The sequence below is a fragment of the Vicia villosa genome, linkage group LG5 (genome assembly GCF_029867415.1).
Source record: "Vicia villosa cultivar HV-30 ecotype Madison, WI linkage group LG5, Vvil1.0, whole genome shotgun sequence".
In the NCBI taxonomy this organism is placed as follows: domain Eukaryota; kingdom Viridiplantae; phylum Streptophyta; class Magnoliopsida; order Fabales; family Fabaceae; genus Vicia; species Vicia villosa.
Window position 1 is genome coordinate 138,597,709 of NC_081184.1, and position 72,089 is coordinate 138,669,797.

The window sequence follows — 72,089 nt, forward strand, 5'->3', positions numbered from 1 at the left end:
CTTCTAAGAGAAGAGAAAGTCTATAGAATTAAAGAATCAATAATGAGCAAACTATGCGTGCATCTTTTGGTTTTTAAACTTCCAAGAGAAAATGATGAAGAATTAGATGGAACAATTTAAAAAGCAAAATAACCATAACACAAAAAAACTTCATCCAAAGGAATCAAAATGAGTTATCCTGCTCAAGCTACCAACAATGTTGAGAATGAGGATGTTGTTGTGGTAGAGGGTGTTGTGATGCAAAACCATCCTCAGAATTAAGATATTGTTCTTGTAGAGGTTGTTGTGCTGCAAAACCATCCTCTGAATCAAGATGAGGAAAGAATCCGTAGAACTCTCAGGGTGAGGAGAAGAAGAAGAAGAAGAAAAAGAAGAAGAAGAAGAAGAATGTTGAGAAGGGGCAAATGATTTTTTTCGACTCTGATGATGAGGATGAGGCAGCCTATGAATGGTCAAACTTCCTCTCAGCCAGAGGATTTAGATTTGATTATTAAGGCCTTGACTTTCTTCTTAGATTTAGATTTGATTGGTCAAATTTTCTTCTTTACTTTAGGGCTTTATCACTCTCTTAAGCTATCAACTTAAACTAACAACTTAAACTATCAGCTTAAACTATAAACTAATATACCATCAAATAGCTGGAAACATAATTGTAATTGAAATTCAACAGTTTGCAATGAACTTACTCGCAAGAAACCATATGTTAGTTGCATTCCTATCATGTCCACTACATATGCAGTTTTAACATCAACAATACAATTTAAACCCTAAACCCTAAACATAACATCTTCAACTATTACATTTCAAAACAAAATAAATATTAAACATAAAGGACATAACAAAACATAACATCTTCAAATTTCTAGAAAATCTCTCTGATTTTAGTTTGTTCATCAAATTCTTGTTCTTCTTTTTTGAATCTTCATACACAACCTTCAAATAGTCCAAAGCTTCAAACTCTAACTTCATAATGCTCTCATCTTCATTTCCCCATTTTCTACCATATCGTCATCCCATATGAACAAATGACATGTTTCATCACTCCTCCAAAATGGACATCTCCAAAATAGCCTTCCTTTATTATGTCCCTTCTTGCATTGATACGAAACTATAAAACTTTCACAACCACAAATATTTTTAGATCGAGATTTTACAACAGAAGAAGACATAGAAACCTTTGGATGAGTTTGTCTTCAAATGCGACATTAAAACAAAACTGAACAACAACAATGTCGAAAATATTTGACATACCTTAAAGTAGAACATTATGTAGATGTTGTTGTCTTCTTCCCGACAATGACTACGGCGTTGGTGTTAGGGTTGTTTCTTTTATCCGTGGAAAAGTGAAAACTTAGTATTTAATATATATATTATATATATATATATATATATATATATATATAAAGAAACGCCAGTGTGTAACAACAATTTTACAAAATAACCGTAGAGATATCCTTATTATTTTTTATTGAAATATAAATAAAAATGAAAAAACACGCATTAACGTAAAAGAAATAAACTATTTGAGGGAGCTGAGGTTGGAACCCAGAAAAGTTTGATTGTATCACCATGGTTATGGATGTAACCGTAATTATACCCTTAAAAATTGTAATTAAAAAAAAATTAGCGCATAAGTTTAGAAGTGTCATCACGGTTTTGGAAAGAACCGTAGTGACTTTGGCGTTGTTATATGCGCGTTTTGTAGTTGTGTCTCCGCTACCACTTAAAATACCGTTAAGTTAGGGGTGTTCGCGGTGCGGTTTGGTTCGGTTTTGAGCATAAAAGTCATCCTAACCGCGAGATAAAAATACATGCGGTTCGGTTTGGTTCGGTTGATTTTTAAAAAGTCATCCAAACCAAACCAAACCAAACTAATGCGGTTAGATCGGTTCGGTGGACCGCGGTTTACACTATAAAATAAAAATGTACTAAAATAAAAGGAAAAAAGAAAGTAATTCAATGTCAATATAATATATGATATTATACCATACAAAAGAAATTATATTACAAGAACAATTATATTACAAGAACAGTAGAGAACTAAAAATACATTATAAATGAAATATATATATTAGATAGTAGAGAATTACATAAATATGTAGCTCAATAAAATACAAAAACTAAGTGGATTATGCCAAAACTTAAGTTAATAAATTAATTATTAAAATTCAAAACGTGAGGTGTGGTTGTGTGCAATTGGATTTGGAAAGATAATAAATTAATTATTAAAATTCAAAACTTAAGTTAAATATGCGGTTCAGTTCGGTTTGGTTCGGTTTTGTGAAATAAAAACCGCAAACCAAACCGAACCGCGCGGTTTAGTCCAAAAATCATCCAAACCAAATGCGGTTTTTTGCGGTTTCGGTTTGGATTGGTTCGATTTGCGGTTTTGCTTTTGGATTGGTTCGGATACGATCACCCCTACGTTAAGTTATGTTACGTGTTATGTCATGTCAATTAAAATAAAATTGATTTTAAGTATTGAATTGATTTTAAAAAGTTGGTATTAATTCAAAATGAATAAAATAATTTATGTAAGAAACCGGTTTAAAAAGTTGTTATTAATTCTAAATGAATAAAATTGATTTTAAGTATTGAATTGGTTTGGAGAGAAACCGATTTAAAACTAGTTTTTTAAAAAATTAGTTTTTTTGTGAAAAACCGATATAAAATCTAACCGATCCATATGTAAATTGATTTTTAAAAAATAAATCAATTTTATAAACATGGTTTTAAACTTCAAACCAAACTATATATACAGTTCAATTTGATTTGGTTTTTAATCCATATACAGCCCTAACCAAGAAACATAAATCCAGTCCAATAAAATCACGTGTGAGCTCTTTACGGAAAAGCCTGAAAATTTCTGATATTGAGGCACTAGCTCCATCCAAAGCCATTCCAATTTCCAATCCACACATAGACCTTCTTCCATTACTGAATTGCAAAGGAGCAATTCAAGAACATATGCAATGCTGATTCATCATTTTCAAAACAATGAGGGTAAACTAGATTATAACTGCCATTAATTACACTTCCTCTTCCTGATTACACTTTAGTTGATAACTTATTAAACAATAATCTCCAGTCAAACAATAAAATCTTTGGAGTACTTGACACTTTCAATTTCCAAAACTTATCCAACTCTTGTTGCACTTTTAATATTTGTGATAGAATAATATTAAGTTTTGTGTGATCTAAATCTGACCTAAATAATCCCATAAAGTCATAGGTCTAAAACTCAAATTTTATTGGCCTTATAGGACTGACCCTGATTAAATCAAATTTAAATATCTGACTTAATCAACCCACATACATATCAAATAAATAATACTAGATTTAAATTTCTGGAAAATAAAATAAAAATAAAGAAGATATTTTCGTTCTTGAAAGTTGAATAAGCTATCCTTGCCAATCTATTTCACATGAACATGAAGTGAAACTACACATTTTCTATCATTGACATTTCAACCATTGAATATAGTATATACCATTACACAAATAGAAAACAAATTCACAACCTTTCAAATTGAAACAAGGCAAAGAAAAATAGTTTCGTGAGATAACCGTCAACCTTTAATTAATGAAATATTTATACCATCACACATATAAAAAAATCAAACTTATTATATTACAAATTTCAACTTTGAAATCAAATAGGATACATATCATGAAAAACCATTCCAAAACGTAATTGTTAAAAGTCAAGAGTCGCAATTTTTATGGTTGCATTTTAATTTATACAAAAAAAATTGTATATGGTTAAAATTAGAGAAATTCTTTGGCCACCTCCCTATCTTCTAGTCCACCTCTGGTGAAAACCCCATTATACCCCTGACTTCGGAAATGAACTTCCGAAATGCATGAAAAAGGTGTTTTCGGAAGTTCATCTCCGAAAGCGCCTTTTTTTTTTGAAAAAAATGTCTTATTTCGGAAGTTCATTTCCGAAACTACAATTTCGGAAATGAACTTCCGAAATAAAACGCGTTCTGCAGATTAAGCAGAACTCTCCCCCTCCCCCAAATCATTTACCCTAATCATCATCAAACACTTCCATAGGCGAAATTTCTGCAGAAGCAAGTGTGAAGTAGCCAAACTCTTCTTCCAAACTCAACCAAACTCATCATTAAACACTAATTGGTAAGTTTATCATTGTTTTTTCAAGTTTTAGATCTATCTGATTAAACTATATTAGGGTGTTTAGAATCTGAAAAAATGACATTAAGATAGCTTAGTACTGATATTAGGATGTTTAGTAGGCAAAAAAATGGATTTGGTTTAGGTTTTTGGGTCTGCCATTGGAGGTTGCAGAGAAGCTCTACGTGGGGGTGTTTCGGAAGTTCATTTCCGAAAACACCTCCATCCCAGTTTTCGGAAATGAACTTCCGAACTGTACCAGAAGTTCATTTTTTTTTGTTTTTTCATTTGTCTCGCATATTAATCGATTTCGATTGTTTACAGGATCATGTCAGACCAGCCAGCACGCATCAGACAGGGGAGAGAGTCCCAGATGCGTCGGCTAGACGCGAGCGGGCGGCGGCGCATCTGGCGTCGACCCAGGGACGGGGGCAGGGACGGGGACGCCGTGTCCGCGTTCCACAGGACTTGGTGGAGAGTTCATCTGCTTCAGGCTCTAGGAGTAGGCTGGCTCGGGTATCTTCTTCCCGCCAGCGAGAGGAGGAGGATGAGGATGAGGAGGAGGAGGAGGTCATACCGGATGTTGACCCTCCAGTCGGGGAGGAGGAGGAGCAGGAGGAGCAGGAGGTGGATAGCTTTCCGGGAGGGCCTTTTGACACTTCCCTGCTGATTCACTACCAGGATCACGTCGCTCGGCGGATCTGGGAGGGAGAGGTATTTTTTTTAACTTAGCCGTTTATTTGTCACCATTTTTTATAATTTTACCGTTTATTTCTCGCTTATTTGTTTTTTTTAACAGGAGAGAGAGCCATTGAAAATGGTGAACCACTCCAGGAAGATTTTCGGTCTGTTTAAACCAGCAGCTCAGTGGTTTAACGACCACGTGCGAGGTTCAGGGCTTAGCGGGCTCTGCATGACCGGGTACACCACCATCAGCACCGGCATGCAGGGGGCATTTGTGGAGCGCTGGCACAAGGAGACATCATCTTTCCACCTGCCGGTTGGGGAGATGACGATCACCTTGCACGACGTGCAGTGTCTTCTCCACCTGCCGATTAGGGGGCCGCTGTTGGACCACTCCCGGATCCAGAGGGTCGAGACCATCGAGTGGATGACGCTCTATCTGGGCATGGAGGAGGAGGTTGCTCACTTTGAGTGCGCCACGACATCTGGGCCTCATATCCGGTTCACCACACTGAAGACTTATTTTGAGCACCATCTGGACGCGGCTGCCGAGGCCGAGGCTGCGGGTGACGAGCTGTTCACACAGTATCACCGCGGCTGCGCTCTTCGGTGCTGGTACATGCATGTGGTAGGCGCTGCATGCTTTGTGGACAAGAGCGCCAGGTACGTCGACGTGACCTACCTCCGCTATTTCATGGACCTGGATACCGTTCACCAGTGGAACTGGGGGGCAGCTACTCTGGCATATCTCTACCAGAAGCTGAATGAGGCCTCCAACTGGAGGACGAGGCAGCTGGTCGGATCCTGCACTCTGCTTACGGTACGTTTGATTTTAACACATTCTCGTATTTATTTATTTATTTATGTTTCGTATTTATTTTTAATACATTATCGTATTTGTGTTTCAGAGCTGGATCATCTCCTACTTCTCCCGCATCCACGGCTTCCACATCGATCCTGCGTACGTTGACGCCATGCCCAGGGCCGCCAGATACGCCCTCCAGAGGGGGAACGATGCGGTGGGACCATACCGCCTGTACCTGGACCGCACGATGCACGACGATGTCACCTGGAGGCCGTTCGCCGACTATGCTCAGGTTGTCCCCTTCGACGGGGTTGCTCTATATTCAGGCTGGTTGGCATGCGGGACCGACATCATGGTCCGGTATCTCCCGGAGCGGTGCATGCGGCAGTTTGGGTTCGTGCAGATCATACCCAGGTCACCCTTCGAGGCTGCTCCTGACATAGTGACCAGAGTGCAGTTCACTGCCATATGGGAGGAGTGGCAGCATCATGTGGTACCGGAGAAGTACCGTCGCATGCGGGTCACCCAGGACTGGCACAGTGTGGAGGGGTACGTCACATGGTTCTACCGGGTGTCCCATCCTCTCTTGAGACCCGACGTTCCCGGCGCTCCTAGGCCAGCACACGAGGAGATCCTGGAGAACCGGCAGGCGGAGGATGACCACGCCATTGATCTCCTTCCGATCTGCCAGCGGATAGAGATGCTTGGGCGGGACGCGTTGCATCGAGGTGTCATTAATCAGGGCGGACCAGAGGCAGTCGCCGTGATGGAGATCATCGTCACTGATGCGGGCCGTGCGGCGGGGTACAGGCGGCAGAGGAGGGCCCAGGGTGAGCGGGTTAGGCACACCCAGTAGTGGTGGGGTTTATTCATTTTTTGATTTTGGATTGTATATTTAGCACACTATTTTTATTTATTTCGGTTTGTATATAATATTTTCATATTAGTATTTTTTTTTGTTTATTTATCATATTAGTGTTTTCAGTCTATCTATTGTTTATTTTATTTGCCGGTAACATTTAATTAAAATGCGGTTGCGTTTTAGAAAAACCATAAAAAAAAAACACAGTTTCTGCATAATTCGGAAATGAACTTCCGAATTCACCCCCCATGAGGTGTTTTCGGATGTTCATCTCCGAACGCACCCCCCATGAGGTGTTTTCGGAGATGAACTTCCGAATCAAGGAAATTTTTTTAAAAAAAAAGCGCTTCGGAAGTTCATTTCCGAAGCAGGGGTAGTTTGGGAATTTCGCTGGGGGTGACCCCCCATAGGAGGTGGAAAAAGAAATTTTCTAAAATTAATATGCATATTCATGTGAAAGTTACATCATCTCATAAAGATAGAGAGTACTAAAAGACCAAACAATCATAATTCTCAAACATAAATTATAATGTAATATATATATATATATATATATATAAGATTTAAATTTCTAAGATACATTATAATTTATACTTGAGAATTATCTTTGTTTAAGTCTTCTATTGCTAGCCATCTTTTATGACAGGAGGTAGTTTTCCCACAAATGAATACATCACACAAAAACTAATAGTAAGTTTGAAAATGTGGTTAAATTCATTGGTATATTTTCCACAAAAGTTTAGGATAAGATGGCTTTTAAAATAAAGCCGTCACTCAATTTCATACTAATATCATGATGACCCGTCAACAACAACCTCTAATCTAGTTTAACAAATGTAGCCTTTTAAACTGATGCTAAATTTAATATTATTGTTTTTTAATTTTTTTTAGAATATTTCTTAAAGTAATCACAACATTCAAATAAATAAATATTAAATAAAACTATTATCATTCAAAATATTATTTTAAAGGATAAATACTCATACATCAAACTTAAATACAATTGTTTTAACATTCAAAACCTAAAACATTAGTTTGTACAGTTAAACATATAAAACAAATACACGAAACTTCATAAAATTATATTTTTTAGTGATATTATTTCTTTATCTTCAAGCCGATAGCTATAAACTGAGAAGAACGTCTATCTTCTCTTAGTGACAATACTATGAATAAATGATTTACCCTTTGTTAAAAAAAGAGTTTTACCTTGGTTTCTTAAGCGAGATAAATAAGGGTGTCATGAAAAATGCGTCACTTTTTTTCTCGATTGACATACCAATCGAGGGGAAAGTTGTATTGGTCATGTTTTCGATTGCAAGCAACTGCAATTTTGTATTTTCAAAGCACGTGCAACTTTACTTCTTGGTTTCTTTTAAAATGGGAGGTGAAAAGTTGGTAATTTTTTTAATATTACATAATTTTTATTTTGACATGTATATATACACATTTAGTGACATAATTTATATTCAAATGTTGTGATAGAACCTATACAGATATTTTCAACCGGAAACAAAATAGCAAGGAATTACATATACACATTTTTGGACATACACCTATATATACACACATTTTGTAACAGAATTCACATGTTTTCAATAAGGCAACACATACATTGTATACAACCAACCCAAAATTATACACATACATTTACATTATACTAATATAGGTCACTAGCCAATAACCCATGAAAAACTAGTTTAAATCATAAGTAACATAGGAAACAACCTACCCAAAGTAAACAAATGTCATCTATATCTTCTTATGTAAATGGTGTGTTATCCTTAAACACCTATAATTTGAAAAAAAAAATTAAATTATGATAACACAACAATAACAATATTTAACTTTCAATCTTCACAATAACAACATAAATATTTAGATATCTAACAACATCATCAACTAACCTAATGTAAATAAATTACATATGCATAAGGATAAAGTGATTCCCTTAACCCATGAATCCTTAATGTCTTCAGAGACAATATCCAACATATATTTCATAACATAATATTCACACGCATATCCGTTTGGTTGTCACCACACTTACAAAGAATTTATATATAGTGGTTAATACACATAGAGCACACGTAATAAATTAGAGAAATATTAAAGAATGTCACAAATAAGACCACTTACTTATGGGAAAACAAACTTTAGATTTTTTATTACAACACATAAGATTGTATCCCTCCATAACCATTTTGGAAAAAAAAATTAAACTAGATTAAAATTATTTAAAAGTAAAGGTAACATTTTAACATTAAAAAGAATAACACTTATGTGCTAGTAATTCCTTACATCTTTATATCAATACTATGGTGTAATGAGCATAGCATAACTACAAAATAATATTGCAAAATAATATTGTCAAATACATACAAGAAGTGCATCCTATGTTGACCATTAAGCACACCACACATAAACAAACAGCTAGAGAAAACAATAGCAGCAAAAAAAGTAAAAAATAGAGTAACACATTAGTATAGTGATTGTTGTTGAAGCGGTAAAGCGGCAAGCAACAGAAGTTTTGGAAGTATTTATCCGGGAATTTATCGTCTCCACAGGGACTAGTGCATTGAATTGCCGTTCGAAGGATTCTTAGTTCTTGAGCTTGGGTTCAATGGGTTTTAAGTAAAAATGGAAAATATAACATATGACCATAAAAAGAATACATTCTTGATAGAGAATAACTTATCTGGTTCGAATCTAAACTGCTCCTCACAAACTTAGATTTATCACTCCGTCGTACTTAATCTACAATACTCGTCAGAATCACCACATATCCCTCACATCAATGTCCATTTCTGCAACACCGACGAGAGTTCAACTATATTGCTCTTTCGACGATGTCTCAACCGATCGAACAACACAGAGACATTAAACTCAGATATTAAGTGGATGTTAACCCCAATCTTATGTCTAGAATCAAAAGCTAACAGATATCCCCCTTGTAATACCCCAAAATTTGCCCATCATATTCACTGTTAAGCTCATTCAAGTATCAAAGGCTCAAGGGTGGACTAAGTGCACACTCTCCTAATCAAAGGCTTCACAACTAGAGTTTTGCCTTTCTCCAAGTAAAATCAACTTCCGATACCTTAAGTGGACTTCATGGCCTCTCATATGCCCCATAGTATCCTCATGCCAAGTTTCAAGATCTGATTCACAAGATTGCTCAGTCGACATTTCAAATGGTCAACAGTCGACCAGTTTGACCTAAAAGTCAACTATGGTCAAATCACAGTCAAAACTCCTGATTTTTGGTCAACATAAATATTTTGAAGTTATATTCATCATTTGATCAAGCATTGATCATGATTCATCAAGGAAAGCTTCAAAATCATCAGAAGTCAAAGTTTCTAAATTAGGGTTTTTGACCTAAAAGTCAATTGAACTTTGACCACCCATAACTTTCACATGGAACATCAGAAATTTTCCATAACTTTGCCTCTCACATGCCAAGGCTAAAAATGCTTCATTTAAGAGATATAAGTCAAAACATTACAGGTCCTTCTAGAAGATCGCAAAAAAGCAGTTTTTTGTCAGGAGCCATATCTTCAAGATAAAATTCTCAAATGAAAAAAGGTACCAAAGTGGCTTATAGAAGACATCTTGGGCTTTCCAGAAAGTACAAGAACACCTTCATATGATCAAATTTGGGAGAGTTATGAATTGGTAAAGTTAAGCTATTTTGGAGAAATGCATAAAAGTCAATGTGAGCAAAAATGAATTTTTGGAACAATGGGCCTAAGAGATGGGTTCCAAACGTGCTTGTGGGCTATTTGAAGACTCTTGGACCAATTATTTCATTTTTATAATATTTATTTTATTTATTTGGATTTTAATTCAATTAAATATTAATAAGTCATATAAAATATGAAATAATTTGTTTAAAATCAAAGATTGGTTTTCCAATTAAAATCAACCACCCAATATATCATTCAGCAAGCGAAAGAAACATGGAAGAGAGATTGAACCAAAATAGCAAGATTTGATGCAAGTTTCAATCAAATATTTTTCAATATTTCCAAATATTCAATAACACAATCCTTTCCAAACTAATTGACCTAAATACTCCTCATATATATATATATATATATATATATATATATATATATATATATATATATATATATATATATATATATATATATATATATATATATATATATATATATATATATATATATATATAAACATCCTGAGCCAAAAGGGGAGAAAAAAAAAGAGGCAAGAGGACGTTAGGGTTTCCAAGAGAAAATTTACAAGAATAGGTACAAACTGCATCTCATGAAGTTGCGATTTTTGAAGCTTATCATTGGTTCCACTCTCTTCCTAAGGTGCAAAAGGACTGGCATGTATTGAAAGATGAGTAGAAAATCTCAAAACTATTTTATTGATCAGCAAAACTTGTTTATATACAAACTAGTAGCTAAAATATAGCCAAAGAAAAAGGAAAAACAGTCTAAAAAACTAGTCTGTACAATAACAGAATAGCAAAAAATAAGGGAGTCTATTTTTGTAATACCCCCCCTCAAGTTGGAAGGTATATATCATGTAACCCCAACTTGGAGGTAAGAGATTGAAAAAGAGGTCTAGGGAGAGCTTTGGTAAGAGGATCCGCAAGCTGGTCTTGAGAAGAGACATGAACTAACTTGATGAAGTTGGACGAGACATGTTCACGAATGAAGTGGCAGTCGATGTCGATGTGCTTTGAACACTCATTGCAAGTGGGATTGGTAGCCAACTGTATTGCTGATATGCTGTCACAGTATACCATAACATGTGGTATGTTGATGTTGAAAGCTCTAAGTAATTGTCTTATCCAAAGTAACTCCGAAGTCAGTGTGGCCAGAGAACGATATTCAGCCTCAGCTGAAGATCTCGCCACGATTTGTTGTTTCTTTGACTTCCATGTTATAAGGGATGTGCCAAGAAATACACAAAAACCTGTAGTAGACCTCCTAGAGGTAGTGCAGCTTCCCCAATCCGCATCGCAGTAAGCACTCAGGCGAATGGAAGAGGCAGTAGGGAACAGTAAACCTTGGCCCGGAGCTTTCTTCAAGTATTGAAGTAGATGATGGACAGCTTGCAGATGAGAAGTCCTTGGTTTGTTCATGAATTGGCTAAGTTTATTAACCGCAAAAGCTATATCCGGTCTTGATATAGTAAGGTATATAAGGCGTCCAATTAACCTCCTATATTGTGAAGCATCCTGTAAAGGGTCCCCATCTGTCTCATTGAGAATGATGTTAGCATCCATAGGAGTGTGGAGAGGTTTGGAACCTAAAAAACCAGTGTCCTCTAATAATTGTAAAGTGTATTTTCGTTGACACAAGGATATTCCATGACTGGAGTGTGCAATCTCAAGTCCCAGAAAATAGTGAAGATCACCCAATACTTTTAACTTAAAGTTGTTCTCTAACATGTGCTTGGTAGCATCAATTAGGGACTGATTTGGACCAGCCACCAAAATATCATCGACGTAAACAAGGAGTACAATGAGATCAGCACCAGTTCCTCTAGTAAAAAGAGAGTTGTCTGCTGTACTCTGTTGGAAACCATGCTGTTGGATGACAGTGGAGAACTTGGTGTACCATTGCCTAGAAGCTTGTTTAAGGCCATATAGTGATCTATTTAGTTTGCAAACAAGGTTCTTACCATGAGCAGGATAACCAAGTGGCAGTTGCATATAAACTTCTTCCTCAAGTTCACCATTGAGAAAGGCATTGTTAATGTCCAATTGTAGCAGGGACCAGTTTTTCTGAGCAGCAATAGCTAGCAGGATACGGACTGTGGCAAGCTTTGCTACCGGCGAGAAAGTCTCTGTGAAGTCTATGCCACATTGTTGTGTGTAGCCTTTGGCTACCAAGCGGGCCTTGTACTTGTCAAGGGAGCCATCTGCTTTGTATTTGACCTTGTAGATCCACCGACAACCAATGGGGCGTTTGTCTTGAGGAAGTTCCTGAATAGTCCAAGTATGATTGAGTTCTAGAGCTGCAATCTCAGCAGCCATTGCATCTCTCCACTCAGCAATTTGAACAGCTTGATGATAGTATTCGGGCTCATAAATTGCTGTGACTTGCATGATAAAGTTCTTGTATCCCGGAGATAATCTATCATAGGATACAGTATTCTGAATGGGGTAGGTTAAGCCACATTGGTATTCATGCAGGTAAGCAGGGGGTTTAGAAATTCTAGTTGATCTACGAAGAGCAGGGACATCTGTAGGGGGAGTTGGATCGGGAATAATGTCTATGGTAGACGTGGGTGAGGGAGGAATGGGTTCTAAAGAAATGTTGGGGATAGGGGAAGGTGGTGGCAACTGTTGTTGGTCATTAGCTGATGAAAGATCAGGAATAGTGTGAGGGAGGTTGAGTTATCAGTGTTTTCTAAGGAGGGGTCTATAGTGATGTTAGTAGTGGTTGTTTGAGGTTCATTTGGAGAAGGACTAGGAAAAACAACATCTAATGGTGGCGGGTGAACAATGGGTAAGGGAATATTTGTGGAAAGGTTGAGAGATTGACCATTATGGTGATCCTTGAAAGGAAATGAAGACTCTAAGAACACCACATCTCTGGAAATGATGAATTTCTGATTTTGCAAGTCATATAGCTTGTATCCTTTGTATCCTTGAGGATACCCCATGAAGACACACGGACTGGCTCTTGGACTAAATTTTTTTCTGGTTGACATAATGGTGGATGCATGACTAAGACATCCAAAGACCTTGATGAGAGAGTAATCAGGTTCCTTGTTAAATAAAACTTCAAAAGGAGATTTGCCATCTAAGTTTGGAGTAGGAGTCCGATTAATCAAGTAGGTGGAAGCAGAAACACATTCACCCCAGAATTGAATTGGAATGAACGCTTGGAATCGGAGAGCTCTAGCTACATTCAAGAGGTGTTGGTGTTTCCTTTCTACAACAGCATTTTGTTCAGGCCTGTAAGGACAAGAAAATTGGTGCACAGTACCAATGCTCTGCAAAAAATCAGTTAGCAAGAATTCTCTAGCATTATCAGTTCTAATGATCTTGATTACTTTTCCAAATTGAGTTTCTGTATATTTAAAAAAACACTTGATTAAGTATGTTGCATCAGATTTGTTTTTCATCAAATGTATCCAAGTAAATTTTGAATGATCATCGACAATTGTTAGAAAGTATTGGTAGCCATCATGAGTGATCTTGGAAAAAGGTCCCCAAGTATCACAATGAATTAGATCAAAATTCTGGGATGAGACATTTTGTTGAGAGGGAAAAGCTAATCGTTTTTGTTTAGCTAAAGGGCAAACACTGCAGTATTCCGAATTAAATTTTGCATTGACAATAAATGGAACTTTATTGTTGAGTAAATGAAGAACAGAATCAGACAAATGGCCCATTCTGTTGTGCCAAAGTTTAGCTAAATCCGACATACTACCAACATTGTTACAAATAGTGAAATTTGAATTAACAACAGAAACAGGATCAGGTGAACCAGAAACAGATTTGGATGCACTATTAGATGTGGAAGAGCAGTCAGTGAATGGAAATAGACCATTGATGAGATCACATCTTCCAATCACCTTCTGGTGTGTGCGATCCTGTATGAGACAACAATTTTCAATGAAAAAAACATCAAATTTCTGGGTGTTTAATAAAGCACCAACTGAAATTAAGTTGACATTGAAAGTGGGAATGTGCAAAACATTTGTGATTGTAAAAGAGTGAATCAGGGAAATACTTCCTATGCCACATACTTTAATTTTTTGTTTATTTGGTAGAGTGACATGGGTGTTATGGAGCACAATATAATTGGTGAACTTAGTTATGTCATTACATATGTGGGCGGAGGCACCAGAATCAACCAGCCAAAGAGAAAAAGCAGATTTAGGCAAAGATTCGAGAACCGAAAAACTGATGCCAAGACAGAATTCACCTGATTTTTCACTTGTAGAGACTGCAGCATCAGCCATTTGAGCTTGAATGTATGTCATCATTTGCTGATATTGTGCGGCAGAAGGAGTACTGGTGGATGATTCTATCACATGGTTTGCAGAAGCCTTGAACTTCTTGTGGCCGGGAGGGTAACCATGAAGCTTGAAGCACTTATCCTTGAGGTGACCAAGAATACCACAATGAGCACACAAGGGACGATCTTTCTTGGGAGCAGGTTTGGATTGAGCAGGAACAGAGGTTTGAACCGCATAAGCAAGTTGAGGAGTGTTAATCATAGGAATGGCGCCAATTTCCCTTTGTTTCTCTTCTTGAAGAACAAGAGCAAAAACTTCTGCAATCGATGGAAGCGGTTTCATAACCAGAATTTGTCCGCGAAGATGAGAGTAGCTCTCGTTGAGTCCCATGAGAAACGAGTAGACATATTCATTGTGGAAATGTCGCAAGAGTGGTTATACACCACCACAGTGGAAATGATGACCAGGGATGCACTGCAAGAGTTCTTCCCAAAGTGCCTTGATTCTGTTGTAGTAGCCATTGATGGATTCAGAACCTTGGCTACAAAGAACGAAATCGCGGCGGAGTTGGAAGATGCGTGGGCCGTTCTGTTGCTGAAATCTTGTTTCCAGATCTTGCCAAATCGAGCGAGCAGAAGGAGCGTAAACGATGCTAGTCGCAAGTTCTTTGCACACAGAATTCAAAATCCAAGAAGCTACGATGTTATTGCAGCGCAACCAAGATGCGTAGTTAGGATCTGACGGTGCCGGAATCGGAATTGAACCATCAACAAAGCCATACTTGTTCTTGGAGCTTAACGCCCAAATCATGGCACGCTTCCAAGAATTGTAGTTATCGCCCGTGGAAGAAAGAAGATGCGTAGCGAGAACTTGTCCGGGATTGTCCGAGTGATGCAGGTAGTAAGGACTCAAATGATCTGCAATGAGTGCCATTGAGGTCAAAAAACAACTGCACAGATTCACCGGAGTAGAGGATCGGAGAAGGAGAAGTTGATTGCCGGAGGAGGTGAGGAACGTCACCGGGAAAATCAAGAGAGAAGAGGGAGCGGAAACCCTAATTCTACTGATACCATATTGAAAGATGAGTAGAAAATCTCAAAACTATTTTATTGATCAGCAAAACTTGTTTATATACAAACTAGTAGCTAAAATATAGCCAAAGAAAAAGGAAAAACAGTCTAAAAAACTAGTCTATACAATAACAGAATAGCAAAAAATGAGGGAGTCTATTTTTGTAATAGCATGGATCGTGAGATGTGATCAAAGCACCCCTAAACGCATGTTTTCCATGTTTCACGTTCATATGCATGTGATTATCGTTTTCTATATTTCATCGTTTTTTAACCTGAGATAATGATTTCCTTGAGTTCCTTACATATTTTAGAGCAGGTTTGATGCATAATATAGAAGCTTGGAGCCCTAAACTAACACTTGCCATTGTTAGGGCTTCAAGGAGGTGTGTCGTCGTTTTCAATGCTCTAGGCCGTATTCGTGCAAAAAGATTGCACCATTAAACTCGCAGCCCTCCATTTAGTGGATCTGGGTGCTTCTAAGTTTTGTTTGGATCGTGTTTGTGTTGTTTCTTGATCACAGGTATTAGCTATGCTTTTCTGCAGCTAAATCGCAGCAAAAGTCCAAGAAAACTCGTTGCTAAATTTCTGTGACTTTTGGTGGAGAAGATGATACACGTGGTGTGACTTAACTGGATGGTCAACAATTCAGCCCTCATTCCCTAATTCTGATTGGATGCACGCTCGACCGAGGGTCCCACGTTGAGGTCTTTTAGTTTCACGTTTTCTTATATAATATTTTGATTCCATACCATTAACAAGTGTTGTCTGCAGTGTAGATGGTAGCGCTAATGGGACTTCTAATCTCAGTGGCTTGGGTTCGAGCTTCACCCATCGTACTTTTATTTTTGCAGTTGATTTTCCACAGATCCTGCGTACCTGCCTCACGCACCTCACGATGTACCCTCACCATCTCAACCACTAGATTATCAGAGGAATCAATCCAACGGCCCTGGCGATACTATCCCATGGTGCACCATTAAAGAGCCATCGCACCAGATAATACGCCCCACCTTCTTTTTAATTTTTTTCCTTTTATTTTGTTTATTTGCTGTTTGTTGTTGTTTTAATTTTTGTTGTATTTATTTAACTAATATAGAATTAACCATTAACTAATAAACCATAAAATTAATATTAGGATTATAATTAGTTTTTTTTTTTTTTAATCAACCATTAGGGGTAGGTTTAACTAATAAATTTTAATTTAACACAATTAGGATTAGGTTTTTTTCCATTAGGATAATTATCTTAGTAATTAATTATTTAATCACAAAAATACCAAAAAATTTTAGTTTTACTTCTTAACATTTGACTAATTATTTTAGCTAATTTAATTAATTAATTTAGGTTAGATAATTTAGGTTGATTTAATTTAGGTTTTTAACCTTTTAATTTTTGCCTTGCCTTGCTGATTTATTTTATTAACCATGGTTAACTTTTGCCCCATTCAGGGTTTGCCTTTTTGCCTTGTTTATTTTTCATTGTCTGCCTAAATTATTCATATGCTGCAAGGTTTACCATTTTAAATTTTGATCTGTTTATTCTATTGTAACTGCCCCAAAGCCTTGTAATAGCTTAGTTTTATTTCTTCTCTATTTTGCCTCTATGTCCCTGCAGGTGTTTATTGTAATAGTTTAGGTTTATTTTTCCGCCTTTATTTTTCTGCCCACAGGTGTTTATTGTAATAGCGTAGGACTTTTAAATTCTGCCTTTAATTTTTGTTTTTTAACTGCGTGGTTAGTAATAATAGGGAGTGACAAGCCTGCTAATAAATTTAGTTTGCCTAAATTACAAGATAAAATATCTGAACTGAATCACATGATTGTGCCACACACACACCTTTAGGGTAACCCTTCTTATTGCCTGTTGCCTGAATTTGTTACCTGTTGCCTTCCGATCAAAATAGTCAAGTCCCTCGATTCAGAGGATACCTAAAGCAAGGTTGCCTTAATCATTGAAATCATCATATGAGATCTAGTCCCTCGAAGTTGCCTCGGTAAAACATGATGATTGTCCCAATTGCTAAGGCATCCTCGCATGATGCCTAAAATGATTAATGACTATTCTATCCTTCCCTAAAGACTACCTGCCTCTACATGGTAGGGACAACTTTATGGCGAACAATACCTCCTCGATGACCCTTTAAATCCAATAAAAGGACTTCCTACCCTCCTATGGTATGGATAACCTTGAAAAGCTAAAAGAATAAATTTTTAACTTAAGGGTAATTATCTCTTAATTGCTTGCTCTGGTTTAAATTCAACTTTCCTCTTTCAAAAAAAAACTTCGAAAAGGCTACGCTTACTTTACAAGCTAAAGTCCTTATTCAAAAATCTTTTCTAAACACACTTCAAACATTTCAAACAATTCAAAAGAGAGCTAAGCAATTAAGAGCCCATGGATAACCATGGATACAAAGGGTGCTTTAAACCTTCCCTTTGTATAACCTACCCCCCAAACTCAAAATCTTTTTAAGGTCTTTTTCTGTTCTTTTAGCCTTTCTATTAAATTGGATAAAATAAAAGTCGGTGGCGACTCTTGCTCACCGCAACATTGTTTGCTTAAATATAAAAACTCAGTTCACCGTATTACACCCCTAATCAAGATTTGTGATGTCTATTTTAACAACAACACAAATCCAAAGCATTTAAGCAAAAAGATCAGAAAAACACCGATTAAGATTTGTAAAACAAACTTTATACAACTAGTAGAAAAAGCAACAAACATCCATGGGTTTAGAGTAATTTACATACAAACTCACCAAAAGAGAAATACAAAGAGAAGAGAAGAAGAGGAACCAAACATTTCTTGGTTTATCAACACCAATCGATGGGAAATTCGACCTCCGATCATCCGATTACAAGCTCCAATGGTGTTTCCAAGCTAAATCTACCCAAAAATGACCTAGGATGAGTTGGGGTTCAAAAATACCCAAAACATAACCTAAAAAAAATATGATTTTCGCATATTTATGAAATTTTGAGTTCTGTACAGTACGCGTCGCGCGCAGGAGCGCGCATCGCGCCCAACCTGCTGTCATGAAAAAACAGCTTTTAGTAGAAATGACGTAACTTGAGAACCGTAACTCCGATTTGCGCTCGGTTCGAAGCGTTGGAAAGCTTATTCAATTTCCTATCTAACAATGAATAAATGGCAGTCAAATTGATGATTTTTATCATCCTCATTTTAAGCCTTAACCACCAAATGAATTGATTTCGTCGCTCAAAATCGCGCGTTTGAAGCTGTGTCTTCGACACTTTATTGCTCATGCTCCAAATACGCAAGAATACCTACAAAAAAAGTAGAAAACTATCAAAAAGTATAAAAGTGTATGAAAATATATCTATTCACAAAGTTTACGTATTTATGCAGAAAACGGGGAATTATTCAACGGTATTAACAAAAAGTATCGATAAGTGCAACAAAACATATATACAAAATAACTACATTTTGGCACTTAACAATTGCTAAATTAGAAAATAGATCAAACACAATGCTCAATATCCATTTAGTCAGGCGCACAAAGTGTCATACATGCACACAAGGTCAGTAGTCAGTAGTCAATCAAGTCAGTCTGATCAGTCACCGCATAACACTACTACGATACATTCAGATTTTAGTCAGTTAGCACAGACAGGCACAATTGATGGCTAAATGCTAGGCCAGATGCTCCAGCATGTGAGCACTCATCAGATCAAGCATAAACATGAGAACACATAACACATCTATCAGGCATGATGTCTTCACACAACATATTTCTCCCTCCTTGTGCCACAATTTTGAAGAGGTATTAGAGAAAAACAAGATACCTAGTCTTCATTGGTATCTGAGTCAGAATCATGCATTTGAACATGTCTTTTCTTGAAAGACTTCATCTTTGTCACAAACTTCTTCCTAGTCATAGATACTCCAACAGATGGTCCAACATGTGTTTCCACCTTGGTTTCATATTACTTTGACTCTAAAGCCCTAGCCTTCTTCTTAGACTTATCTTCCAACATCTTAGCATTTCCAAATGATTGACTCATTTTTTAAAAGAATGGAAAAACTTGAGAGAAAGGAGAGTAAACAAAATCTTGAGTCCAAAAAAGAAAGAAAAAAATGTGTCCTTGCTTGTAGCGATGGAACAAATAAAAGGAAGCTTTGCAATCAGCCTAATTTCACATGCACCATAGACCATATGAGAGAGACACCTTCTTGATCTCCTTGCACACCTTTTTGGCTATTACTGCTATAGACTTTCACATATGAAAATACCAAGAGCACCCATCAGTTTTTCAAATGGATTGACATCCAAGGCTTTAGTGAATATGTCACCCAACTATTTTTCAGTTGTTATATGCTCAACTTTATCTTCCACAAGTTCTTTTGATGAAATGATGACGAATGTCAATGTTCTTGGTTATACTATATTGAATAGGATTATTTGAAATATTTATAGCACTCAAGTTATCACAAAACAATGTCACGACATCTTGTCTAACATTATACTCCTTCAACATTTGTTTCATCCAGAGCAATTATGTGCAATTGCTCCCTGTAACAATGTAATTAGCTTCACTAGTAGACAATGAGACAAAAAATTTCTTCTTTCTAAACCAAGAAATTAAATTGTTTCCTATAAAGAAACATCCACCAGATGTGTTTTTTCTCTCATCTTCACTTCCAGCCCAATCAGCATAACAATACACTACTAGTATTGAGTTGGTACTATGTGAATAGAGAGCACCATAGTCATAATTCCTATTTATATATTTCAAAATTATCTTCACTTGAGTGAGATGACTAGCCTTGGGTTTAGCTTGATATCTTGTACAAACACCTACAGAGAAAATGATGTCAAGCCTACTTGCTATAAGGTAGAGCAGACTTCATATCATGATTTTATATAAACTTTGATATATATCAACACACTTTTAATCTTTGGTGACTTTCATATGTGTTACGCCAAGGGTTCTCTTCTAACTAGTATTTTCACGCCCAAACTTCTTCACTATACTCTTAGCATACTTGCTTTGAGATACAAAGATAATGCCATTGTTGACTAGAAATTCATTTAATATTTCTTGTTAATTCTCTATTTTTATGATTGTCATTATGTTTTGTAAAACTAACTCATGGAGATACATGTTGAATAAGATGTTCTATCAACTAAAGAAACATGTCGAACAAGATGTTCTATGCAGGATCATACAACATCGCGCCTGTGCATAATTGGATCTGTTGAATCTATTTAGTTTGTTAAAGATGCGAAATATTCTTGGAATATTATACAATCCTACGTGGCACTTAATTTAAGGATTGAAGACTTTATCTGTTTTCAAGATGTATGATTAGTTTCTATATATGGAGAATATTTAGGAAACTAATCATTGAAGCCCTATCTTTATGGAGAAGATTTTGGAAAATTTTCAGCAGTGCCCTGTTGCAATTTTAAAGCCCAATCCAGTCTAGAAGACTGTTTTAAGTAGCAAGAAACATACCTAATTGTTGTGTGAAACTTACATTGTATTTTGTGTTAGGGTTTGTGCAGACTTATGAATTGTGAGCGTCTCTAATATCGTCTTGATAGAAGAGTTAAATTGTTTTTTTGTGAAATTATGGTGCAGCACACCCAAATGTCTTATGAGATATTGAGACATCCGATCTGTCACGAATAACACAGGAAAGCAAATATCAGTACTGAAAGGTAAAGAACACAATCAATTGTTGACCCAGTTCGGTGACAAACACGCCTACTCTGGGGGCTACCAAGCCAGGAAGGAAATCCACTATCAGTAGTATCAATTTAGAGCTAAACTACCTCGGTTACAACTTTTCACTTAATCCCTACCCAATGCAATATCTACCTAGGTCCTCCCTAGATATGGAATATCTCCATTCCACTTCCAATCACCTCAGTGATGTTCTACAGTTTCCTGTCCCAAGATCTGTACCAATAGTCTAATTTCCACAAAATTGCATCCACAGGATAGAAGACACACTTCCATGATGAGGAGACACACTCCTATGTCGGACAGGAAGCCGCACTTCCATCCATACTTAGCATTGACTCTAGACTAAGAACACCATCTTTGAGTTTCTTAAAAGCTTCCTCTAAGAACAATACTCGATCAACTCTTTACCTCAAGTATTTTGAGTGATAACAAGGTGACCGTCCCATAAACTAGGTGGTTTCACCTACCAACATAATCCTTATAAGTTTACATATTGGTTGACTTGGGTTTTCTAGGTTACAATGCTTCTATTTATAACCTATACCCAATTGGAATTGGGTTTCTAATTACATCAATCATGCTGTAACAAATCTCCAATGATTCTCCTACAAATTAGGTCTTCAATAAAATCTTCCTAATAAATCTCCAAACTTAGAAAGTCTTAAATCAAACATATTCTGATTTGATTCTTCCAGATTCTTCTTTGCGCCACATATGATTGCATAATATTGGTTGGTAATATTCTGCAGCTGTCAATTACTTGAGTATGAAGTAACTTAAAGATAAGCCCTGGCACGATGTCGAGTGGAACATGTTTCGACATCTTCTTTGACATGTTGCTTCCTGACCCCCATAACATCAACCCAAGCAAGGACATGTCATTCGACTCAGGTCTTCGGCGTGCGCAACCACAAACTTAACGAATTACGATACCCCTTTCTCGTACTCTTTCGACAATCGATTTGAATGCATCCATGTCTTATCCATGTCTTAATTAAGCTGGACATCAACATTATCAGTCAAAGGCTTATAATTGAAACTATTAAAGATAAACCAAACACTCCCAAGCGCCACACAAATCAATCAAAGAATTGAATCTATAACCACATGTTTGAGGGGTACAAACCCCACAACTAATTACTTTGGCGAGAGAGAACAATTAATTACCTGTATAGAAGTAAGCAACTTCTAGACCCACACAATGTAAGATTCATAAAAACGATCAAACTTTCACTTTTCACAAGTAACCCCTATAGCAAATTCACAAAGTGGAATAGATAAAATCAAATTATATTGAGTACATGTATGGCCTATTAGCGTGAAACATCATTAATAACAAGAAATATGACGGTATAATGCCATTGGTAGACCTCAACAGGGCCGACCCTAGGCCAGGGCAACCAGGCCCAAAGCCCAGGGCCTCAAAAAAAATTGGGGCCTGAAATTATTAGTTATGGGCTTTTAAAAATTAAAAACTAAGTATTTTATAAAAAATTCGTAATGGAAAAGAAAAACATGTTACGATTGTGGCTCAGCGTTTAAAGTCTATTGCTCCTAATGACAATGAGGTGTGTTCCATTCCTGATTCTGCCATATATTTTTGCATTATTTTTTGTCTTAATTCTCCAATTAATAACCGTGATATCGAGAAACAAGCATACACATATGCAGCATTATGTGAAAAGGGCATATACAACATACATAATTATATTTGTTTTTTTTCTTTCAAAAAGTAGCCATAAATATTTATTTATAATTATATATAAATATTAACCTAATAAAAATTATATTATTTATTAGGGCCATTTTTATTATTTGCCCTGGGCCTCTAAATATTCGGGACCGGCCCTGGACCTCAACCATATAAATTTTGAATTTTTTGAATTTGGGTTCAAATAATTTGGGACACTAATTTAATGTGTGTAAAGTCTTACTAGTCTAAGACTGATTATATAAATTGACTACACATTTTCGATGCATTATATTCATGATGCTAACCAAATAGTTTTTTAAATTACTTTTGAACTTTTGAAATATGTGGGAATTATTCTTATAACTTTTAACTAAAATTATGGAATATGTTTTTATTAGAAAAATCATTTATTTATTTTTATTTATTTTGTGAATCTGACTTGGTCTTAACCCTGTTAAGCCATTAATCTTATTTTCTTTCTTTAGTTAACTATTCCCCCTATTCATGTGATTGAGTGTGAAACTATTTCTTCTTTCTTTTTTCTTCTTTTTTCATATGTGATAGTGTTTGAAACAACTTTCTTTTCCTTTTTTTCCTGCTTCGCATATAATTATGTTCACATTTACATTTTTCGGTCATTCTAATAATTGTATTCTGAGAGATTTGCACATACGAGACATATACATTTTTGAAGACATTGTTGGTAAATATAGTGATAATCATGTTAGAGAGGTTGTGGATAATCATGACTTTTACCATGTTCTTTATCCTTACAGACCTCAAGACCCAATTACCATTCTATAGATAAACACATCTGTCTTGATTACAGTATATCACCAGTTTACTTCGAGTTATTTGCAAGAACACAACCTAAACACACACAATTGTATACGATCGATTTACGATATTTACCCTATTTTTAACTTGTTGTGTATTACAGCTTGCTGGTGCAGAAGAACTATCCCAAAAGCAAAACCAAACACTGTGTCATGCAATAGATTGATACATTACAAACACAGAATCATTGACAAAAATCCAAATCAAACAAGTTACCAACAACAATGCACCACCTCCTTTACATAAAAATAAATAAATTCTGCATACCATGCAACTAAGCTTTTCTTCTAGCTGCCAAGTAACCCTTCACTCCCTCACACTCACATGCACCCTTTGTTTTCTTACCTGTCAAACAAATGCAATTTCTATCTCTCTGTTTTTTCTTCCTGAACCTAAATGTACAACTGCAGTAACAAGCTCACAAACTGAACCTAAACCAATTTCAACTCACTAACTATCAAATCACTTTCAAACATTTTCAGTAATCACACACATCAACAAGAAGAAACCCACAACAGAAATGTTTAGAAAATAAAAATGGCAATAGGAAAATCACTACATAAAAGATGCTCTGCAGCGACGTGGATAGCACGTCGCAACATGCATCACGTGGCAACAAAAAAATAGCGACGTGGGCCAACATGTCGCAGGAGCTAAAGTGGCAACTACGTAGCGACGTGGAGACCACGTCAGAAAGTAGCGACGTGACTCCAACGTCGCAACAGGATTACATGGGAAACAGCTACCTGCACACACAGCAGGTGTGGCAGGTGTGAAAAAGTGTGAAGTTGACCAATGAAGTTAACCAATGTTCCTTGGAAATATTCTCTTTTTAATATTTTATTTTCATAATTCATAATATAAAATTATTATCTTTTCATTATAAACATAAAAAATTTAATTTCTATATATGCAAAAATTAAATTTATAATAAAAATTAAATTCTATATAAAAATATAATATATATTCTATTTTTTTAAAATATAGTATAATATACCTAATAAACAAGCATATCTAATAAACATATCTAATAAATAAATATATAAATATAATATATATTTTGTTTTTTTAAAATACAGTATAATATTATTCATTATAATAAATAATATATATAATAAAAATTAAAAATTAAAACTTTATAATATACCTAATAAACAAACATATCTAATAAACATATCAAATAAACATATCTAATAAACAATACAAGTTTTATTTTCAACAAACATACCTAATAAATCTATTAAAAGATATACCTAATAAATCTATTTAAAATATACTACAATAGACAAAAATAACTTACCTCTTCTTCAATCTACTCATCCTTCTTCAATCTACAACCTTCTTCAATCTACTAAATCTATACAAAAAAAATCAAAAATTAAAAACAAAATATATAATGAAATTATTAAAAAATAAACAAAATATCAAATGTAACCTTAACTACCTTTGATATAGCAAAAAAAATTGGGATTGAATTGATCTTGGGAGAGAAGGGTTGGATTTTAGGAGGGGATTTTGGGAGAAGAAGCTTTGATTTTGGGAGAGAATGGATTTGCAGAGGAAGCTTTGTTCGTGAATGGTGGTGGAGGGAAGTGAAATGGTTAGATTAATAGACAAAGTAGCGACGTGGAAAGCACATCGCTATTTGCCACGTGAGATACACATCGCAACATGGCAACGGTAACAATCATCAATGCCTCTGCCTGCAAAACTGCCACTGTGTCACTTCAGTGGAACGTTGTTTTTGATTTCTAAAGGTAGCGACGTGTAACTAACGTCACTACCAAATTTTTCAAAAATTTGAATATTTCCCCCATTTGAACGTTATGGCTTTTAATGAATTAATTTATGTATTTAATGTAGCGACATGTATACCACGTCGCAACTGTTTTTCACATTACCCCATGTCTGACTTCTAATTACTTTAAGGCTGTAAAGTGGTTTAATATTAAAATAAAGCTAGCGATGTTAAACTCACGTCGCAACAATCATTTTGGAGCCACGTGTTTTCCACGTCGCTAAGTATGTCGCTGGGGAGGAGTTTTCTTGTAGTGAATTGAGAGAGGGAGAACTTACAGATAATTCAATGGAATCGAAGACGAAGACCTCTATGCGAGTGAGTGAGCGTTTCAGTCCCTTCTTTCCTCGCAGCACCACCTTTATCAATTTCAGGAAGAATCTTCTTCCCCTTGCTCTTCCCTTCACGAAGCTTAAACCCTTCACGAAGCGTCACGACTTAAACCCTTCGAATCCAATTGAGAACGAGCTGTTGATGTTAATTTCACGGATTAGGAATTTGAAATCTCTGGAATTAAGAAGAATTTCAGTAATCTCTGGAAAACGAGTTGTTGGTGTTAATTTCACGGATTAGGGTTTTATGATTCTGAGAGGCAAATAACGTGTTTTGTTAATTTTATTTTAGAAATTTTAATTTTAAATTAGCTACGAGAGCGCTTTTCAAAAGCGCCTTTGTAACCAGCCTATACCAGCGCTTTTTAGAATAAAAGCGCTTTCGCATCCTACCCTTATAGCAGCGCTTTCATAACTTACCTATAGCAGCACTTTTATAAAGCACTTTCTTAAGGTAGCCTATAGCAGCGCTTTTCAAAAGCGCTTTCGTAGGATCACCTATACGAGCGCTTTTTTCCCTTGCTTTTAGTTTTGTTTTTAGCGAAACCTATAGCAGCGCTTTTGCCTAAAAGCGCTTTCGTAGATGTGCTGCTAAAAGCCAAGTTTCGCGTAGTGAATCTCTGAACTTAATTAATTTGAATTTCCCCAACATCCACTAGTTTAAACTACTTCCGTAGATGCACCTCCGGAAAAAAAAAATCAAATTTTGGCAAAAAAAAGTGTTTCATGATGTATATCTGCGGAAGCAGGAGACGTTAATGTAATTGCGCCGAGTCCCTAAGAGTTATAAGGGGTGTATTGAGATATTATCTAAATTAAAAAACTATATTTATAATAATAAAAAATATTAAAAATTATGATATTAAAATAAATAAAACTATTAATTAAAAACTCTCTGAGTACCGCTTGGGTTACCATCTAGTTTATTTTTATTTTTAACACAATGAAATACATTCATTCTCCAAAACTAAAATGTTTTAATAATTTTACATGGGGACCATACTTAACTTTAAGTAGAAACAAAAATAAAAGGAGGCAAAAGTTAGTAAAAAAATAAATCAGTTTGTATGAGTTTGTGAGGGCATGTTCCCCCCATTTATTAGCCATAGTTCTGTCCCTACTAGTGGTGGGTATACTCTGCTCATACCTAAAGAAATTCTCAGGATCAACTTTAATTTTCACACTAATTAATCTTTCAAAATTTCTTTTGAAATACTTGATTCCATAAGTTCTAGCAATGTGAATATTTGTTGTATTACTTGGAGAATTCGCGCCAATATCAGCATCCCTATAGTTGAGGGCTACCTCCCTCGGAGAATCTGAAACATAAGGTGTCATGAATTTATAAAACGACCTTGAAAAGTTAACATGATGTTCAATAGATTCGGGAGATTTCTCAATCCAATAATGAATATACCCAATAGAGAACAAAATTCCGGCTCTATGAGGAAATGGAGTTTCTGATGATGATATCTCACTCATCCTTCCACCATAAGGATTCCATTCCATAAATAAAGTGTCACCTTCCATCATCTTTTTCCATATAAATTTTATAGCTTCTTTTGGAATAGGTTTCTTCACATAATCTGATTGACTTTTAATAAAAATTACTTGATGCTCTTTTGGTTCATCCAACATTGCTTCAAGGGGAGTACCAATTGGCCTATCATACCAAAAAAGAGTGGTATTAATCCAAGGCATTGAAAAACAATCACTTTTTTTCAACCTTAATTCTGGAAAACTCTTGCTCATCAAAGATAAAAGTCTTTCAATTGTCCCCAAAAATTGACCAATGAAACTAACTTGCACTATCTTTTTATCCCCTTGACCAATTCGAACAACTCTAGGTTGCACTCTAATGAAAAGATCTTTATGCAATTTTGGTGCAATTAATTGCCATTTGTAGACAACATCAGTTGCACCTTCATTCACATTCCTTTTCACATCGAAAACAGTAACTTGTGGAGGTACTTGAACCAATTTGAGTTTCCATGAAAGAATAACACCAAAACTAGCACCACCGCCACCTCTTATAGCCCAAAAGAGATCTTCTCCCATAGATTTTCTATCAAGGCTATTACCATTGACATCAACAATTTTTGCATCAATAATATTATCAATAGAAAGGCCATATTTTCTCATCAAATTTCCATACCCACCAACAGAAAAATGACCACCGGCACCGACACTAAAGCAGATCCCAGATGGGAAAGCAAGAGTACTATTTTTCTTTGCAATGGTATAATAAATCTTACCAAGTGTTGCACCTGATTCAACCCATGCTGTTTCTTCTTGTAGATTGACATCAACTAAATTCATTTTAAACAAGTCAATTATAACAAAAGGCACGTCTGATACATATGAAAATCCTTCAAAGTCATGGCCACCGCTTCGGATTCTGATTTGGATGTTATTACTTTTGGCACATTTAATTGTTGCTTTGACATGAGAAGCATCTTTTGCGGTTATAATTGCCAAAGGCTTCGGTGTTGTTGCTGATTTAAATCTCTTGTTTTGTATCTTCATGTTGAGTATGGTTGAGAATGAGGTGTTGTTTGGTGTGTAAATGACTTCAAAAGCTTGAGAGTTATGATAAAGACAATTGAGAAAATTTTGAATGGGTGATAGTGATATTGGTGTTGAAATAGACATGATAATTATTAAGGTTGTCAAGAGAAAAGATGATCTCCCCATTGTTGCCATAGTATAACAATGTGGTATGCTACTTTGGTATGATTCTTTTGAGCAACCTTGATCTCTACTTATATCAATATCGTTTATTTTTTAATGACAATGTGGGTCTTAATAATATTTTTTATGTGTCCTTTAATAGAGAAATATAAAGATTATTATATGGTCTAGTCGTTTTTCTACAAGAAAATATATTACTCACTCATTCCTTACCAAACTGATTAATTTGATCATATATTACATATTAATAAAAATATGTAAATGAAAGAGAAAAATAGAATTGTTTATTGTTTTGATAATTGGAATTCATTATATGGGTGTCCGGTGCAGTTCCTATCCTCCGTTGAAGTAACTTGTCACAGTCCTAAAGCAATAAGCCAAGTTAAAAAACACACAGATATTTAAAAAAATTTGTGGAATTGTATCTGATATGTATCGATACGCTATGATACGGCACTATATCGAAGAAGTATTTTAATTTTTTTAATTTTAAAAAATATAAAAAAAAGGTTGATACGACGTATGGCTCAGATTTGTTGAAGGGAATTTTTAAAGCATTACTCCTAATAAGGGAAGTGGATATGCTTTATCAAGTGCCAAAACCTTCCCCATTGCACTTTTCACATCATTGTAAGTAGGATTTCCTATAGCAATGGTGGTTTGGATTTCACTTTGAAGATGTTTGAAAAATCTTATGGCATTTCTCTGTTCCTCAGTGAGTTGGGAGGGTTGGAGTTTGTTCATAATCAGTAACAATCCAGTTGCAACAAAAGCATAAAAGAGCAAAAGATAATTTCATAACCAAAAGTGGTGAAACTTCCTCACTTTTGACAACAGCAATATCACACATGGTTGTATCAATTAAAGTTATCATGTTTATTGAGTTTAAGACAAGGTTGTTTCAATTGTTACGTAAGTGGTTTCAAAAGTCTAGTTATGCATCGGTGGAAGACCAAGTTTGTTAGCAAAGACAGACAAAGCCATGGAAGACGAAGCATGTGAGAACGTTGTTCAATTTTAGTTCAATCTAAAAATTAAGTCCCACATCGTTTTCCTTGCAGTTAATTTTAGTGTTTATATAACTCACACAATCATACATAAATGTCTAATTGTCATTTGGAGAGATATTGCAAGGATATAGGACCCAAAGCCCAATCAATCAATACACATACATAAAGGACCATATTGTTATAATTATTGAATATTAAAATCTAATCAAAATTGCAATTTTTTCAAAAAGTTATATATCAAAAATGATTTTTATGAAAAAATTAACTGATTTTTTTAAAATTTTGATATCCAATTTTTTCCCATGAAATTCCTAAAATCATATTTTAAGAATAACTAATATAACCAAATTTCGCATAAACATACTTTATTGAATATCAAAACCTAGTCAAAATCGCAATTTTTTCAAAAAGTTATATATCAAAAATGATTTTTATGAAAATCTATTTTAAATAGCTTCAAAATTAAGTGATTTTTTTGAAATTTTGATACCCAATTTTTTCCCATAAATAGATGAAATTCCTAAAATCATATTTTAAGAATAACTATACATACTAACCAAATTTTTATTTTAATTTTTTATAAAAAGTTTTTTTTAAATTTTTTTTTTACATAAAATTATGTAATATTATAAAAATCATTTTAAAAAAAAAGGCAAAACAAACACGTAAAATATGTTGTTGATGTGACAATCTATTATTGACATGTCAAAAATATTGAGGATCTGTTTTAATATATATATATATATATATATATATATATATATATATATATATATATATATATATATATATATATATATATATATATATATATATATATATAAAATAGATTAGACCACTATAACTATTGTTAATTAAATAACTGTCTCATGTAATATTACATTTGACTCAAATATTCTAATACAAATATCTACTAAAAATTGCTTAGTTTTATTAAAATTCAAGAAACTGGATGCGACAATTAACACCAATTATGAAGTGGTTTACACAAAAGGCCTCAAAGTAAAGAGTTCTATAGCTATTTGTGGGCAAGGAACTAGAAGTTGGCAAGAAGCTAGTAATGGGGTAAGGAGCTAGTAATTAATGGACACAAAGCTACTCAAAGAGGTTTGCACAAAAAGCAAATAAAAAGAAAGTCTTACCATTTTAATAGCATAGTTGATTTATATAAGCCGCAATCCAGAATAATTTTGAAAAATCAATTAATTATTACAATGCATAATTTTACACGAAAAAAGTTTATGTTAAATAATTATTTCATTCTTTTATTTCGATAAATTCTTTTGTTATTTAATTCCACAACTTTCGAAAATGATAATAATAATAATAATAAAATATTATATGTCTCAAAAATAAAAAAGGAAAAGGTTTCCAAGTTCGGAAAATAAAATCAAAAAAATTCTAATAGATAGATATATCACTAAAAGACATGGCAAATATTCACTAAAAGTAATATTTGATAAAAACAAGTTTATAACTACAGCGGAGAAATATGCAACTAACTAGTCTTATTAAAATTCAAGAAATTCTCGATGTGAGAATAATATTTGGTCAGTATGTTAACCTATCGACAGTATGAATTATTAGAGTTTAATTCTCTTAAAAAAACAAAGTGTAAAAGAGAATTATTAGAGTTTAATTCTCTTAAAAAAACAAAGTGTAAAAGAAAAAAAATTTAAAATTGATTGTGACATGTAATCCTCCCCCCTATCTGGATATAAAGTGCTTTAAAAAAACCGCCGTAAAATATTTTACGGAGTTTTATAGCCTCTAGTTACTATCTCCGAAGTCATTGGAATGGAGCAAGTAATGGCCATGGAGTTAAAGTTAATAGTAGGAAAATAGCTATTACTAGTTGCCAAGGAACTACAAGTGGGCAGGAAGCTACCAATGGGGTATGGAGCTAGTAATGGACACATAGCACGTCATAGAGATTTGCATAGAAAATAAAAAATAAAAAATAAAAAATAAAAGTTAATGTTAAAAATAAAATAAAAAAAAGTTTTACCATTTCAATAGTACACCAAGAATTATTTTAAAAAAACCCTGGTCTATATGGCTTACATTTACAATTTTGGCAATTAAATTTTGCTCAAAACTTCCAAGAATAAGGCTGAAGTTTCTAACTGTCTTAAGGGGTTTGTTAGCATGGTTAAAACACAATTCAAGAAAAATGGCAAATTGCATCAAAGAAGTTGTGCTAGCACTCCACAGCAAAATGCAACAGTTGAAAGAAGACATCAATATATCTTAAACATCAGCAGAACTTTGATATTTCAGTCAAACATTTCTAAAGACTATTGGTCATATGCAGTTCAACAAGTCGTTTTACTGATAAATAAAGTTTCTACCATGGTCTTGGATGATAAGTGTGCACATGAAGTTTTTGGAAATGCTTAACTTTGTGAACTAGAACTTCCTTTTCTCATAATTCATAAATCATAACAATTCAAACTAAACCAATCAGTCATTGAACCAAAAATAACTAATACTACAAAACACACAAATTTTAAACTACAAAGAACCTGAACATGTTTCAATTGATGAAAATCCAATGATAGACCGGGACCAAACACGTGAAACAAATGCCTGCCCCAAAAGCAGTTCATCTACTGAACAAGTACCAACACCTAAACAACCTACTAGACGATCCACTGGAATTAACTCTAAACTTAGCTATTTGAATGACACTGTCTTTGATTCTATCAAAGCTCACCTTCCCCTATAACTTCCTACATCAACTACACAAACTTTTCACCTCGAGCATCTCACATACACACTAGCCCTCAATAATGATTATAAACCATCTTCATATGCATCTGCAAGCAAGGATCCCAAATGGATAACTGTTATGCAGGCAGAGATAGATACATTTCATGCCAATTAGACTTGAAAGTAGGCATGACAACGGGGCGGGTCGGTGACGGTTTTTACCTTCTCCAAACTCAAACCCAAATCCCAATCAATTCCCATTCCCCGCCCTAAACCGAAACGGGGATGAAGAATTAAAACCCAAACGGGGATGAAGAATTAAAACCAAAATCCGTCCCAATCGGGTTCGGCTAACCCCGCCCCGCCACCATCCATTTAATAAAATCAATTATTTTAATAAAAATATTTATTTTTTCAAATATCAAATTACATTAAATAATAAAATAAAATATTTCATATATACATTTTAAATATTTTAAATAATAAATACAAATCAAATTTTCAAAACATTAGCCACATTTATTTATCTAAATAATGGAATATAAATATAATAATGTACATAATGAAATAAACGGGACTGGTTCGGGATGGGTGCTAGTGTCCATATTATCCGACCCGTCCCCATATTTTATAATTGTGAAAAACCCAAACTCGAATCCAAACCCATTCAAAATGAATTGTCTCCGTCAACTTCGGAACGAGTTCGGATGGATACCTGCAGGTATGGGTTTTATTGTCATGCCTACTTGGAAGTACATAACTATACCTAATGGAGCAAAACCTATATGAAGTAAATAGGTGTTTAAAATAAAAAGACATGTATATGGAACTATGGAAAGATATAATGTCAGAATTGTGACTCAATTACACATACTAAAGGGCATGTGATGCTAGGCCCACTCGAATTAAACTAAAGCCCAAATGGCTTCAAGGATTTGTTACAAAATAATAGTTTTATTTTTATGTTGTTTTATGTTTTTGCTGGTTGTTTGGGCCTGGCCCATTTTCGGAATAGCCCTTTAGGGCAGAATCTCTTATTGTATTTAAATGGCTGGCTGCCTAATGAAAGAGTAGAGAATTTTCACAAATTATTTTCTTTATTGTTGCTGCAAATTTGTCTTGTGTTTGTTCCTTAGATAACCCCAGATCTAGATTTAATATTTGTGTGAACCCTTTCTATCAGTATGACTGCTTTGAAACTTTCTCTCTAGTTGCTAAGATGTCCACAATCAGTGTTTTGCTTGCTCTAGGTTCAATAAAGAGGTGGAATATACATTAACTTGACTGATCTACCTTACCACAACCAAGTCCGATATTTCTTATGCCAAACAACAATTGAGCTAGTTTTGTCATAACTAACTGAAAATCATCATAAATTTTCCTTAAATGTTTTGAGGTACTTGAAAAATGCTTCAGGTTGTGGTTTGGTATTTCCAAGAAACTTAACTCTTTAGTTGCAAGGATTCAATGATGTAGACTAGAGAGGTTGCTTTGATATCGGAGATTTATATCAGACTATTGTTTCTTTCTTGATCATTCCCTAATTTTCGAGAAATCTAAGAAGCAAAGCATTGTTTCTTGTTCTTCAATTGAAGTTGAATATTGTACTCTTGCAGAAGCTACCAAGGAATTAAAAGGACTCACTTTTCTCCTAAAAGATCTAGGTCAAGCCTGGACAAGACAAGTTGTGCTCTATTGTGATAGTCAAAGCGTTATCCATATAGCTGCCAATCTTATCTTTCAGGAAAGAACAAAACACTTGGACTTTGAATTCTATATTGTTAGATTAAAGGTTCAATAAGGGATCATGTGACTGCTTTATATGTTCACCAAAGCTTCTAAACCCCGACCATTTCAGGCACTAGAGGTCAATCTTGGACTTTTGGATATTTGCAAACTCTCACACAAATATAATTTTTGAACGAAAAAATTGCAAACTCTCTCTCAAATATAATTTTTTGATGAAAAAATTGCAACTCTCTCTCTCAAATATAATTTTTGAACGGAAAAATTGCAAACTCTTTATTCCTGCTTTGATCGAAATTTTTTCTCTTCTTTCTCCTTTGATATTGGAATCAAGATGTTGTTAGAAAAGTTTAAAAAAAAAAAAAACAAATATCTGCGCATGCGGAAAAACATCCCTAAAATAAATTAAAAAAAGCAAGATTTGAAAAACCAAACGGACAAATTTATTATTTAACTTATAATTTTCAAAAAACAAAATAACAATTTTTTTTATAGAATTGCAATTTTTAATAAAAAAAATTGCAAACCTTCCAAACTACAATTTTTTAACAGAAAGATTGCAAAACATCTCTCAACTATAATTTTTGTATAGAAAAATTGCAAACCTGTTTTTAATTACAGTTTTTTAATGAATAAATTACTAACCGTCTCAACTATGATTTTGGACGGAAAAATTGTAAATCTTATCAACCACAGTTTTTAGACAGAAAAATTACAAAACTCTCTTTAAACCCTCACATGACACACAAATAGCAAAATCACATTATATTTACAAGACAATATTTTAATACGGTGAAGAAAACTTAAATTAACTATTTTTATTTATATTAATCGTGCACCAGTCAATGTGGGACTTGAAAAAAATATATTATTTTACCCAATAATTCTTTTTGTATTTAATTATAATTTTTAGGAACAATATATTCGGCTATGTACTAAATTTCCTTATTTTATTGGATGATCTTTAATTTAGTTGAAATGAATATATACTTCCCAAAGTGTCTAAATGGAAGAAAGGAATTATCTTAAATTAGGCAGTGGGCAAGGATCTAGTAGTGGGCTATGAGCTAGTAATGGGCACATAGCTAGTCTGGCAAATTTGCATGCATAGCCTATTAAGTGTTGTTATAAATGAAGTGAATTTTTTTCTAAATAATGTTAAATTTCTTGTACTTAGTTATAATTTGGACACACTGATATAAATAGAGTGCAAGGCTTCACAATTAGAGGCACAGCAAGGTAGAAACCTACATAGTTATACCATGGCAACAATAGGGAAATCATCTTTTCTCTTGGAAACCTTAGTAATTGTCATGTTTATTTCTTCAACAATATCACAATCGTCCATTCAAAATTTTCTCAACTGTCTTTCTCATAATTCTCATGCTTCTGATGTCACTTACACACCAAACAACACCTCATTCTCAACCATCCTCAACATGAAGATACAAAATAAGAGATTTAAAACAGCAACAACACCAAAGCCTTTGGCAATTATAACCACAAAAGATGCTTCTCATGTGCAAGCAACGGTTATATGTGCCAAAAGTAACAATATTCAAATCAGAATCCGAAGCGGTGGTCATGACTATGAAGGTTACTCATATGTATCGTACGTGCCTTTTGTTATAATTGACTTGTTTCATCTTAATTTAGTTGATGTCAATTTACAAGAAGAAACAGCTTGGGTTGAATCAGGCGCAACACTTGGTAAAATTTACTATACCATTGCAAAGAAAAACAATTCTCTTGCTTTCCCTGCCGGGGTATGCTTTACCGTAGGCGCTGGGGGTCATTTTTCTGGTGGTGGGTATGGAAATTTGATGAGAAAATTTGGTCTCTCTGTTGATAATATCATTGATGCAAACATTGTTGATGTCAATGGTAATATTCTTGATAGAAAATCCATGGGAGAAGATCTTTTTTGGGCTATAAGAGGTGGTGGTGGTGCTAGTTTTGGTGTTATTCTTTCATGGAAACTTAAATTGGTTAAAGTTCCTCCACAAGTTACTGTTTTCAATGTGAAGAGGAATATGCATGAAGGTGCAAGTGATGTTGTTTACAAATGGCAATTAATTGCACCAAAATTAGATAAAGATCTTTTCATTAGAGTGCAACATTATAATGTAGGTCAAATTGGTAAAGGAGGTAAAAAGACAGTGCAAGTTAGTTTCATTGGTCAATTTTTAGGGACAATTGAAAGACTTTTACCTTTGGTGAGTGAAAGTTTCCCTGAATTAGGTTTGAAAAAGAGTGATTGTTTTTCAATGCCTTGGATTAATACAACTCTTTTTTGGTTTGATAAACCAATTGGTAGGACTCCACTTGAAGCATTGTTGGATGAACCAAAAGAGCCTCGAATAGTTTATTTCAAAAGTCAATCAGATTACGTGAAGAAACCTATTTTAAAGGAAGCTATAGAATCTATATGGAAAAAGATGATTGAAGGAGATACTTTGTTTATGCAATGGAATCCTTATGGAGGAAGGATGGAGGAGATATTGCCGTCAGAAACTCCTTTTCCTCATCGATCTGGGAATTTGTTCTTAATTGGATATCTAAATAATTGGATTGACGAATCTCCTGAGTCTATTGAACGTCACATGAACTTTTCAAGATCATTTCATGAATTCATGACACCCTATGTTTCTGATAATCCGAGGGAAGCATTCCTCAACTATAGAGATATTGATATTGGTGCTAATCATCTAAGTAATAGTTCAAAAATTGATATTGCTAGAAGTTATGGATACAAGTATTTCAAAGAAAATTTTGAAAGACTAGTCACTGTGAAAACTAGAATTGATCCTGAGAATTTTTTCCAATTTGAACAGGGTATACCTACTAGTAGGGATATATCTATGACCAATAATGTGGGGGTAATTTCCCCTACAAACCCATACAAACTTGTTTATTTTCTTATTGCCTTTTCCACAGTTTTCAATTTATTGTTTCTATTAAAAATTATGTATTATCCTCACTTAAAATTTTGCAACATTTTATATGTGAAAAATTAAATGTATACTGATATTTGTGATAAAATGTTGAATTACGTTTAGTCACATAAACAAAAAATGTATTTTTTATGGCTTTAAAAATAAAAAATAAGTTATACAACTATATAAAAAGTCTTAATCCTTTAAGCATGTTTACCTTTACTTATTTTTAGAGCATTCCTTGATGATTGCATTTAATTCTACTAGATCTATGGCCCGTGCGTTGCACGGGTATAATTAAAATATGTCTTTAAAATATTTTATAAATTTTCAAACATCAATTTAAGTAAATATGAACTTACAAAAAAAAAATCTTTTAAACATAAAACTGAGTTCATATTTAATATTAATTTATTATAGAAAATAAAATTTTATATCATTTATAGGTATTAAAATTATACAAATTTTTTGAGTATAGTGGTTTAGTGATAAACTTAAAATTATAATGTTAAAGATATTGAGTTTAATTTTTTTTCTTCAATTAGTAAAAGAGACATTTTTAAAATTTTTTAAAATAAATAAAAGTAAAAATAATTTAAGATGGTTTTATAGTATTCAATCAATTTTAAATATGATATCATATTTTATTTTAATAGTGCTATCAGATGATATTTTATTCGCATATGATTGGTATTTTTATATCATTTATATTTATTTTTTGTTATATAGGATTTGTAGATAACAACTTATTTATATTATAATATTTTTTATTACACACTTATCCCATAATACATAGGTTTTTAGGTTTAAAATATAGTCATTCGATTATATTTTCACTAATATTCTCTTTATCAAATTTTAAGTTTATCAAATATAGTTTAAGTTTCACTCTCAAGACTATTGTGGCTAAATAAATTATTGTGAATTTTTAATGGTCTCTATTCAAATGTACCATCAACAGACATAGAAATTAGTTAAAATATTTAGTTTTGATATCTAAATCAATTATAATATTAATAATTTAGAAGTTAAAAATTTACAAAATAATAATTTATTAATCACTCAAGTGTAAAAAAAATCAATCATAAATAAAAAATTGAGAGAAACTTAAGGTTAAGATTTTTTTTATATATTAGTTAAATGTTTATTTTAAACTAAGATAAATTTTTCATTTAAGTTTATTTTATTTACAATAATTTTATTTATGCTCAATTAAAAAAATAAAAAACTATCCAACTTATTGTATTCGTTAATAGATAATATTATTTAATAATATTTAAATATTATAATTCATTTTCAAATTTTTTAATTGTTCAAATCACTTGCAAGATGTAATTAAAATGATGAATAAAAAAAAGACAATAAATTAAATTTTTAAAATTTTATACCTTTATTTATTTTTCCAATAAATTATAGTAAAGAGAAAGTAAAATAAAATAATATAGTAATTGTTCAAATCACATAATAAGAATGGAGAATGGAAAAGAGAGAAAAAGGAAACTTTTTTAAAATTATATTCCTTTCTTGTTCTTCCGAAATAAAATTTTTAACAATATAAAGATAAAATTCTTAAGTAAAATTTTATAATTTCAAATTTAGTTGATGCAATTAAAACGGTGAGAGACAAACTTACCTCTAAGAGGTTATTTGTCATCGATTTCTTGAACACTAAAGATGCAATTGAAATAACAATATAAAGATAAGATCAAGTTACTTGAGTTAGTATCATACAACATTAACTAATATATAGAATACTCAAGATAATATAAAAATTAAGAAGGATAAAAAAAATTATAATAATACAAAATTAAAATTCTGCTACAAAATTAATGCTAAAAAGTGATTACAAATAAAAACCAAACATTAACTAATAAATAATCAAGATAATAGAAAAATTAAGAAAGATAAAAAAATAACAATACAAAATTAAAAAGTTGCTAAAAAATTGCAGCTTTTATAGAGTGATTACAAATCAAAATCAAAACCAATATCTATATTCAACATTCAACGTTTAGTATATATACATGATTTGATGCATATTTCTTGAAATAGACAATCTAGAGAACAAATTTAAAAAGAGAAATGAAAAAAATTGAAATTGAAGGCTATTTTTCGAAGTATTTATAATGAATGCATAGAATTCAAAGAGACAGTAATTGAAAAGTAAAAAAATTGTAACGTATATTCAATAGAAAAGATAATTATTTTTTTTTGGAATAAGTTAAAATGTAGAAGATGGAAAGTTTTTATTCTCTCTTTAGAATTATTTAATTCATTATTATTGTATTTAATAAAATTAAAAAATCATAAAAAATATTTAACAGTTATATTTAAATTCATTCTTTATAAATGTTTTTGTAGAATTCATTTTTATTAAAATTCTATGCGAATGTTAAATGTTAGAATATTTTATTAAAGATTATTATCTTTTTTTCATTACAATTTTATTAAAGACTATTGTATTAAAGACTATTGTAACGTATATTCTAACTGTTAAATGCTAAATTTTTATAATTGCAATAAATTTTTCATAACCTCCACTTTTATAATTATGTGAGTGTTACATTATCTTGACTGTTGCATAATCTTTAGAATTGAATTCTGTTTAGAATTTATTGCAACGTATAATCTTTAGAATTATGTGAGTGTCACGTAGCTAGAATTGAATTGCAATAAATTTTTTATAATCTCCACTTTTAAAATCTTTAGAATTGCATAATCTTTAATAAAAAAACATGTAACTGGTGCATTAATTTTTTTATATTTTACAATAAAATTCTCCACTTTTATAATCTTTTATTGCAATCCTACAAAACATTAAATAATAGAATATTGTTATTATCATTATATGAGAAATTTAGAAGAATTTGAGTTAATGTAAAATTTAATTTGTTGTCCATTAAAAATTAAATATAATTCTTATTATTATTATATTTAATTGGTAGAATTTAAATAATAAAATTTTATTAAAAATATAAAACATAAAAATACATACATATAAAAGTTAAAAAGTATATACATATTCTAAACGTATTTTTATCTAATATTTTTATACTTTATAATTAAAATATATTTAAGAGTTACAAAATATTAAATTAAAATATTATTAAAAATATAAACATAAAAATACATACATATAAAACTTATATTTGAGAGTTATAAAATATTAAATAATAAAATAATATTAAAAGTATAAATATTAAAATACATACATATAAAAGTTTTTTATCTAATATTTTTATACTTTATAATTGAAATATATTTGAGAGTTACAAAATATTAAATAATAAAATATTGTTAGTAATTTGGAAGAATTTAAGTTAATTTAAAAATTAATTTATTGTCCATTAAAAATTAAATATTATTATTATTATTATATTTAATTGGTATAAATTTGGGAGGTAGAATTTTGTGGAGATGACACATAAGCATGAGGCTATGTGAAGATGTGACACATAAGCAAATGCTAGGGTTTATGTCTAGGGTTGTCATCATGACAATCTTACATTTATATTAAGTAGATAGTTCTCATGATGATATGATTTACTAAAAAAAATCAGACAAGGTATATTTGTTGACGTACACTACAAGAAAAATTCTCCCTAGCCACGTGAAGTTGTGACGTGATTATCATGTGGCTAAAAAAGGTAGTTGTGACGTGATAATCACGTCACTACTATTTTTATTAACAAAATAATTAAAATAACGTTAGCATGGTGGGAGTCGGAATTTTTTATAAAAAAAAAGGTATTTGCGACGTGGGAATCATGTCGCTACCTTCTAATTGATATAAAAAATTAAAAAGGCTATAACATTCCGATGGAGAGATTTTTGAAATTTTGAAAAATTCAGTTGTGACGTGGTATTCACTTCGCAACATTTTTGAGGGAAAAAGTGTGGCCCAGACTTGACTTGGTTCAGAGTTTGTGCAGTCAATGCAATTACTAAATTGAGGGACGCCGTGGAACAGTGAGGTGAACCCCTGATCCCGTATATTTTTTAGCAAAGTGTGAACCACAAAAAAAAGGAAAATAACCTAATGGAAGTCTTCCAAAGTCGGTAATCATCCAAGAGTGGAAGCACCTTTATCAAAGCATAAGCACTTGGAGGAAGATACGAGGGGGAAATATTTAAGAACATTAACACCTCCTCTTCAAATATGGTCAAGAGCAACCGGAAATTTATCCTATGGATAAAAGTATTCCCTAAAGTTTCTACAAATCCTTTTAATTGACTCCACGGGGATAACCGGCAAGCAGAAGGATGACCCACTTCTATGTTAGCCCCAAAATGGTCACATGATTATTTAAAGTGGATATGGTTCCCATTATTTGGGAATCCATCCAGCTATATTTTCTTGCATCAGGTGGCTCCACGAGACAGGTACTTCTTCAAGGTATCTCATCAGCCCGAACAGTATGTGACGATCTTATCCAATCAACACCAGTAAACTAAATCCCAAGCTTGAGATGATCCATGATCTCAGAACCACTTGGATCCCGACCAAAAACGAATCAGTATTATCTAATGGAGGAGTGAGCTAATTCCCTGTTCAAGACAAATAAACTTCACCTCTAGAGAAGTCAAAATAGGAATAATTGAATCTTCTGCAGCTGAGGAAAGAGCGAGTGCAGAACTCACTGCAGGATCACTTCTAACATCGTCGTGAGAAAGAAGAAAGTCAATGGAAGATTAATTTCGAGAAGTTTCTTTGTCAAGAGAACCGCTGAAAAACCTCTTAGACTCAAAATTGTCATGCACATTTTTAATAATTTGAGTGGAATGACTCGTAAACAAAAAGTTGGAATCTGAACTAGAGGAGGTTTCTATTCTACCAAAGGATGAGGAATTGACACTCCTAGAATCACTTGACACTAGGCGTAACAATAAAACCCATTTTCGTGGGTACCCACCCGAACCCTCCCCGAAATTGACAGGGAAAACCCACTTTAACTGGGTTTGGATTTGGGTTTGGGTTGTTTCCGATTATAAAATATGGGGATGGGTCGGGTAATTGGGACACTAGTATCCATCCCTAACCCTTCCCGTTTATTTCATTATATACATTATTATTTCTATTCCATAATTTATATCATTAAATATGTGGCTAATGCTTTGATAATTTTATTTGTATTTATTATTTAAAATATTTGAAATGTATGTATGAAATATTTTGTGATTGTTTTATTTTATTATTTATAATGTAATTTGATTTTTTAAAAAATAAATATTTTCATTAAAATAATTGATTTTACTAAATGGATGGTGGCGGGGCGGGGATACCCGAACTCGATTGGGACGAGTTTAGGTTTTAATTCTCCATCCCCGTTTGGGTTTGGGAAGGGGAACGATGATTGATTGGGGATTCGGGTTTGGGTTTGGGGGAGGTAAAAATCGTCCCCGACCCGTCCTGTTGACATGCCTACTTGACAGGTTTACGGGGTGATCATTTATGAGCCATAATAAAAATAAAGACTAGAAATGAGAAAATATTATAAGGGTAAGAACAATACATGTAACGAATGGGAGCATACAAAGAGTAGAGGTTAAGTGCAAAAAAAAACTATGTTCTAAAGAAATAAAACGATCAAGAAAAGGATTTTGAAAAGAAAGGAAATTTCTCTAACAAAAGGGGAAGTTGATTTTCAAGAATGACGAAAAACTCACTCAAAAGACCGGGTAACACTTATATAGAAGAAATAAGCAGCAAGTCAGATCAAAAGAAGATGTAAAGTTAAAAATAAACAACTAGATTTCACCTTTGAAACACATGTAAACTCAAGTTCACTCGCATTCCCTAGAGATATGAGCCACATCCTAACCTGTGAGCCTAAGGCCATGGGCCTGAAAAATCGACGAAACGTCTCAATGGTGGGATGAGAAATGCTAACAACACTCTCTTTTGAACACTCTCTCAAACACTCACTTTTTTATTGGTTGAAACATGTGTGAGTCCTACTACTTTATGTGGGACCTATTTTCAAAATGAGAGGCCCACACATGTTTCAACCAATAAGAAAGTGAGTGCTTGAGAGAGTGTTCAAAAGAGAGTGTTGCTAGCACTCCTCATAGTGGGATATGCGTTTAAGGCGCTAGTTGCCCACTAGTTTTGCAACTACCTCATGACCTTCCCATTTATCCATAAGGTCGGCGTTTGTAAATATATCATATGCCGGCCGCAACTTTAAAAGACTTCTCACTTGAAAAAACACTTGGCAAGCCTTTCGGGTAACTCTTCTAGGCGGGGCATAGACCCAATATGGGTAAGATCAAAATATAATAAAATTATCCATCAAATTTTTTTGAAATATATCTTAAAACCTTTGTTGATGAAGAGAAAGAAAACATGTTTCGAGATTGCCAAAAAGTAATATGGTTCGAGAAATTTATGGGTATCCGGTTCGGTCGGTTCGGTTCATTGATCCATTCATTAATTTTGAATATTTTATATTAATTTAGAGATCATATAAATTAATTTAAAAGATATTATAAGATATTTATAATATTTTAAATAATATTATGAGATATATATTTATGATATTCTAAAGGATATTATAAGATTTATATTTATAATAGTTTAAGAGATATTATAAGATTATAATAATACTTTTTGTTCTAAAAATTAAGGAGATATGATTTGAAATTTGTTATGGATTTGTTGGATTTTGGCTATTATAAATATGTAACTCTTATGTTATTATAGTGTGACAATTTTATAACTTACAACAACACGGGAGAATAAGATTTTAGGGAATTTCAAGGAAAAACTTAGAAAGGCAAAGGTTTTTGAGAAACCTTTGGAGTTATCTAAGGGGATTGAGAAATACTTCTAAACACACCTTGGGGTTAAGTGATTCTTATATTGAGAGTTGGAGATGTTGGGAAACACTTGGATAGAAAATAAGGTTTGTTCTTTGGGAATTACGAAGGCTATTTTCTTGTAACTCATCTGTAATCTCTTGTAACAACTTTTTGAATATAGTGAATTGGAGAGATACTCTCTCTTCCAGAGTAGATCGTTTGATCAAACCGGGTAAGCAAACCTTCGTCTTTTTCTCGCCTTATTCTGTTTTATTATCTATGTACAAATTACTATTGTTGTAGACCATTTATTTTGGTATCTACTAATCTTTGCCTCACAAATTGATATAGAATTTTGTCGGAATTCACAACAAGTGGTGCAGTGAGTGTGGAGCAAAGAGGTATTGTTTACAAGTGAGCACCATGGTTAGATAGGAGATCAAGAAATTTTCCGGTAACAACGACTTCGGGTTGGGAAAATTAAGATGCAAGAAATTTTAGTTCAAGAGAAATTTATCAATGCTTTAAAGAGTGAAGCATTGATGTCTGCAGAGCTTACACGGGTATAGAAGACCGAGATGTTGGATAAGGCTAGGAGTGTCATTATCTTGTGCCTCGGGGATAAAGTTCTAAGATAAGCCTCCAGGGAGCAAACTACGGTTGCTATATGGGCAAAACTTGAATCATTGTATATGACAAAGTCTTTGACTCACAAGTTGTGTCTGAAACAACAAATCTATTCATTTCGAATGGTGGAGTACAAATCCATTATTGAACAGCTTACAAAATTTCACAAGATTATTGATGATCTTGAGAATATTGAATTGGAGTTTGATGATGGGGACAAGGCTTTTCTCCTATTGAGTTTATTACTCAGATCCTTTGAGAACTTTAAGGATGCCCTTCTTTATGGGTAAGGAAAGTACTATTACTTTGGATGAAGTCCAGACGGCGGTGAAATCCAAAAAAAATTCATAGTCAAAAGATTCGAAAATTGAAGATAGTGGTGAAGGCTTAAATATGTAAAGAGGAAGAGATGAGCGTAAAGGGATGTCTAAATCAAAGAGGTCTGACAAGTCAAAGGAAAAATATTTAATTATCAAAAAATCGGTCATTTTAAAAAGGATTCTCTTGAGATAAAGGTTAATGAAGATTCTATTCAGGCTGCATTTGCCTTGGATGAGAAAATTTATGCAGATGCCGATGTACTAGTGGTATCGATTTTGGAAACTGGAGATAGATGGGTCATTAACTCAGGTTTCTCTAATCACATGTGTCTAAGAATAGAATACTTTAAAACCTTGAAGATTGTGCAGGGTGGAGTAGTTCGCCTTGGTGATAATAAAGCATGCAAGGTTCAAGGTATTGGTACGATCAGATTTAAAATGTTTGATGACCGTGAACTTCTTATTCATAATGTGAGGTATGTTCCAGAACTCAATAGAAATTTGTTATCTATAAGTGTGTTTAATGATCTAGGCTATTGTATTAGAGTTGAACATGGAATGTTAGAAATTTCGCGTGATGAATTGATTATTACTAAAGGGTCTAAAATATATGGTCTATATATTTTAGAAGGTTCAAATGTTGTTATTCATTCATCGTTAACTAGTGGAGGCTTTCATGATAAGGAGGAACTATGGGATTTGGATTTAAGGCATTATGAATGCCTTGAGAAAGTTTCAGAGGAGTATAATGAATTTTGCAGAAATCAAGGAATAAAAATGCATGTTACCGCTGAGTTATTACTGAGTTTTTGGGTAAAAGATGGGGTTAAAACAACTTACTTGGTAGAAAACCAAGGGATAAGCTATAACGAAGAAAACTCAGTTTGAGGTGGAGTTTCCTACTATAGATACTAGTAGTAGTGAGGGAACAATTATAGAGATCTCTGATTATCATTTGACTCATGATAAGATAAGGAGGGTTATTGTAGCATCTCAAAGGGACAATTATGCTAGCCTTGGATATTACGTTTTTAATGTGGCAGAAGAACTGCAAAATAAAAGAAGAAAAACCTTCAGGGAGGCATTTAAAAATAGGTGGCGTCAGGGGTGGTTGAAAAATCATACTTGTAGAAAATATTAAATCACCTAGCCAGAAAAAGGTAATTGGAAAAAAGTGGTTGCAAGTAGCGAGATCAAGATTCAAGAGTTGTTTGAATTTGATCAATGTTATTGATTAGAGTTTCAACCTGGTAGAAAACAACAATGTTGTTGATGATTAAATAGGTATCAACCCGGTTTAAAGTCAAGGTGGAGATTTTTGAAGTATGTCTTAAAACCTTTGTTGATGAAAAGAAAGAAAACATGTTTCGAGATTGCCAAAAATTAGAAAGCCGAAAAGTAATATGGTTCAAGCGATTTACGAGTGTCGGGTTCGATTGGGTCGGTTCATTGATTCATTCATTAATGTTAGAATATTTTATATTAATTTGGAGATCATATAAATTAATATAAAAAGATATTATAAGATATTTATAATATTTTAAATGATATTATGAGATATATATTTATGATATTCTAAAAGATGTTATAAGATATATATTTATAATAGTTTAAGAGATATTATAATATTAATATCTTTTATTCTAAAATTTAAGGAGATATGATATGGAATTTGTTATGGATTTGTTGGATTTTGCCTATTATAAATATGTATCTCTTCTGTTATTATAGTGTGACAATTTTAAAGCTTACAACAACAAAGGAGAATAAGGGTTTAGGGAATTTCATGTAAAAACTTAGAAAAGGAAAAGGCTTTTGGGAAACCTTTGGAGTTATCTAAGGGGATTGGGAAATACTTCTAAACACTTTGGGTTTGAGTGATTCTTATATTGAGAGTTTGAGAGGTTGAGAAACACTTGGGTAGAAAATAGGGTTTGTTCTTTGGGAACTGCGAAGGCTATTTTCATGTAACTCATCTATAATCTCTTGTAACAACTTCTCTCTCCCCCAAAGTAGATTGTTTGATCCAATTGGATAAACAAACCTTCGTCTTTTTCTCGCCTTATTCTGCTATATTATCTGTGTACGAATTTTTATTATTTGTCATACCCCAATTTTTGACCTAAGATACCACCTCATATCATCTGCATATGCATCATTTGCATCTCTAACAAATTGCATAGCTTGTGTTTGCTACTTGTGACTCAGCAGGATTTAATCAAGAAATCACTCATCAGTACAAGTAACAATCAATTAGGGTTTTGTCCTCCCTTCATCTCAAAAGAATTATCTTCATCAACAATTAACATTTGGTCCTCAGAGATTCATTTCAACAAGCTCAAAGGCACTGAATCAACCAAATTAGGGTTTTGACTAAAGATAGCATACTCCTGACTTCTGCTCAGGATTTGACCTAATGACTTGGGACATGACCTCAAGACCCCAAGTGCATCATTTTGACCTAATCTATTGACTCAAGACATCTCCAACACAGGGACTGATCAACAATGAAATTTCAAATCATCAGATTAGGGATTTTTGAACTATCAGGGACTGAAATCAGGGATCACATTTGGGAAACCCTAGAAATCCCCAGGAAGTCAATCAAAGGTTTCAATCATCTTCAAATAATCCCTATGACAACATCCAATGGAAATTACATCTCAATTCAAGATCCACAGTCATCAATCTCATCAGGTCGACAATTAGGGTTTTTGACCTAATTCACTGAACAACTGACTTTTTAATCAGGACATGGTGTCACAACTCAAACCATGATTCAATATCCTCCAATAAATCAATATGATCCATTCATACCATTAATTTGGTGAGGATAGCTTGGTTCATTTAAAATCTCCAGAAACGCGATTCGTCTGAAAAAGTCAACTGCACAAGATCACCATTGACTTTTGGGGAATTTTGGTCAACCTTGACTTTTGAAGTTTTGAATCATCAATATATGATGTATGAAGTCATTTGATCAAGAAAAATCAAGAAAATCAATCAAGAATCAAAAAGTCAAAAGTTTGACTTTCATACTTAGAAAAATTTCTAAGTGTTTTTCAATGATTTTTTCCAAACTTTGGAAGGGAATAACTCAAAATTTCACCTACAAACTGAAAAAAACTTCCAACATGAAAGTTGTAGATTTTGATCCAATGAACAACTTTGTCACATATAATTTTTTTCCAAAAGATCAACCATTTAAGAGATATGGAGCTTCAAAGTTGGTATCTTTTGAAAATTTTACTTAAAACCTCATTTTCTTCAAAGTTCATGGATCTTTTTCACCCATTTCCTTAAAGGTCTTGAAGAAACTTTCAACTAGGGTTTTGAAGTATGTAACATGAGCTTTCCAAAATGTCCAAGAGCATGAAAAAATATGGAATGTAGCTATGGCTTTGAATTTCTCCATTAGTGATCATTTTCACTTGAAATTTCAAGTCATTTTGCCAAAGTTTTGAACCATATGGTCTATGATCCAAGTAATGATGCATAGATGCAATAATTGGAAGATATTTTCTGATTTGAGACAGATGGGAAAGAGATAAGAAGCATAGCCAATTTTAACCATGGTTTAGTCACTTTAACCATATGCATTTAATGGTAAGATTCCTTTCTATCTCTTAAGTGCCAAATCACCATTCTTGGATCAACTTGCAAGGGCTTGTATTCAGAATCCCTGGCCTATAAATAGAGGTGCAAATAACTCTTCAAATCACACCAAAACCTCACAATCATAGGTTTTATCTCTTCTTTCTTGAATTGCAAGTTTCAAGTTTAAAAGTGAGGTAGAAATCCCAACCTCCAAACCCTTGAAGTTCTGAGCAAAGTGATGCTTCCCACAACTCATAAACATCATATGTGATGTGTCTGATCCATCCATACACCCCAAAAACACCAAAAACTCAGAATCACTACCTCACTTCTCAAATATGCATAACATAAGCCTTATCATGCCAATTTTCATTCAAGCTCAATTTTGTCCAATCTAACCATCCAAACACATCCCATATACCATATATGAACTATCCCAACCATCATTCATGATCTGAAACACCTCCATCATCAGATTCGATCCTCACTCCAAGCAACTGCAGATCGGGTCCCATGACTATGCTCAGATGAATTCAGTGCACTCCAAGCATCCAGACATGTTCCATAATCATCATTGAAGCTATCCAGATCATTGCAAAGCATCTGTAACACCTCTATTGAAGAATTCAATCTCCAGTTTTTCCGTTTTTGAAGGTAAGCCTCATGAACTTCAAACTCATACATACATGCATCATAAATGAAAAACTGATTTACCATCTTGTTTCTGCACACATGAGGATCATTAACCCTCAATCAATTGCATCATAACTTGCACATACACGATTTCAGAATGAATCATAGAATTAGGGTTCTTCGTGTTCATCAGAGAATCAATGGCCCTAGAGTGAAAATAAATGAAATTAAATGGTACCATCATGTTCCTTGTGAAAAAATGAGTAAGATAGACCCTTCACTTGATCAATTTGGTTCAGTTTCAGAGATTTTCAAATTCAAATGGGGATGGTGTTCTTGGCGCCATTTTTTGCGAAGGAAATTCAAAAATTGAGTGTAAAATATAATCAAATCTTTGCCTTTGTTAATCAGACCACGCGCGTGGTCCAGTTGGTTATGTTTTTGAGTGGTGAGCATGAGGTCGTGGGTTCAACACCCTTAGGGACCAAAACTTTTTTTAAAACACTTTTTTTTCTTATTTTTCTTCACAACTTCATCAATTATTTTAACCTATCAAATTAACTCATTTTTTATTCATTTTTTACACACTTCTTATTTTATATATGTGTTTTATGAATATAAAAAAAAATCACAAAAAAATATTTATTTAATACATTTTAATTAAGTTTAAAATGACATATTTTTAAGTGTTTTTAAATACTTTAAATATTGTTTTTCATTTGATTTTTCAAACTTAATCATTTGTAAATATTTTGTGACCAAACCCTAATTATTTAGGTCTTAATTAAGCATGAAATTTGTTTTTTATCTTAATTAAGTTGACTTTTGTCAAAATTCAAACCGTTTTAAAACAAGCGATCATAGTTTTTCAAAACGATAAACCTTTTCTTTTTTTGGTTTTCTTTTCAAAAGAAACTATTGATTAAATCTTTTTTTGGATTGATCAATTGATTTTCAACCATGGGCCTCCACATAGGTATAAGTCCCATTCCCGTACATGAAATTAGGTATTTCATTGTACATTCACCTTTTTGTACATACCTCGATCAGTTTATATTTAATTTTGAATAACTAATCAAAAATGAAGGTTTTCTTTAAATCTTCCCAAAAATACCATGGGCCTCCACATAGGTATAAGTCCCAAGCCCCTTTGTAAATACCTGTTTACATAGCTTTTGAATAAACTCAAGTGGGTCTCTCCCCGAGTATAAGTCCCGAGCCCCGTGTATACAAATGGATCATGCTCACAGGTATATTTCCTTCATAAACTCCATTATATACACACACTTTGTCATATATATGTATAACTGTTCATAATTGTTCATGTACTTGTTCATATCTGTTTGTACTTGTTCATGTTTGTGATTGTGTTATATGTTTGTTCAACTTAGTACAACACTAGGTTCCCCATAGCCTCCTATTGGGCTTCGTGCAAAGAATCTCCCTAGTTTAGGTTAGGACATAGAGTATGGTTTCCCGGTGAAATCGCTCTAAGAGCTCAAACCAACTATACCATGCCTCCTCTTGGGCTTCGTACAAACGACTTGTCCCTCCCATAGCCTCCTCTTGGGCTTACAATGCAAGGACCTTAGATTGTCCCTCCCATAGCCTCCTCTTGGGCTTACAATGCAAGGACCCTCGGATAGCCTCCTCTTGGGCTTCGTACAAGGACCCACGGGCTTCTTATAAGCATCCCCAATATCCAAATCAAATACCCTAGGAGATTAGACATTTATCATCTCTATGATAGGAGTATCTCATCTATATCATCACAAACAATCAATCAATCAACTTAACTTTTTTGCCACAAGGCTGGCTAATCAATCAAACCTTTTTGCCACCATACTGGCTGATTAATCAAAGTTTTTGTCACAAGGCTGACTTCATTGAAACTTTTGCCACAAGGCTGGCTGATTAATCAAAACTTTTTGTCACAAGGCTGACTTCATTGAAAGTTTTTGCCACAAGGCTGGCTAAAAAGCATCTTTATCATTCTAAGCACCATAAGTGGCATGGCCCAGGGCTTATAATGAAAAGATTTTTAAACAAAAAACAAACAGATGTATGTGATGATATAGATTAGATACATCGAACATTTAGATGACATTTGTCTCTTTTCCTTTGCTTCCACTAGCATAAGTGGGAACTACGATTGCTCTGACTTTCTCAACATCCCTTTGAGAATACGTAGGCACAAGGTCGTATCCTTGGCGAGCAAAACTTCTCCCTCAAACCACTCAAACCTTAGCACCCGTAGACCCCGAGCTACAGATGCTCTGATTCCCTCTAAGGGATATGTATGCAGAGGATCGCGATGATCTTTGCGAGCATAATCAAACAAACACCTTAGGTCCCACCTATTTCACAAGAACATCTCAATAACATGGAATGGAAAAACATAGAAAAGAAACCTATAGAGTACTATAGATACGTTGGGTGCTAATACCTTCCCTTCGTATAACCAACCCTCTTACCCAAAGATCTCTCCCCCCATTTTTAGGTTATTGCAGCTTTTTTCCTTTTCCTACTTTGGAAACAATAAAAAGTTTGGTCGGAACAAAAGAAAAATCATTTTTTGAGCACTCGAGCCCAAAGAAGGCATCAGGTGTCTCATCCCGAAAAAAGGATACGATTTTTCCCCGCGACATTATTGTAGACCATTTTTTTGATTACTACTATTCTTTGCCTCACAAATTGATATTGAATTTTATCGTAATTCACAACAAGATTCACAACATATATAATGTTTTTTATAAGCATCCATCATATATAATTGATGCATATACTTTCACTTTCTTTCTTTTTGAAATTCTGGTATCAGATATAAGATGTCGAACGAGATGTCACGACACAATATCTGAGCACTTTAACAGTTATGAACAAGTATATGACAGTAGATAGAACAGTGCAGAAAGTAAAGAACACAACGATATGTTGACCCGATTCCGAAACAACCTTCCTACTCTGGGGGCTACCAAGCCGGGGATGAAACCAATATTCGATAGTATCAATTCGAAGTTAAACACCCGTTTACACTTCTCACTTAATCATTACCCTTCCTATGACTTCTACCTAAGAATCCCCTAGGTAAAAGGCCATCCTCAAATCCTTTTAATCACAGAACCCCTGTGACAACTAACAAAATAAACAAAGACGAAGAAGACACTCTTCAAAGACACAAGATCATCACTTGCTTAAAAGCTCATGGATGATCAACAAATTACAACTCAAAAAGGACTACTCCACCTCAAGTATCAAATCGATACAGGAGAGGATTACAATGAACTCACAAACCTAATAACTAGGCAAGACAAAACTCAAAGTCCATAACAAAAGCCCAGACACAATTAGGATTGTGCAGCCCTTAAATAGAAACAGCAGCAGCAGCGGACAAGCAAGAATGGGCTTGGACCAACAAATAAGGTTCAGAGGCAACCCATAAAGACATGTGTTTTGACACCTTACAAAGATCCTAATAAAATGTTTTACCAAAATTGCTGCCAACACACAGAAACAACACTTTTGAACTCTATTATGGGTTTAGGCCTTTTAGAATTAATCTTACAAATCCATCTTCGTGCAGACAATCATCAACAATCAATCACAATTCTAATTGCAATATATATATATATATATATATATATATATATATATATATATATATATATATATATATATATATATATATATATTTGAATTTTTTCGTAATTCACAACAAGATTCACAACATATATAATTTTTTTATAAGCATCTATCATATATAATTGATGCATATACTTTCACTTTCTTTCTTTTGAACTCTATTATGGGTTTGGGCCTTTTAGAATTAATCTTACAAATTCATCTTCTTGCAGACGTATCAATGGTTAGTAACACTGCCTCAGGAGTCAATCATCATCAATCAATCCAGGGCCGACCCAATCAATACAGAAGCCCCGTTCTAATTTTGAAAATGGGCTCAAATTTAAAATATAAATACAATTATAATAATTTAAAAAGACACATAAAAATTATATTTATGTATTAATCAATAATATATTTAATTAAAATTATTTTGAATTTTGATCTATCTCAATTTTTGTATGTATTGAATTTTTATTATAGCATTTTTTGATTTATTGAATTTATTTTATTTATTTCAATTAATATTTATGGGAAAAAATTGGACCTTTTAAAATTTGGGGCCCTAAAATTTGGGGCCCTGTGCTGTAGCACTTCCTGCAATCATATTTTAATACTTATGCACTCATATATAGAATAGTTTTATACTATTATTCAATAAAAAATTAATAAATTTTTAAATTATTGAAATATTTTCAAAATTTAATGTTAATTTAACAGAATATTTGTTGATGATTGGTTGTCATACATATTTTTTTTCTCCTTAAAAAATTTAATAAATTTAAAATACGTTAATTTTACCCGTAAACAATCAATACATGAATATGAACCCTCAACATGAGAAAAAACTCAAGAACAATATGAATATAAAAATCATGACTAGAAAATATAATTGAATATAATTGCAGTAGATTTAACAATAAATGTGAATCAGTGGGATCAGACCAATTTGGAAGCGCGTCCATGCAATTGAGATTTGAATAAGCAACCAAGCGTATTAAAAATAATAATTTTTTAAAAAATTTCAAACAAAAAAGGAAGAATATGGTGTAGATAATTTTATAAGTCAAGTCAAGCAGAAGAATTTGAATGAGCCACATATATATCAAATGATTATCGAATAATTTACATTCATGGAATAAAATTAATTAAAATTAGCCATCATTGACATTAATCAATTCATTTGGACATAAAACGAAACATTCTATCATTGACTTTTAAATTATTAAGCAAATAGAAAATAAATCCACATCCTTTAAGTTGAAACAAGGCAAAGAAAAATGGTTTGGTTTCCTACACGCAACAATTTGTATTGTCACAAAAATAAGTAAAATATTAACTTTATTTATTTTTTGATATTTTATTTAAAATGCAGTTTTAAAGTAAAATTAAACACAAATGTAATTTAATTTGACTTTCTGTATTTTATTTTCATAAACAACAACCAATTAAAATTATTTTACATCGTTCCAACCAAATAAATTAAAAGTTTGAATAATCTATAATATAAGAAAATTAATGGTTGTAGAAAAGTCAAAAATATCCTTATTTGATTTTTTGTCACCACATTAAAATTGTGGTTATTTGGCCTTTGCATAATAAAATACTTAATTTTATTATTAAAATAATACACCTCTCATATTTTATCAAACTTATCAAATCTCTCTTCATTTTCTATTGATTCAAATATTTTTGTAAATGATACCTAAACAAAAATGAAGTCTGTATACGGGAAAAAATCCATTATTTACGAAAAATGATATTTATGATCCAAATATTTTTTATTCAGAAATGGTATACGAGAAAAATCTACTATTGATCTAAATATCTTTATATACAAAATTTACTATTGATCCAAATACTTTTATAAATGATACCTAAACAAAAATGAAGTCTATTGATCTAAATATTTTTATATACGAAAAATGTTATTTAATTTCCAAATATTTCTTATTCAAAAATGACATAGGCCAAAACATCTATTATTGATCTAAATATATTTATATACAAATATTTTTGTAAATGAAACCTAAACAAAAATAATATTTATATAAGGAAAAAAATCTATTATTTACGAAAAATGGTATTTATGATTCAAATATTTTTATTCAAAAATGGTATACGGGAAAAAAAAATCTACTTTTAATTTATTTTTATATACGAAATTTATTATTGATCCAAATATTTTTGTAAATGATAACTAAACAAAAATGAAGTCAGTATACGGGAAAAAATTTATTATTGATCTAAATATTTTTATATACGAGAAATGATATTTATGATCAAATATTTTTGATCCAAAAATGGTATACGAGAAAGAATCTATTATTGATCTAAATATTTTTATATACGAAAATTTAATATTGATTCAAATATTTTAGTAAATGATACCTAAACAAAAATAATATTTGTATACGGAAAAAATCAATTATTTACGAAAAATGGTATTTATTACCCAAATATTTTTAATTAAAAAATGGTATACGGGAAAAAATCTATTATTGATTTAAATATTTTTATATACGAAATTTACTATTGATCCAAATATTTTTGTAAATGATACCTAACAAAAATGAAGTCTGTATAAAAAATCTATTCTTAATCTAAATATTTTTATATAGAAGAAATGATATTTATAATCAAATATTTTTTATCCAAAAATAGTATACGGAAAAAAATCTATTATTGTTCTAAATATTTGTATATACGAAATAATCAATTATTCATCTAAATATATTTTTTTTAACATTTTATTTAAAGTAAATGATGTATCCAAATGCGCGTAACCGAATAAAACCCGTGTTTTACTAGTTTTAGTTTATAAATTTAAAATATACTTTATAGTTTGTCTTAATTACATTTTTAGTTTATTTTTTACCATTAAAAGTTAAAATCTTTTTTGAAATATAGAAATAATTTGGTTATTTCAAAACATTTTTAATATAATATTAATAAAATTTTCAGTATTTATTTTGGAACAAAGATTTTCAAGAAAGATGAGTGAAATTGTTATTTATATCATACCATGTCTTTATATAGGCAACTAAAGCCCAGACCTAAGATTGCAAAATCTTGGCAAGCCCAGTAATAAAAAATACCAAAAATATTTTCCTTTCTTTCTCCTTTTCTCGCATAACAAGTAGAAGAACACAAGTAAATATCACGCTAATATTCGATCACAAAACTAACTAAATGGATCTAGTTGAGTACAACGGATGTGAGAATGGATCTAGTTGAGTACAACGGATGTGAGAGATGCTAATACATTCTCATTGCATAACCGACTCCCGAATCCTAATTTGGTTGCGATGATCATCTTATCCTTTGGGTGAAGTTACCGTGCATAGATAAAAATCTATGCACCGTGCATAGATTATTATGGACCCTTGGATCAAATTCTAGACATCAATTGTTATTACTCAATACTCAATACTCACCACTCAATACTCAATACTGGATTAAAGACATGATCCAATGGCTTATGTAGGCTTATGCATGGTGCATAAGAAAAATCCTTATGCATATTTGCCAAAGCCTTATCCTTTCTTTATGGGTTTTATCGATATTTTCTCATTCCTCTAGAATAAATAAAGTTCGGTGGTGACTCTGTTGTATTTCGAGCGTGCGATGCGCTCGCATATTTTTTGCACCGTGACAGCTTGTCACATGAGTTTGAATTTCATATTTTTGAGTACAACAACTTCATAATGCACTTTTCAGACCGTTTTTACAAATTTCACAATCATTAATCATCACTAAAGTGCACAAAAACTCCATTAATTCGTATTTTGGAAAATCAAGGTTTTGAGTATTCTTGAGCAACTCAAAAACACAAATTTGAAAATGCTCCAATCAAACTTGTTTCCATAAAAAAATTATACCAAAATGATTAACTTGTATTTACAAACGTGTTGCAATAATTAATTCCGTTCGATAACTCATTATATGACCAGATCGTTACAATTTTTGGCCAATGTAAATGATTGATTTTACATCTGTTTTGAGCTCCTTTTATGCGGTTTCGACCATGGATTTGGATTGGGTTCGTTTTTTGATCAATTTCGTGTATTCACTTGTCAAATTCCATAGAATTTTTGCGATTTTCATGATTTTTCATGGAGTTTCTTCCTCCAAGTTTCAATGCTAAACCGTGAGTGGGGGTTGGGGAAGATGAATTCTCCCCAAACCCCCTGCTTGCTACACATATCCTTGCGGGGCTTTCCTTTTTTGGTCCTAGAGCAAATTCTTCTCTGCACCTCCATTTTTCAACTAGTTATTTTTCTTCTTTTGTCTATTTTTTTTCTTGCTTTTCCATTTAGAATTAAGGTCTTAAGTCCATTTAGTAGTTTTATTCTTTCGCTCTTGTATTGATAGTGTGTCTCCCTCTCTTTTATTATTTCTTTTATATATTTTTTAATTTATTTTTAGTTTGTTTTATTTTATTTCCTTTAGTTGATGCTCAATCAATACTTGTTAATAAGTTTACTGACTATTTAAAACAATCTTTCTAAGTAAAATCAATCAAATATGCTTGATTAACATCAAGTAATTTTCATAATATTTTGTCACTCCTTGATCTAACACTTGATCAACATCAAGTGTATTTTCAACAAAAACCTTTCACCATCGAATTAAACTTTTTTTAAAATTAATTTCCAACAAATGTGAACCAAACACTTGATCAACATCAAGTCATTTTTTCAAACTCAATCAAATTATTTTCCATACAAACACCAAAATCAAACACTTGGTCAACACCAAGTTCTTTTTCCGTGTAATAAAAAAATTTCCAAAATATTTTCACAAACAAACATGTTTTATCCATTCTACTGCGATACAAAAAAAATGCTTAAGTCTCCTACATGCAAGCATACAAGCAACATTTAACCACTAGAATGCGATATAGATTCGCTCACTATAATGTCTTTCCCTCGCATAATCGACCACCGAATCTGAATTTGATTGCGACGACCATATTTTTGTTCTTTAAGAGTTTTATCGATATTTTTCCTTTCTTTTTGAAATAAATAAACTTCAATGACAACTATGTTGTATTTTAAACGTTGGTTACGCTCAAGTATTTTTCGCGTTGAAAACAAAGTGCAAAATGACTCTTTAATTATTATGGTTTAGTTTCTAAGTGACACATTTTTCAATTGACTTCTTAGTTGTTGTACCTTTATAGATGTTGTTTTTATTTTTAGGCTCTCCTTATGTGTTTTAGTGTTTGCTGTATTGAGCTCTTCATCTTTCCTTATATATATTGTTGGAAATTATTAATACTTAATAATATTTAATCACTATGGGTGTGTTCCAAAATGACAAGAAAAATATCTATGTGAAGTTTGTATTTTGAATATGAAAATAGGCAACACTTCGTGAGTGTTGCAATAGGCAGTTTGTAATTTGAATCAGAAATAGGCAACACTTCATGAAGTGTTGCAGAATGAAAACATGCAACTCTTGGTAAATGTTGCAATAGGCCAAACATTATAACTTTTGGAAAAGGAATTGATTCACGAAGGTTGATACCTTATGAAACAATACTAAAGTGGCCTATAAAAATCTCATTATGGATTTAGAAATCAATAACAAAAATTGTATATTTGAAAAGCCTATCATCTTCACTAAAATTCCAGACATTCTTTGCTACATCCGATTTTTCGCCGGTCTTACGCAAACTCGATAAAAGACTGACGCAAACTCGATAAAAGGCTGAGTTATCCTGGGTATTTCTGTGTTCCAACTTTAAGACATATCGAGAGTGCTTGAAATACTTATAAGGAAACTGGTTTCGTTCACGATTTAGCCTCGAACTATTTGATTTGAAATTGATATTTCTAACACACACACACATGGGTAGTGTACCTTCCACCAATCAGATGACGCCATTTAATTTTTGTGTATTTAATTATTTATTTTATAGAACAATTGTTTGATGTTTTCAATGCATTTTACACTAATGGCATATCATATGAGAATGTCATCTTTATATGAGAATGTGGAAATGAATCAAAATCATTGGATTTTAAAATAAATGGTGGAGATTATGGATGAATCTTTTATTTTCTCTCTCCTACATCATTTATTTCAAAATGTAAGAGAGAAAAAAAAGATTCACCCATAATCTCCACCATTTATTTTAAAATCCAATGGTTCAGATTCATTCTCACATTCTCATATGATATGTATATATATATATATATATATATATATATATATATATATATATATATATATATATATATATATATATATATATATATATATATATATATATATATATATATATATATATATATATATATATATATATATATTCCATTCCATTAAAAAAAAAAAACTCTCACGTCGTCCTTAAGGAGAAACCAAGATCTTCCAAAGAAAGAGAAATTGTACCCATAAAGACAAGGCATGCCTATAATAAAAATATACCAAACACAAAAGAGTCATATCAACATCAATGGTTGTTTTTTAGAGCTTCAAATACGTTATTAATACACCCATACATTAGAGCTAGACATTGCATTATTGTTATTATTTTTAACAAAGTAAAACTACATTTTACCATTAAAGTATTTTTTTTATAATAACATTATGTGATTAAATATTCGATACTTTAGGTTTTTTTAACGAGGATAAAATTAGTATTATGCTCTTTCATACAATATTTAAGGTTCATTTGATCTGATTTTGTAAAATTATTTAAATTTGAAAATCATAAACATTTTGTTTGATAGTCTAGTTTTACAAAATTATTTTTGAATACTATTCTTTATTTGAGATTTTTAAAGACCAAAAAATTAAAATAAATTTTAGAGTTTTTTATTTTTATTTTAATTTTGAAAATAAAAAATAAACAAGAAAAAGTGGTCCAATTTTTATTAATGACTAATAATAACCTTTTAAAAAATTGCATTATTTTCATTTTTATATTGTGAAATTTCTTTGACCGTCACAGAAACTAGAATTTTGTTATGACTGATTCTCCACCCGCCTAATAATGATAATAATTGATGATTTTGTCAAAATAATAAGTTGTTGTTTAAATTGTAGCCGCCTTTAGTTTTATTATTCCAGCTGCCTTGTGAAGTTAATTTGTAGTTTTAATAAAATAATAAGTTGAACTAAAATTTACTTATAATTTGAAATAAAAATTATATTTAATTAATGTGATTTTTAAAGTCTGTTTGAGAAAAATAGCAGTTAGTTGATAAACTAACTGATATCTTATAGTTTATGATTGATGATGGATGACTGATAACTTATAACTTATAAATATAGTTGAGATTGATAGCTGATAAACTAATTGAAATTTTTGATAAAATGAGTGGTTCAAACTAACTTATAATTATAAAATGACATATTAGATATTTAATAAATAATTATTTATTTTAAATTAAAATATATTATAAATAATAAAAATATATTTTTGTTCAAATAATAACGATAAAAAGAAAGAAAAAATGATAAGTTATAAACTAAAACGTTATTTGAAGTAACGTCAAAAAGAAAACTATAAACTAACAAAATAATCTATAAGGTCGTAATAAAAAAATCAATAGTAAATCAGTCTAAATTATTATATAAATTTATAATTTATAAGTTATAAATTCAAAAATATGTAACAGATACAATTAAGAGAAATATAAAAAAACTATAAAATACTTGAATTGATTTACAAAATAAAAAATTTAAGTAAACAAAATAAATTTGAAGCTTTCTTGTAAAGGACTCCTCTAACATATTTATTTCAATATAATATTAAGATCATCACGTTAGAAAAGTAAACGATATATCAATATAAATAGAGTAAAAGGATGCACAAAGAGAGGCACACCAAAATAGCAAACACAATTAATATACCATTGTAACAATGACGAAATCATCATTTCTCTTCACAGCCTTAACAATTCTCATGTCTATTTCAACTGCAATATCACAATCACCAGCTCAAAATTTTCTCACTTGTTTCTCTCATAATTCTCATGCTTCTAACGTAACTTACACACCAAACAACACCTCATTTTTAACCATCCTCAACAAGAAAATGTTTCACAAGAAATTTCAAACAGCAACAACACCAAAACCTTTGGCAATTATAACCGCAAAAGATGCTTCTCATGTCCAAGCAACAGTCATATGTGCCAAAAGTAACAATATCCAAATCAGAATCCGAAGCGGAGGCCATGACTATGAAGGTTACTCTTATGTATCAGACGTGCCTTTTGTTATACTCGACATGTTTAATATCAATTCAGTTGATATCAATTTACAAGAAGAAACGGCATGGGTTGATTCTGGTGCAACAGTGGGTAAGATTTATTACAACATTGCAAAGAAAAGCAAATCTCTTGCTTTCCCAGCTGGGGTTTGTTTTTCTTTAGGTGCTGGTGGCCATTTTTCTGGTGGTGGCTATGGAAATTTGATGAGAAAATATGGTCTTTCTGTTGATAATATCATTGATGCAATAATAGTTGATGCCAATGGTAACATTTTTGATAGAAAATCAATGGGAGAAGATCTCTTTTGGGCTATAAGAGGAGGTGGTGGTGCTAGTTTTGCTGTTATTCTATCATGGAAACTCAAATTAGTTCAAGTACCTTCACAAATTACTGTTTTCAATGTGAAAAGGAATGTTGATGAAGGTGCAACAGATGTTGTTTACAAATGGCAAATAGTTGCACCAAAATTGCATAAAGATCTTTTCATTAGAGTGCAACCTAATGTTGTCCAAATTGCTAATGGGACAAAAAATACAGTGCAAGTTAGTTTTATTGGTCAATTTTCGGGAACAACCGAAAGGCTTTTACGTTTGATTAGTAAAAGTTTTCCTGAATTAGGTTTGAAAAAAAGTGATTGTTTTTCAATGCCTTGGATTAATAGCACTCTTTTTGCGTATGGTCGACCAATCGGTACTCCCCTTGAAGCATTGTTGGAGGAACCCCAAGCGGGTTATTCCAAAGGTCAATCAGATTATGTGAAGAAGCCTATTCCAAAGGTAGCTTTAGAATCTATATGGAAAAAAATGATCGAAGGTGAGACTTTATTTATGCAATGGAATCCTTATGGTGGAAGAATGGGAGAGATATTGTCATCGCAAACTCCATTTCCCCATAGAGCTGGAAACTTGTTCAAGATACAATATTTTAATAGTTGGACTGATGGATCTCCTGAATCTATTGAACGTCATGTGAACTTTTCAAGGTCGTTTTATAAACTCATGACACCCTATGTTTCAAATTCTCCTAGGGAGACATTTCTTAATTATAGGGATGCTGATATTGGTGCCAATCATCCAAGTAATACAACCAAATTTGACACTGCTAGAACTTATGGAAGCAAGTATTTCAAAGGAAATTTCGAAAGATTGGTGAGTGTGAAAACCAAGGTTGATCCAGAGAATTTTTTCAGATATGAACAAAGTATACCTACTAGGACATATTGAGGTGATAAAATGTTGTGTTGTACTATGAATTTATAAAAATAATTTTATGAAATAAATATTAGGAAATAAATGGGAAAAATAAAAAATATATTAATTCACATACTTTCTTAGCCTTGTAACCCATTATAAGTTATTGCATTGTTGTAATTTCTTTAATATGTTTCTTTATTTAAGTCATTTTAATTTAAATTATAGTCAAGAAATTTATAGTTGTATGTTCTTTCGTAATATTGTTGCTTTAGTTAATGGTTGAATGATGTTTAAGCAAGGGTCCCTCTTTTAATTTTTAGATTCTTTTCCTTGTTGCTAGCTATAAGTATTATTAATCTCACTTTTACAATCTTCATCTTATGATTCCATATGTTTGATGTTGGTGGCTTTAAGAGATATACTTTTCCTATTCTTTTTGTTATCTTCTTCATCATCAGCAAGTCTTTTCAGCTTCATCTCATGTTGTTGCAATTTTCCAAATAGAGTATGTGTGTCCATAATCTTAAAATTCTTTATTTCACAAATCGTAGTGGTTTTTGTTTGCCAATTGTGATTTAAGCATCTAAGAATTCTTATGACTAATTCTTCATTTGAGAATGTTTTCCCCAAAGTTTTTATATGGCTCATGATATGAGTGAACCATGTTTGCATTTGATTTATGTTCTCTTTATGTTTCATTCTCAAAAGTTCATACTCATGGGTTAATGCGCCCAACCTTGCCTTGTTCATGTCAATATTACCTTCCTAGGTGATTCGGAGGATGTCCCGCATTTCTTTAGCAGTTTCGTAGTGAGAAACTCGTAAGTATTCATCAAGACCATAAAGGCGTCCTACACCTCCGACCATACAAAGCTTCAAACGGAGCCATACCAATACTCGAGTGAAAACTATTATTGTAGGTAAATTCGATCAAGGGTAGATAACTATCCCAAGCACCGCCTTTTTCCAACACACAAGCACGTAACAAATCTTCTAGTGATTGAATAGTTCTTTCCGTCTGTCCATCCATCTGCGGATGATAAGCATAACTCAATCTCAGCTTAGTACCCAAAGTCTTCTGCAAACCTTCCCAGAATTTGGATGTAAACCTTGGATCTCTATCTGACACGATACTCGAAGGAATACCATGTAAACTCACTATCTTCTCAATATACAATTGAGCCAGCTTCTCCATCGGATAATCCATTCTCATTGGTATAAAGTGAGCAGACTTCGTCAACCTGTCTACGATAACCCAAATGGCTTCACAGTTCTTCACCGTCCTTGGCAACCCAGAAACAAAATCCATAGATATACTATCCCACTTCCATTTAGGAATAAATAACGGTTTCATAGCTCCATACGGCTTCTGATGCTCAATCTTTGACTTAAGGCAAGTCAAACAAGCATAGACAAATTCAGCTATTTCCTTTTTCATTCCAGGCCACCAAAACAACTTCTTTAAGTCATAATACATCTTGGTAGCACCAGGATGAATACTCAATCCACTACGATGTCCTTCCTCGAGAATACTCTTCCTCAATTCAGCAACATCAGGAACACAAACACGATTGCCAAACCTCATAATACCGTTCTCGTCGATTCTGAATTCACCTCCCTTGCCTTGGTTAATCAGAGTCAACTTATCAACCAACTCAACATCAGTCTTCTGACCCTCTCGAATATCTTCCAGAATACCACTAGTCAGCTTCAGCATACCCAACTTAACACTGATAGGAGTGTTTTTGCATACCAAACTCAAATCTCTGAATTGTTCAATTAAATCCAATTCTCTCACCATCAGCATAGACATATGCAAGGACTTCCTACTCAAAGCATCGGCAACCACGTTTGCTTTACCCGGATGGTAATTCAGCCCAAAATCATAATCCTTGAGGAACTCTAACCATCTTCTTTGCCTCATATTCAGCTCTTTTTAATCAAAGAGATACTTCAGGCTCTTGTGATCACTAAATACTTCAAACCTCGAACCATACAGATAATGCCTCCACAATTTCAACAGAAATACCACTGCTGCCAACTCTAAGTCATGAGTCGGGTAATTTCTCTCATGCACTTTGAGTTGTCTCGACGCATAAGCGACTACCTGTTGAATCTGCATCAGTACACCTCCTAATCCCATCAATGAAGCATCACAATAAACAACAAAAGATTCCGCCGGGTTCGGCAAAATTAAGATCGGCGCACTAGTCAACCTCTTCTTCAACTCTTGGAATCCTTCTTCACATTTCGAATCCCAGATGAATGCTTGACCCTTCCTAGTAAACTTAGTTAACGGCAACGCTAGCTTTGAAAAACCTTCAATGAACTTTCTATAATAACTCGCAAGACCAAGGAAACTACGGATTTTGGAAACTGACTTCGGAGCTTCCCATTGAGACACTGCTTCTACTTTCGTTGGGTCAACGGCAATACCATATTTAGAAATTACATGCCCAAGAAAGCTTACTTCACTTAGCCAAAACTCACACTTTGACAGTTTCGCATAAAGTTTCTTTTCCTTCAATAGTTCCAATACCACTCTTAGATGCTCTGCATGCTCTTCTTCACTCTTAGAATATATTAGAATATCATCGATAAATACTACCACGAACTGATCCAAGTAAGGATGGAAGATCCTATTCATATACTCCATGAAAACCCCTGGCTCATTAGTTACTCCAAATGGCATCACTGTATATTCGTAATGACCATACCTCGTTCTAAATGCCGTCTTTTGAATATCGTCCGTCTTCACCCGAATCTGATGATATCCCGACCTCAAGTCAATTTTGCTGAACACGCTCGCACCAACCAGTTGATCCATTAAATCATCAATCCTCGGTAATGGATACCGATTCTTGATAGTAACTTTATTCAGTTGCCTATAATCCACACACAATCTCATAGAGCCTTCTTTCTTCTTTACCAACAACACCGACGCACCCCACGTTGACACACTAGGACGAATGAATTCTTTTTCCAGCAATTCTTCTAATTGACTTTTCAACCCAGCTAACTCAGATGCCGACATACGATACGGCGCCATCGACACAGGACTGGTTCCAGGAACTAACTCAATAGCATATTCCACCTCCCTCTCTGTCGGTAACTCTCTTACATCTTCTGGGAATTCACATACTACCGGTAAGTCACTACTCACCGCTTTCTTTTTCACTTCCATCGATGCAGTCAACATAAACACGGCAGCCCCATCCTTCATTGCTTCATCCACTTGTCTAGCCGTCATTGCTTAATCCTCAACACTGACATCTTCAGAAAAAATAACCGTCTCCGTGAAACAGTTGATATGAACCCGATTAAATTGCAACCAATTCATGCCCAGGATAACATCAAGTTGTTCCAACGGAAGGCACACTAAGTCCATTCCAAATTCTCTACCAAAAATATCAATTAGACAGTTCAAACAAGCAAACGAAGTAGTCACTGAACCCGGCGCAGGAGTGTCAATGATCATACTTCCATTAATATCAGATATTTCCAAGTTCAGGCGTTTAGCACAATCCAACGAAATAAACGAGTGAGTTGCTCCAGTATCTATTATTGCAATTAAAGGAGTGCCATGGATAAAACACGTACCTTTAATCAATCGATCCTCTAGAGTAGTCTCTGAACCTAATAAAGCGAAAACTTTACCCCAGCTTGATTCTTCTTTGGCTTAGGACATTGTGGACTAATATGACCTTCTTCACCGCAGTTATAACAAGTCACAGTCTTTCCTTTGCACTCAACGGCAATGTGGCCTGCCTTACCACACCTGTAGCACTTCTTCTCTTCACTTTTGCACTCGTGAACGCGATGCCCAGGTTCTCCACACTTAAAGCACTTAACAGGGGCACTAGAGTCTCCCCCACTAGGCTTCCTCCAACCTCTAGCTTTTTGATTACCTCTACCATATGGCTTACCACGGTCCATAGGCTTCTTCCCCTTTTTGTCAACTAACTCGCGAGAGTGAGATGACTTCAGCTTGAGATTATCCTCTTCATAGATTCTACTACAATCTACCAAATCAGTAAACCGACGAATCCTTTGATACATGATACCCTGCTTAATCTCATCACAGAGACCATTCTCGAACTTAACACACTTCGAAAATTTGCTCGCTTCATCATTGTTATAGTGGACATAGTACTTAGCCAGCTGAACAAACTTTGAAGCATATTCCGGTACCGTCATGTTACCATGTGTCAGCTCCAAACACTCAACCTCCTTCCTGCCCCGAACATCCTCAGGAAAGTACCTCCTCAGGAATTCTCGCTTGAATACAGCCCAAGTAATTGCTACACCGGCAGCTTCAAGTTCATCCCTACTAGCTATCCACCAATCATCAGCTTCTTCAGACAGCATGTGAGTACCATACCTCACCTTCAGATTTTCAGCACCATCGATCACTCGGAAAATCCTTTCAATTTCCTTCAGCCACCTCTGAGCGCCTTCGGGATCATGCGTGCCTTTGAACAACGGAGGATTGTTCCTCTGAAAACTGTTCAGCTGCCTGTCAGCACCAATACCAGCTCCATTGGCATTCCCTCCCAACACACCAGCAATCATGCCCAGAGCCTCAGCAACCGTGTCGTCGTTTCTTCCTCCTCTTCCGGCCATTGTTCTGCTAAATATAAAACAATATTCATTAGAACAAGAAGTATCGATAGTGTCAACCTTACACTAATCGCATACGAGGGATTAACCGACACTAAGACTCTGACCCAACGACCGATTATGCTCTGATACCACTATTGTAACACCCTTCTAAACCCCGCGGAAAATTAACATTAATTAGAGTAAAACATGAAAAAGGGTATTACAACTCCAATAAAATAAACAAATATTCATGTCATGCCATAAAAGGAACGATAAACCAAAATTATCCAAATAAAATGTTAACACAGCAGAATATTCTTAACATCTGAATAATTAAACATCCGGAGTCGGAGACTCGTAATCCAACCATAAAACCATAAACAAAACAAGAGTTTATCAGTTATCCCTAAATAACGTTCCCAGTGTTACACGACCAGAGCATGACACAGACCCAACTGACTCTAATGAACTACTTGACGAGCTAATCCTCACCAAGTACAAAAGCTACTCCTCAATCTGAAAAATAACAACAGTAAGGGTGAGTCTCATTCGCATTTAATCAATGTTATAAGATATAAATAATAAAATATCAATGACATATTATTCACCCAATTACAGTTATGATCATATCCACCACAACATAATTAATCACAACAATTACACAATCATCACATATTATAACATTGGACAATCTTCCATTCATGTTATAATAATACAAGTAGCCTAATGCAATGCAACTATATGCATGTGGTACCAAGCATGGGATAGCCCATCTCACCGATCCACCACCATAAATATTCGGCTACTTCTCTCACTAATTCCGCACAATGGGAGTTAGCTACCGCTGTCCCACCACCATAAGGGATACAACCCACAACATGATTATGAAATGCATGCATGACATACAACATGCTAATCATCAACACCAATCAACTGAATATCATAATCATCAACCAATGCAACAAAAAATAGCCACACATAGTTATGCTATTTCTCAATCATCACAACATATATTTAACATCAGCAATATATGTATAGTAATCATCAATCACAACCACGGCATTGTAACAGATAAGGCATTCACCAATGTACTTGTACGCATAAACCATCACAACCAAATAAAATCGAGTGTTTTTAAAATAAAATCTAATCATGACTCAAAACACCATTTTATTGTATAAATCATTTAATTAGCTTCACCGTGCTCAAAACGGCACTAAAATCCGACTTACGGTTTGAAAGATATGGGTTTTAGAAAATAAAATAATTTTTCAAAAAAGCATCAGTGGTAACCGGTTACTGAAACCAGGGTAACCGGTTACTGACTTTCAAAATAACCCCCACGCTGTTTTTTGTATGGGTAATCGGTTACTGCCCTTTCGGTAACCGATTACCGACTCACAAAATGTCATCCCTGCTGTTTTTACTATGAGTAATCGATTACCCACCCTTTAGTAACCGATTACTTCGAGTCTGCAACCCAAAATCACCATTTTTACAGCACCTGTACCAAATCCAAACCATACCAGAACGTACCATAATGTATTGCAATATCAAACAGCATCAACAAACACAATTTGACATGTTTATAATTCATTTCAAACACCCAAATACTACCATACTTAATCAATGCAAACAATTCAACAATTCTTCCAAAACCTAACATCCTAAAACCTAAACATAACCCAATTGACACAAACAACATGCTCAATCTATCCTACTATCTATAATCCCATAATAGAAGTTAAACGGAAGAGTCCCCCCTTACCTGAAGGTTGATTCTTCGTTCTTCCTCGTGTCGCACTTCCTCGCTTCTCTGCTCTTTCACGTTCAGACTTCTCTTCTCCTTTTTGGTTCTCTTCCCACAATTCCTTTTTTTTTGTCTATTTTATGAAAATAAGCTTATCATTAGCAATGGGTTTCACAACTGACACCCCCTTCTACTAAAAGCGACACTGACCCATTAGCCTCATTATTCCATTTTTCTCAATTAACTCAAATAATTCTAATATTTAATCCAAAAATTAATTAAATTAAATAAAGAATTTTATGGGGTGTTACACATTCCTTCTATGAAGAACTTCATTTTCTCTTTCCATAATCCATATCCTTCTCCATTAAAGGATGGGGGTTTGGTTAGTGAATACCTTGAAGTCATCCTTCCACCTGAGATAATTAGTCCTTAACAAGTGTTAGAATCTGATTTCACTTGTTGAACAAGTGACCTCAAGCACAAGAGAGGGTGATTTGTGGTTTTAGAAAAGTGTGGATATTTTTCTCTTTCCCCATTAAGTTCGTGTTAGTAATATTTTTAAGTAGTAAAGCGTAACGGAAATAACATAAATAAATTATATTGCACAAAATTAAAGAGGATAAAGATAGAAAGATTGCACCAGAGAGTTATCCAGGTTAGACAAAATGTTTGCTTATTCTTGTCCCCAAGAGTTCTTATTGAGATTTTCCACTATAGACTTGTGAGGTTTTATCGGTTATGCCCACAAACCTTAATACAATATGACCTTTTGAATTTGAACAAACTTGTTCTCAACCTATGGACAACTTTTACCCAAGATCAAAGATTTTCACCGGATAAGCTTCATAAACTAACAACATATATCTATGGTTGATCACAAAGACGAAAACTTAATTTCTTAAAGGTATTGTACCCTTAAGACTATCAAAGACCAACATAACCACTAACATAAATTCTCCTCACAAATAATATTTCACTCCAATGCACTAAGGCAACCAGAAGTGAAGAAAGAAAATTTGAAGAGAGAGAATGAGAGAACATAGAGAGATAAATTCCAAACATATATGAAAATGTTGGAAAGTGGCATAATTTTATGTGAGGGAAACCTCCCTTTATATAGTAGTTGGAATCACTAAAAAAGAAAAGAATTTGTGGGCCTCGTTAATTATTTAATCGATTAAATTAAATGAATTGGTCGTTGTGATTCTCAAAATGAAAGATTGTGATATAGATCTCTTGTCATTGTTTAGCAGTTGTAAAAAAAAAAATTTGGTGTAAGTTTGATCTTTTCTAATCGACTAAATTAGACAAAATTTCCCCTCAAGTCATTTCTAGAGCTCCTAAGTTATTTGACACAATTTCCAAGACATTTTTAAATGTTTTTCGGTTAGGAAAAGTGTTTTGTGTGTGTGTGTGAGTTACCTTAGTACTTTTAAGCTACTACCTTATTTTTACAGTACTCAATTCACTCAAACAAACTGGCATACAAGACTTGGAGAGCTTTCACACCTTTCCCCACACAGGCTTCGGGAATTTGGGGACTGGCGTGACTGCTGCATAATTCTGGTTTTTCTGTCATCCGCTAAGCAGAAGACACGCTGCTAAGCGACCATAAAAAATGCAGAAAAAAAATCAGGTGGGCCAGTGGATCTGACCCGGCCCAGAAAGTTTGAAAAACAAGTTATGAGGGGCTGGGCGGACAGAAACCCTAGCCACCTCATTTTCACCCAAAAGAAAACCTAAGTTCCCAAATCTCCTCTCTTCTCCTAACTCAAGCCTTGCATCCACCATTAGAAGGAAGAATTTGTTCATTTATGCTTTCTACTTTCTAATTTCTTCAATTGTTCTTGCAAGGTTAGTGTTCATCTTTATTTTCTTTTCCAAAGCTGACTGCTTTTCTGTTAGTGAAGTATATAGAATCATAGTATGTAGTCGTGTGATATGTTTATCATTTGTGAATGGATCTTTGTTTTTAAAAAGAAATTTAAGGAAAATATGGCAAGAATCCAAGTTTTTGTGAAAATTAGGGTTAGTTTAGTGTTAGGATATTAGTTAGTGTAGTTATCATTATTTGTTACTGTCTTGAAGCAGGGAAGTATAGAACAAGGTTTGAATTTTGCAGGTTTTAGCAGACTGCATTTCTGCAGAATTTTTCTGAGAAATCGCAAGTCCGTTAAGCGGACATCACCCCGCTAAGCGGCTGCTGCTGATGACAAATTTTTTTTCTGTTTCTGTTATGCTTCAGTCCTCCTATTTTTGATTCAACACCGCTAATTGGCTATGTTTGATTAGAATGTAATGTGTTTTAACAGTGTGGTGTTGTTTTATTGTTGTGATTTGCAGATGACTTCTCGCCAAAGCTGAAGCAAAAGAGGTCGATTTCCAGGCTCTAGTTCTGGACAAGCTCCTGTTCCCGAAGCACCCCAACTTGATAGCAACAGGTTCTTGAGTGCGGAACATCAAGAGTGGTTTGGCAGATTGTTTGGAAGGAAAATTTTCCCGGAAAAAATCTTTGACCTCAAGCCTAATGGTGAGTTTAGGCAATTTGTGGAGAACATATGCACAACCGTAGGTGGGATGTTCTTCTTCAACCTGAAACTCGTATTAATGTGGATATTGTGAGGGAGTTCTATGTGAATGCTATGCCGACGGAAGATTCGAGGTATGCGCGCAAAACGGTTGTGAGAGGAAGAGTCATTTCATTCGACCGTGCTGCCATTAGTTCTTACCTTGGTAATCCAATGCCCCCTCCTGAAAATGGTCGTTGTGAGTATGTGAGGATGACGAGAGCAAGACAATGGAATATGGAAGAAGTAGGAGAGGCCCTTTCTTTTCAGAGTCATGGTTTTTCTCTTAACCCGATTGGCATACCGGTAAAGATGGACCGAGGGAACATTAATCAGATGGCTCAACTCTACCTGACCTTGCTTTTGAACAACTTGAAGTCGAAGAGCCACAACAGTAGTCTCACACTAACTAACTCTTGTTTGTTATTTGCTATGATGACAGGTGTTGAGATTGACATTGCTCAGATTATTTCTGAAGAGATGCGAGAGGTGGCTTCTAGTGGGCACAGTTTAGGGAGTCGACCTGCTGGTTAACTTCCTTATCCCGGCTTGATTATGGGATTGTGCAGGAGGGCTAGGGTGGAGATTCCAGAGGAGGTTCAGATGGCCATTACTAGTAGGGTGGATGAGAGCTATGTTGCTCAACTTTGTTCTCCAAGGACTAGGGGACGTTATCAGCCACAACCTGAAGCAGTAGCTCCTCCTGCCAACCAAGCTAGGTATAATCAACAAATAGCGTGCAGGTACAGCTGGGTTTATATGGATGCCTTGCGAAGGTCGGAAGCCACCATTCACGACTCCTTGCATCGTTTATACCTGAAGATGAACGATCCTTCTAGTGTGACATCTTTCACTACAAATGAGCAGTATGAGGCCATTTGTAACTATCCGGAGGATAGGCCATTCTTTAGGGATGGAGGAGGAGTGAATGAGGAAGGAGCGAATGAGGAGGAAGGTGATGAAGGAAACCAAGAAGGGGAGGAAGACGGTGATGAGTGATGATACCTATTTGGTGATATTGTTGTGTTTTATTGTGTTTTGTCAGTTTAATTATTAGTAGTTTAATTTCTTTTGTTGAAGACTTTATTTTGAGTTGAAATTGTTGTTACCATCCTTAGGGATGTGGGTTTTTTTTTTGTAATGGGGTAGAAAATGATGCTACTA

The 72,089-nt window shown here is 33.4% G+C and overlaps 3 protein-coding genes across 3 annotated transcripts; 2 read left to right on the forward strand and 1 right to left on the reverse strand.

Moving 5' to 3' along the window:
- Positions 1 to 26,845: 26,845 nt before the first annotated feature.
- LOC131605561 (berberine bridge enzyme-like 17) lies at positions 26,846 to 28,594 on the reverse strand. Its single transcript, XM_058877905.1, has one exon. It carries the CDS (start codon positions 28,592 to 28,594, stop codon positions 26,846 to 26,848), a length of 1,749 nt encoding a protein of 582 aa, XP_058733888.1.
- Positions 28,595 to 35,266: 6,672 nt separating this feature from the next.
- LOC131605562 (berberine bridge enzyme-like 17) lies at positions 35,267 to 37,067 on the forward strand. The gene has a single exon (XM_058877906.1). It carries the CDS (start codon positions 35,313 to 35,315, stop codon positions 37,065 to 37,067), a length of 1,755 nt encoding a protein of 584 aa, XP_058733889.1. The 5' UTR covers positions 35,267 to 35,312.
- A 23,340-nt stretch (positions 37,068 to 60,407) lies between these two features.
- On the forward strand, positions 60,408 to 62,285 carry LOC131602737 (berberine bridge enzyme-like 17). Its single transcript, XM_058874912.1, has one exon. The coding sequence runs from the start codon at positions 60,462 to 60,464 to the stop codon at positions 62,031 to 62,033; it is 1,572 nt and encodes a 523-aa protein (XP_058730895.1). The 5' UTR covers positions 60,408 to 60,461; the 3' UTR covers positions 62,034 to 62,285.
- The last annotated feature ends 9,804 nt before the right edge of the window (positions 62,286 to 72,089 follow it).

Coding starts and splice junctions, on each gene's coding strand:
- LOC131605561 (XM_058877905.1), bottom strand. CDS start 28,594: ATGGCAACAATGGGGAGATCATCTTTTCTCTTGACAACCTTAATAATT.
- LOC131605562 (XM_058877906.1), top strand. CDS start 35,313: ATGGCAACAATAGGGAAATCATCTTTTCTCTTGGAAACCTTAGTAATT.
- LOC131602737 (XM_058874912.1), top strand. CDS start 60,462: ATGACGAAATCATCATTTCTCTTCACAGCCTTAACAATTCTCATGTCT.